Here is a 71,082-nt window from a genome sequence, read left to right on the forward strand (position 1 = left end):
GATTTAGACAAGTGGGATTTGAGGCACCTGTGGGATTTCTAGATGGAACTGTTCAGGAGAGACTTGGATATACAGTTCTAGAGCTCAGGAGAGAGAGATCTGAGCTAAGGCTCTAAATTCTGAAGGTACGGCCAATAACTGTGGAAGCCACATGTATAGATGAGATGGCCTAGGACGTACATTTAGACTGAAGAGAAGCAGATGATAGAGCAAACACTTAACATTTGTGACAAACACTTTTATTAAGTGTTTGCAGAATTTCAGATGGCAAACAGTTATCTTAAGAATTGAAGATGAGGGGTGCCAAGGTGACTCAGGCGGTTAAGCCACCGACTCTTGACTTTGGCTGAAATCATGATCTCACCATTTATGGAATCAATCCCCAGGTCTGGCTCTGTGCTGACAGCCCAGAGCCTGGAGCCTGCTTCAAATTCTGTGTCTCTCTCTTTCTCTGCTCCTCCCCTGCTCACACTCTGTCTCTCTGTGTCTCAAAAATAAACACTAAAAATTTTTTACAATAAAAAATAAAAATTTTTAAATGATTTTTTAAAAATTGGACAAGTAGATTATAAAACCCAGAAGGGTTAGCATATGGAATCATCCTGCAGACAAAGGAGTAAGCTTATCTCATGTGGTCCCAGAGAGAGGGGACTCCAGTGACTGCGCCCAGAGACACAGAGGTCAGTCAAATACAGCGCATGCAAGATAAATGTGACTCCCAGGCTGAAAGAGACAAAGCACAAAGGTTCTGGATGCTTCAGTTGAAATCTGTTCCAGAACTCAAGATGGAATCCTGGGTTCCGGTGATGAGAGAAGTCAAGCCAGTTGCCTAAATCTGAAAGGGCCAGGCAACACCGGGCTCAGGCACGTGGTGGGTTTTGTTTTTTAATCTAGGGCCAGACCAGAAATTCTGCAAGCCAGCCACACGATTGCTTCGCTGACACCAAAAGGGAGGGGAGAGCAATGACCTCCTCTTGTTCACTCCCAGCTCTGTGCCAGAGACTCACCTAAGACTTCCCTTTAAACCTCGCGTCACTGGACGCAGGTGTTGTTCATGGTTCTCCATGGCTCTCCATGGAGGAGGAATCAGAGACGTGGAGCATTCAATGACTCACTCAGCTTCACAAAGCCAACAAATGACGGCGCCAGGATTTGCACCCACTTCTTACTAACTCCAGAGCACTTATTTTTATATGTCAGGTGATGCTGTATCTCTGTTAGCATGCCCATATGTACTAACATTGAACATGACGCAAAAGTGAGTCAGGATAATGCCCTGTTTCATGTGCTACTTCGGTGCCTCCCTGCTCAGCATTCTCCTCAGACCAGCACTATGGGCATGACCCAGAAGCTTGCTAACAACGCAGGACCTAGACCCGACTAAACTGGGATCCACAATTGGACAAGGCACCCAGGTGTGTCCTATGCACACTGAAGTTAGAGAACAACTTTGGTGTGTTTAGACCTGAAGAGCTCAAAATGACATAACTGATTCAGTCAACTGTAAACAACTAAATGTTAATTTATTCATTGATCCAAATCTCTTAGCATAAATGTTGTACCCTACTGTTCTTCCTGTTCGTGAGTTTTGTGTTAGCTAATTAAATTGTTTTTTAAGTTTGCAAAAACCTATAGGTAGACCTCATCTGGGCCCATGGGCTGCAGACCAGAGAGGCAATTCAGGGTTCTGGACTTCTGTTTGAATTTCCAGGGAATTCTATCTTCTAATGAAGACTCAGAAAGTGAAACCTTCCCACCCTAGTTCCCAAGGCTTCCAGATTCTCTGAGGATGAATGTAGCAGCCCCATTTTATTTTATTTTATTTTATTTTTTTGCATTTAAAAAAATTTAAATCCAAGTCAGTTAATGTATAAAGTAATAATGATTCCAGGAATAGCATGTAGTGATTCATCACTTACATATAACACCCACTACTCATCCCAACAAGTGTCCTTCACTAAATGCCCATCACCCATTTAGCCCATCCCACCACCCATAATCCCTCCAGCAACCCTCTGTATTTAACAGTCTCTTATGGTTTGTCTCCCTCTCTGTTTTTATCTAATTTTAACTCCTCTTTCTCTATGTTCATCTGTTTTGTTTCTTAAATTCCACATATGAGTGAAATCATATGATATTTGTCTTTCTCTAACAAGAGAATGGCAAGATTTCTTTCTTTTTAATTCTTTAATTCTTTAATTCTTTCTTTCTTTTTAATTGCTGAGTAAGACTCCATTGTATATATGTGCCGCATCTTCTTTATCATCCGTCGGTGGACATTTGAGCTCTCTCCATACTTTAGCCATTGTCGATAGTGCGTGGCAGCCCATTTTAGAAGCTGGTGGGCCTCACTCAAATCTGTGAGTGTCTTACCATTTCCCAGACCCTTGTCATAGAGTTGGTCAAGTGACAGAGTTCTGGTCAAGAGGATATGGGAGAAAGTGATGTGTGCCACTTGCAGGGCCCCAGCAAATCCCACACCAAGTTCCATCGGAGAGCCTGTCAGAACCACAAAAGAAAAGGAGCCTCCGTGGGCCTCTGAGTCATCACGTGGAGGGAGATGTCCGATAACACCACCCAACCCCAGCGACGTAAAATTTTATGTTGAAGAGCCACTGAGATTTGAGGGTTGTTATAACGGCTAGTGCTACTTACGGCGGCTGGAGAACGCTACTAACATATTGTGCAGCTGGAATCCAGCCCAGGAAGGCAAAAAGGTGAGATTTTCTGAACATTTGAGACAAGAGGAAGTAGAAGTAATTGCTTATATAGTAGTCAGGGTTACTCTAACACACAGAATGGCCTTTTGCCAGAAAATAATATTTAAAGTCATACTATGTGTATAAACTAGTTTCATCACTGGTAAATTAAAGTTCTGGATGACAGTAGAGAAGCAAATCACATCTAAATTTACAGAATTGTCAGTGTACCACAATTATTATTTGCAAGGATTGGGGGAGCAGTAATATATTCAGTATTTAGACATTTCCTGAAACAGCCAAAGATTCTTTTTTTCATAAAAGCTGATTATGTATATGTTGTTAGAATTAATGGGCCTATCTTATATACTTAACTGGATATGACTGTGCTAAGTTAGAAATCTTCTCTCAAGTGGAATATAAAGTAAAAAGCAACCATTTCTTAAAATTGCAGAAAGTGCATATAAAAGATACTTTTGAGAGTTGGATATTGAACATTACAAAACTCATAATTACGTAGAAAGAAATTTATTTCTAAGAAAAGAAACTAAATAAATATTAGAAATGCTTATGTTATATGAAACTAGAGCAAGCATCTATGTCCAAATTCACTTGATTTTTATCAACACTGACATTATGTTGAAGGCAATCTGTTAATGTTTCAGTAAGAGTCAACATATTAAGTGGATGTCAAAATTGTTTAGCTATTTTTACAATACTTTAAAAATTTTTAATTAGTTTTGAGAAAGAGAGAGAGAGAGGGAGGGAGAGAGAGGGAAGGTAGAGAAAGAGGGAGACACAGAATTCGAAACAGGCTTCAGGCTCCGAGTTGTCAGCACAGAGCCTGACGTGACGCTCAAGCACACAAACCACAAGATCATGACCTGAGCCGAAGTCGGACACTTAACCAACGGAGCCACCCAGCTGCCCCTGTTTGTGCAGTAATTTTAAAACAAAAACAGGTTTGCTATCATTTGTTAGTTTTTAATAAACCTGCAGGCTCAGTGGAGCCCCCTTCAGGAGGGCCTAGGATGAGCAGTTTGGGTTGGACTGACTTTTTAGGACCAGGAATGACAGACAGCAAAAGTATTTTTGGAGGATAAATCTTTGATTGAGTGCAGGGTAGGTGTGTATCAGGAAAAAAATCAGTCCTTTCCTCCTGAGTAGGTTAAAAACCCATTCCGCCCTCCTGTGCGTCTCCTTTGCACTCACACAACTACCATACTTACAACACTCCTGACACTAGATTGGCAGGGGGAGGGGGAGATGAGAGTAGGTTCCCACCAAGCAATTCTCTGTACATCCGTTGGGTGTCCTACAATTTAGGTCACTTCTGACACTACCCACCTGGAGAGCACATCAGATCCCACAGGTTAAGGGCTCAGTCCCACAAGCCTGTCCCCACCCCACTCCAGATGCCCGTCATAAGCTCAGGCTGTCATGTGTGCTTCCAATGGATCAGCTATAAATCAGAGATTTCCGGGACTCCTCCTCCTCAGATTCAACTCATTTTCTAGAGCGGCTCACAGAACTCAGAGAAACACTTCCTTACATTTTACCACTTTCTTAAAGGATATGACAAAGGACACGGGTAAACAGCCAGACAAAGAGATACACAGGGGTCTGGGAGGTCCTGAGCACAGAAGCTTCTGCCCCTATGGAGTTGGGGTGCCTCCCCTCCCAGCACATGGATGTGTTCACCAACATGGAGGCTCCCTGAACCCCACTAGGATTCAGGGGCTGCTATGGAGGCTTCCTCACACAGGCATGATCCACTGTCACCTCCATTCCCAGCCCCTCTCCCCTCTCTAGAGAATGGAAGACAGAGCTGAAAATTCCAAGCTTCTAATCACGGCTTGCCCTTTCTGGTGACCAGCCCCTATCCAGAAGCCCTTGTTAGAGCCACCTCATTAGAGCAAAAGATGTTCCTAGGTTTCTTATTGCTTAGGAATTCATGTGGGGGGCTCTATGTCAGGAACCAGGGGCACAGATCAACATGTACATTTTCTTTGATCTCACAGTAGATGGCATGGGAAAGAAAGTGGAGGTGTCACTAAGGCCAGTTTCAGAGATGGACAAGGATTCAGAGAGTGTGAGGACGGAACAATAGCAGTGGAATTAAAGAAAGGCAGGAAAGATGCTGGAAGAAAGACAACAGGAGAGAGGTAAAGAAGGAGACAAGATAGTAAAGTCTCAAACCTGGGGTCCAGGGAGAAGGACAGGGTGTTGCTAGGGGCCGCCGAAGACGAAGGAAGGTGACAATGATGAGGTGCTTTGTTCATAAAGGCTGGGCCAGCAGAGAGGTCGTTTGGGTTGGGAAGCTGTGTTTCCATCGGCGGGGAAGCAGGAACGTGAGGGGCATGTCTGTAACACAAGCGCCTAGGCCAGCCCGAGAGAAGCTTCCTGGAGACTCCTGGAAAGTGTCCAGGAAAGAACACCTGGCATCAGGCGGAGGGGCCTCTGAATCCTGGCTCCGCCCTTGGGAGCTGTGTGAGCTTTGCCGATCTACTTAACCTTTCTGGACTTGCGTTCCCTCCTCCATAAAAATAGGTCACTAAACTGGATCCATTCTCTTTCCTTGGCCTGTAAAACTATTTCCCAAACTCATCTCAGATATAGCAATTCCCAGGGTCACAGGGGAAATCATTTCTTCATCCCCTGTGCGTTGGCCCGGGTAAAATATTGTTTACATCTGTGGTTCTTGAATGCTCTGTACGCACCCAAATCATCTATGGAATGTTTTTAAAACACAGATTCCTGAGCTCTCATCCAAGAACTTCTGACTCAGTACTTCTGGGCTAGGATCTGCCAATATCTTTCCAATCAAGAACCACTAATCTATATTAAAAACTGCAGTGGTGATTGAACGGAATGATGGTTACCAACCCACATAGCCCAGGTCCTGGCATCCAGTGTTTGCTTAAAAAGTGGCTCTGGTGGTGATGGCGAGGTGGTGATGGTGGGGAGTGGAGCGGGGGTGGGGGGCAGTGATGGGTGATGGTGACAGAAGGTGGGCGGTGCCCCTGGAAGAGGGGAGTGATGCAGTGCCTGATGAGTGGTGGGAGCCAGGTCCTAGAGGTCCCTAACTCAGCAAGAAGATTTAGATAATCTCAGGTAGAGCATGAGGCAGAAAATGGGAAGTTTCCATTGGGAACATGCATCCCTTCTGGCCTCCATCAGGGATTTCTTCCTGGACAGAATGAAAGAAGCAGCAGCTCTTAAGAAACCACATTCGCCCGTCTTCAGAGGGCAAAAATAAAGTCTATGAACCGAACCTATGAACAGCAGAACTGTACTATAACTTGCAAAGGAAATCAATTGTATGCAACACAACCTAAGATCAAAATAATGTAACACTAGCTCCTACAGATCCATGTTCTCTGTAAGATCATGACAATGATTTAACAGTAATTCCATATGAACTCAGGTTCTAGAGACAAGACCACTGACAATTCGCTTGTTTGCAAATTCTGACCAACCCCTGTCCAGATCTCACTTACCAACTTCTCCCCTAAAACCACCCTATCACAAGAGCCCACTAATCTCCCCCTTTTCAGCCACTACTGAGACCATCTCTCAGCATGTAGAATCAGCCCCGTTTTGCAAAATCACTGCATTTCCCAGGGGCCTTTGTAAGGGGACTTTGACAAGGAAGGCAGGGTCCCACGGCCCTGTGCTCTTAGAATGTCAGCCCATTTTACTGAAACAGCCGTCCAGCATCTGGACCCACTGAATACGGAAAATAGCTCACTGGGGAACAAAACACTTTGAAGAATTCAGTGGGTCACTCCCATCAGATTCAACATTTGGGGATGTGGAAATGAATCCTTAAAGTTAGATTTATTACAGCCTTTTTACATTCATTTTGAAAAGGGATCTGGGGCCTGGAGGTGCCATCAACAGGACACTTACCTTCCCACACTCGGAGCTCTCTGAGCACTTCTTGGAGAGAAAAATGACCAGTGGGAAAGTGGGGGCCACTTAATTATGCCTGCAAAGGCCATTTTTCCAGCTAAGGTCAAATTCATGGGCTCCAGGGATCAGAACATGGACATGTCTCCGGGGGGAGGGGGGTGAACCATTCGACCCCCTAAGCCTCTTGACATATATTATGAAAATAAGAGATGGGCTTTATGTCATCTGTATAAACCTAGTTATAAATGTATTCCTTTGGGCCCATCTTGAGAAGTCATTTTATTCTTCCCTGCAAAGTTCCTTAACTTTCCAAGTGACACCAGCAAAAAGGTGTCTTTATCTTTTCTAGAAAACCCCAGAACTTAAGAAGCTTGGATACTGACGGGAAACAACATACTTCCTCCTCCTGAAAGCCTTGTTCCCCTCCACCTGCCCGGCCGTTCTCCACCCAACCTCACGCTACTCTTTGAGGCTTCTTCGAACCCACCCCTCATCCACCCTCCTCACAACCCCTCAGAGATTTGGTCAGCTTTCTGTTGCCCTTCGCTACATAGTTGTGTGACTTCTTGCCGCTCATGTCCACTCTCCAGTCCCGTTTCCTCCTCGGTAAGGGGAGGGGGGAGAGGCAGACGGTTGGATCTTGAAGGTCTCTAAATTCGAACCAGAGTTGAAGTTGTTCAGCCCAGAAACCACAGCCTGTCTTGTAAGACCCCCCATTCAGCCTCACTCAGGGACACCTCATCTTCTCCTCTCACTCCAAGCCCACGGGTCCTGTTCTCCTGCCCTGAAAGGACTCTCTAAAGGCTGGACTTACTCTCTTCCCTGCCTCTTGGACATCTGTGCCTCCAGTCAGGACTCCTCACTTCTTACGCCCACCCCTCTAAAGGGTTCTCCCCTCCCCTCTGAAGGAACAGAGCCGAATTCTCTACTCCTTAATCCAGCTCCTGCTTCCTTACCAGTAAGTAACCTTCTGATCATTTCATGAAGGCACACAGAGAACCGCAGTGTTCTTCGCAAAGCCCCACGAAAGCCTGATTCCAAATGCTGTTATTTACCATCACAGCCCATAACCAGCCAGAAAGTGAGTATGATGAGGAAGAACTATCTATAGGTTTCTATGCCTTCCCTGTTAGAGGTGGCAGATGGTTCCCAACCAAAAATAAATACTTAGTCATGTCTGATTAAAAAAAGAAAAATACACACAATGTGCACACCAAACCCAGAGCACAGAGACCGAGAGCAAATCTGCTATAGCTTATATTTTTCATTCAAAGGCACTGGTTCGTGTGCATTCAAATCACATCTCACATCACGCCATCATAAAATCCATAATAGGTTTAGGAAAAAAAAAAAAAAAGACAAACCTGTGTGTGGTATTTTTTCCAGCAGACATCACGCTCAAACACTAGATGGTTCAGTTCAAAACCAAGCACACGGCAATCCCCGCAGTCGGTGGCGGCCCCAGACCAAAACAGAGCCAGTGGGATACCCTCAAGAACAAGCCCAGAGGCAAGTCCAGCACGTTGGATGCCAGGGATCAATTGCTTTAAGTAGCTGTCATCCCATGGCCACCTTCCCTACCTCCCTCACGGCTGGCTCTACAATTGTGTCACCTTAGTCTTCCCCAGAATGTCACCAGCGCTGTACTTTCCAGCTGTGCTCAGGGGTGCAGGGGACCCACCCCTTCTCATCCAGGCCCGGGAGCTGCAGGGCCAGCCCTGAGCCAAAGCCCAGCCAGCAGGGCCACCCTGGGGAGGCCACGGGCCACTCCACCCCAAGAGCTGGCAGCTAGAATTCAAAAGGTTTCACTGACCGTAGGAGGCAGAAAAATACCAAATGGAGAAGGGGGACCCAGTGAGTTGTCCCATGATAAGCCTGCCCTGAGGAGTCTCTACCAGCCAGTATTCCGAAGGCTACAAGCAATGTCCGCCCCAGGGGTGCCTGCTCTCACGGACACTGAGAGGCCAGACAAAAACACGGAGTTTCAGAGCTTCTAGGAACCCCTGACGAGGCCAGGGGTCGCTGTAGCCGCACAGTGTGGCTCTGTGCATCAGGAGAGGTTGGAGGCCATGGGCAGGAGCAAGGGACGTGAAATGTAGGGACCACCCCACGGGGAAAGGTCAGCACTTTCAGGTGTCTCTCAAAAACCCAGAGAGCTCCAGGCTGGACAGGTCGCCACTCATTCATTCATTCACTCATTCAGGACCTAATGTGCGTTCGGGGGTCACAGCAGTCCTTTCTCACTAGATCTGTTTTCACACGGGGCACCTGGGTGGCACAGCCAGTTAAGCACCGACCTTGGCTCGGGGCATGGTTTTGCGGTTCATGAGTTCGAGTCCCACATCGGGCTTGCTGCTGTCAGCCTGCCAGCACAGAACCTGCTTCAGACCCTCTACCCTCTTCTCTCTGCCCCTCCCCCACTTGCGCTCTCCCAAGAAATAAATATTTTTTAAAATCTTAAAAAAAAGAATTGTTTTCACAGGCAGAGAAAATAGTGTTTGCGATTATAAAACATCTGATCTGTTTTCTCGGAGGCATGCAAGTTGAGGTGTTGAGGTGCGCAGAGAAGGAGGAAAGTCTAAAGCCCAAGGCGGGAGGGGTCCTAGCGGAAGTCACATCTAACATGAGGACTTTACGAGGAGGAGGGGGAGACCAGGTGCTGCGGGCAGAGCACGGCCAGATTCTACGCTACTGAAAGATGACCAGTGTGGCTGGAGCAGAAAGGAGAGGGGAGGCTCGCTGCTGGGAGCCGAGACTGGGTGGTGGATTATCGGTGCCTTAAGCAGTCTGGACATTGTCCTAAGCGCATCTGGATAGTCTTACGTGAGTTGGGGGAGAGGGACAGCGTGGAGATGGGGAGCAAATGATATAATTAGATCTGTAATTTAGAATCCTTTCTCTTAGAAGCAGCACCTTGACCTTCGGCTCTTTGTTATCTTTGACATGCTCAGCACTGGTGTCACAGCAATTACTAAAAATAAAATAAAAGTTAAAAAAAAAAAGGCAGGAGGAGAGGAGACGGAAGGTGGGAGGAGTCCCTTAACACTCGCCTTACGGGAACCAGCATAAGCCTGCAAGGTCCAAGGCTCGTCTGAAGGGAATGCCCTCGCTCCCCCCAATGTCTGGGACAGGACAGGCACACACACACACACACACACACACACACACACACACACACACACACTGCTTCCCTGCACCCAGATGGAGCCTTCAGTAAGCTCTCCATTGCTTTTCAGCCAACTGTGCCCTATCACATCAGGCTGAGTCTGTGCTTATAAAGATGCCCAGAGACCCCCTCCACACCCACAGCTCCATCGCCACCACCCCCACCCCGAGAGACCAGCCCCACCCTCCTGCCCACAGTCAGCCTGTTTCCCTGAGTGAGGCTGTTGGGGGTGCTCTAGGCCATCCCCAGGGGGCACACGGCCTGACCGCCGAGGGGCCCTCAGCACAGTGGCTGCCTTTCCCGAGGGGCCTGCCTGCTGCTTGCTCTGCTGCCCGGGAAAGGCAGAGTCCTGCCTCTGAGCCCAGAGGGGTGTCTACCCTGGGGCTGAGTATAAGTGGACGCTGTGAGGATGCGACTCCAGGACCGGCCCTTCTGGGCAGCCCGCACCAGCTCTCCGGGCTTCCCCACTCCTGGCGAGAAGCTGGAAGGGGATCACGGAGCCCGAAGGAGAGATGGAAGAGTTTGGAGGTGCACATAGGAGTGAGGAAAGAGTAAAGGGTGGGTTAAAACTCTTCAAACGAAGGCAGAGGGGCCACTGACTGAGAAATGACCTACTGCCAGGTGCCAAGTGGGATCCAGAAGTGACCAACGATCTGTGACCCCATCAGGGCAACAGTGTTTTCTTGGGCAACTCAGAGAGGCCGGAGACAGGCAGCTTTAAGAGGTGCCTTATTTTAGGTGTAACAGGTGCTCAGGACAGTCCCTGAGACATACGTAGAGCTGCCATGAGGACCCACATTTGTACAGAGCGTTAGAGTTTGCAAACTTCTCTCACCATCATATTGGGTCTTTCTCACAAACCAGGTGAAGTAGAAAAGAAAGGTATCGTTACCAATTGACAGATAAGGATGCTGGGAGGAGGTTAAGTGAAACAGGTGTGGCAGAAAGGATGTGAGATTTGGGTCTGAAAAATCGAGATTCGAGCCCTGCGTCTCTACCAACCAAACCTGCAATAATAATTGTGTTTGTGGATTCATTCTTACACAAATGGCTGCATTTCTCTTATTTTCATGTTCCTGGGGAGGGGATGGGAGCCTCACTGCTGCCCCCATGCCTGGCCAACACAGCTCACGTTCTCTCCACAGCTCCCAACAAATCATTCCCCTTCAGTTAATGTGCACGACGCGCTTTGAGGAGAGCCTGGTCTACAGTAAGCAGTATAGGTGTGTTAGCTGCTATTGTTTATCTCTCTGTCCCCAACTCCCAGCACAGGGTCGGACACGTGCTGAGCACTCCATAAAGGCTGAGGGCATGACCGAAAGGCCTTCATTGTCCAGTGCAGGAGACAGCCATATATACACACAATGGCGAACACGCCAAGGTGACGGCCATGGAAGGTATGGTGGGCATGGGTGGCGGGGAGTGCCAGATGGAGCTGCTGGCTGTGGGAGGAAGGGAGAGGGACGGTGCACTGAGGAGGTGACCCACGAGGTAGGGCTTAAAGAAAGAGGGAGACAAACAAATAATTCAGTATGACTGGAAGGTAGAGTGTGAGGGAAATCATGGTAGAAGATTTTGGAGCTGGTGACCAGGGCCAGACATGAAGAGCTTCAAAGGCCAGGCTAAGGAATTTGGATCTTGTTCTCTAGCAATAAAGAGCCAGTGAAGGCTTCTTTTGGAAGCCAATAAGTGAATGTTTGTCTCCAGGAATCGTACGCAGGACGGACCTGAAAGGCATGAGACCAGAAGCAGAGGGGACAAGTCAGGAAAATTCCCTTCATATTACAGGAAAAACAGGAGTCTCAACTAAGGTTGGATCCCAATATCAGGTTGGATCCCTTGGATGTGTCAGGGAAGAAGAAGGAGGAGGCAGAGATGGTACTGGGGTTTCAATTTAGTGACTGGGTAAATAGAGGCACCACTAACTCCACTACTAGAGGGTGGATTAAAACTCTTCAAACGAAGGCAGAGGGGCCACTGACTGAGAAATGGCCTACTTCCAGGTGCCAAGTGGGATCCAGAAGTGACCAACGATCTGTGACCCCATCAAGGCAACAGTGTTTCTTAGAAAACACTGGCCTGAGAGCATAGGAGGGTTTCCCATCTCGACGCTCGCCCAGTGTGTACGGAGCTGTGCAGTGGGTAGCTGGAACTAGAAGAGTCTGTGAAGAGTCTGCAGGAAAGTCCACCCTGGAGATATAGGTTTGGGGTCATCAACAGACAGGCAATGGTTCAGCCACGGGAGAGGAGGTGACTGCACTGGCCACACATGGGAGCCACGGCCACACGCTCATTCTGCCTAAGAACTTGGAGATGAGGGAATACAGATACTCTAATAAGCATGAAATAGTAATAAGCAGATGTGAGGAGCTAACTGTGGGAGCTAACCAAGACGTTAACCAACATGTCTGTAGCCAAGGGTCCCAAGCATTGAGAAGGCCTGAAACATCAATCAGCATAGCCTGGTGTAACCTCCTTCCCTTAGACCTCATTTATAGCTGTGAGGCCTGGGCTCAGTGTAGGGTACAAGCCCGAAGGAAGGTCAGTGTGCCAAGAGCATCTCAAAGAAATAGAGCAAGAGCAATGTTTGAGCCACGCTCCACACCTGGCCTTTTTCAGTCACATAATCTAGCCAATCTCTTTTACTCCTTTTGGCTTATTTGAGTTGTGTTTCCCAATACTTTCAGTTAAAAGCATCACCTGGGGGTGCCTGGGTGACTCAGTCAGTTAAGCGTCTGACTTTGGCTGAGGTCATGGTCTCATGGTTCATGAGTTTGATCCCTGAGTCAGGCTCTCTGCTGTCAGCCTGGAGCCTGCTTCAGATCCTCTGTCCCCACCTCTCCCTGCCCCTCCCCTGCCTGTGCGCTCTCTCTCTCTCTTTCTCTCTCTCTCTCTCAAAAATAAAGACATTAAAAAAAAATAAAAGCATCCTAAGCTGGTGTCCTCGGTGAGCCTGGAAGCTTGGCAAGAGGAGGTAATGAATAAGTCCCAGTAGGGACACCGCTGTCTGGGGACCAGGGGACTCAAGCCTAAGGGACAGACCAGGCTCTCCAGGACCATTGCTTGCATGGGGTCTGGATCTTAGCTTCCTGTTTTCAGGACTCTGGAGTCATCAGGGATACAGTTTCTGTGGTTCTTTCCTAAAACAACACTTATTTAACGTTTATTTATTTCTGAGAGAGAGAGAGACAGAGTATAAGCAGGGAAGAGGCAGAGAGAGAGGGAGACACAGAATCTGAAGCAGGCTCCAGGCTCTGAGCTGTCAGCATGGAGCCCAGTGTGGGGCTCGAACCCAAAAGCTGTGAGATCATGACCTGAGCCTAAGTCAGATGCTTAACTGACTGAACCACCCAGGCGCCCCAGTAAAAGTTTTTCTTGCCCAAACTCTAATTAGCAGCAAGAATGATAGGCGTACTCTGCTCTAGAGATGCCGGGGGTCCCTTCCTTCTTCAAAGGGACTCTGAAGGTAAGCATGGACATCAGCGTTTGGCCAGAAAATGGTGGAAGAGAAAGTAGAGGGTCAAGAGGGAAGTTCTAAGGGCCATGCCAGGAAGTGCAGTACCTTACCCCATCCACAGTTACACGCCACACAGCATAACTGCAGGGAAGTCTAGGGAAGATGCTCCGACCACGCGCCCCAGAGGGAGGGGAAATGTGTGTATAAACAGCAGCCACTCTGTGCCACGAAGGCTTCTCATCATTCCCTGGCTACATTCCCTGCTACCACCCAACCTTCCCCCACCTGCTCCCCCCACCCCACTGCAATTGCCAAAGACAGAGAAAGGAACAAGAGAGGGGACAGAGAGGCGGAGGAAAAGAACATGTCATCTGTGAGCCACGTAGAAAAAGAAACAAGGGAAGAAAACTAAGAATGGAAATCCAAGGACTAGAGACAAACACTGGGAATGTGGACGCACACAGTTCAAAGAAAGGCGTTCCAAAAAGGGAAGTGAGAACCCTTAACCTGCCTGCTTTCCTCATCAGACGGCGTGGAGAACGGAATGAGCTGGGGAATGGAAGTGCTTTCAAAATGGGGAGCGGCGGCAGCTGTGGAAGACATGACTTCGGGCATCCTATCTGTTTCCCGCCACCATCAGGAGCCCAGCCAGCCCGCGACAGTCCCAGCCGCCGGAACTGCCAGTCCCACTCTGCTCCCTGGCTTTCTGCACTCCCAGCAGACGGAATGGCCAGGAAGCTTTGGACAACTATCCCTATGACCTGAAAAAAAATGCCCCCTGATTCCAAAATCTCAGGTGGAGCTTCCAAAGTCAAGAGATGTCCGGAAGCCCCCAAGCGCTCGTGAGGGTTTACATCCCCAAGTTAGGGTGTCCCTGGACCCTCTGTTCACACTGGACTGGCCTGCGCTTGTGCAGAAGAGGAGAAAGAGAGAATAAATACAAGAAATCTCTTGTACAGGCGGCGGGATGGGAGGGTAGGAGGAGGGTTTCAAACGCTTTTCTAAATTTAATTATATGTCATTTTCTAATTGTGCTTCGTAATTGTGCGATTATCCCCAAGTATTTTTTCTTTAAGTAATAGAACTCATAATTACATGCTAATTGAAATGTGTAATCTCGTCATTAGGATATGTAAATACATAATAGTGTGAAGATAGGTAATTAAAATTCCAGGGATGACTCTGCCATCAAACCCTGTAACATGTTCCTGCTTCTGTCCCAGGAGCCTCTGTTCCAACGGGCCTTGAAATCCCACCTGGACGGGAGAAAGAAGCTCCAGGACCCAGGAAACACATAATGAGATGGTACATTTACCAACAAATACAGGCCAAGGGGCAGTGAGATCGCCTGCCTCCCTCCACACAATCCTAAGTACTCCAAACTCCTCTCTGAGATTTCCCATTTTCACAGTCTTCCCCAGCAGAAAGGGACCCTAGGCTTTCAGAACATGTAAATACAGGCTCTCTGATAACTCTTCCTACCCCGGGTGAATGCAGAGCTCAGAGAGGGCTAGATTGACCACGATGCCAGCCCCCAGCAACGCACAAAAGGAAGTCAGTGCTCTCCAGAGGAACAGAACCAGTAGAATCTACAGAGACAGAGTTAAGAGGAGGTTTATTCTAGGAATTGGCTAATGTGATTATGGAGACCCCGAAGTCCCACAATCTGCCGTCTACAGCCTGGAGAAGTAGGAAAGCCAGTGGTGTCATTCAGTGCATATCTGAAGGCCTGTGCGTGGGGAGCTGAAAGTTAAAGTCCTTGGTGTGAGTCTGAAGGCCTGAGAACCAGGAGCCCTGATGTCCAAGGGCAGAAGATTCATGTCTGAGTCCAGGTAAAGAGAGTGAATCCACCCTTCCTCCACCTTTTATGTTCTATCCAAGCCCTCAACAGATGGGATGATGCCCGCCCACATCGGTAAGGGTAATTTTCCTTACTCAGTCTACCAATTCAAATGCTAATCTCTTCTGTAGGCATCCTCACACACACACACACACACAGAAAAAGATGTTTTACCAGCTGTCTGGGCATTCCTTAGCCCAGTCAAGTTGACATACAAAATGAATCTTCACATATCTCCTAGCCCCTGACCTCCTAACCCCTGTGATGCCCCAAACCGACCACAGATCAATGTATGAGATTTCCTTCATGGGTAGCAACTGCCCTTTATGGAGGCCCACTAATCAGGATGACTGGGAGAGGTTTCAGCCACCTGGATGGCCCCAAGAGGGAGAGAACCAGCCTCAGCCACAGCCACCAGGGACACAGACCATGAACACCCAGCCAACACGAGATGACAGTCATGGCTTCCCCTAGAGGGTGACAGGTGTCCTCATGGAGTAAATTCAAAAGCTAAGGAAGCACAGATGAGGAGCAGCATTTATTCAGATATGGGCACTGGGGAGGATGTGAGGACAGGCTTCCTGGAGGAAACGAAAACTCAGTCCAAGCCTGAAGGGTGAGTGGAAGATGAACCCCAGGAGAGGAGTCAGAGCAGAGAGGGTGTGATGTAGGGGCAACAACATGAACCACAGCTGGGAGGTGAGAGTGTGGTCAGTTCAACGGGGTGTAGAGCACGAAGGAGAGGGTCAGGAGAGAAAGGCTGGAGGGGAGACAGGCTGGGCCTTGTAACCTTCCTTAAAGTTTGGAACCCTCCTGAAGATAATGTTATTGACTAATCTGGCCGGAAGGATGAAACGACAGATGAATGGATGGACTGATGAGTGATGGCTGATGGGAAGATCTTGGCTATCACAGCCAGGCCTAAAGCCCAGCCACAAGCTGGGCTCCACCAAGGCTGTGATGTTCCATTCTCCTTCTGGTTGCCTAGTCCCACAAGGCCAGTGGCAAAGCAGAGCCTGCACCCTTAGGCCCAGTGCTCTCTCCCCTCCGTGTGCTCATTTTGAGGACATGGAGAGGCTTCTGTCACCCACCCAATACTTCTCACCTGCTCTAGTCACTTCATGTAAACACACATACACTCCAAGCGCCCACACACAACAGCACTAAAGTCCTTTGACCTCCAAGTCCCAGAGGAAGGACCTCTCCAAGCTGACATTCTTTTTTTTTTTTTTTTTTATTTCTCGGAGAGAGAGAGAGGCAGCGTGAGCAGGGGAGGGTCAGAGAGAGGGAGTCACAGACTGAAACAGGCTCCAGGCTCTGAGCTGGCAGTCAACACAGAGCCCGACGCGGGGCTCGAACCCACGAACCGCGAGATCATGACCCAAGCGAAAGTCAGACACTTAACCGACTAAGCCACCCAGGCGCCCCTCCAAGCTGACATTCTTAAAGAGAGAATTTAACACCAGATACACTGATTGATTTTTTTCCCCTGTCATCATATTAAAAACTGAGGATTTAAGCAAGCTGCTATGAGGTTCAGTGTGTGACCCTCAGAAATCTCAGAGGTGCCTGTGTCTACAGCCAGATGTGACAGGACGGACCCTTTCCTGGGAAGTGGATCACACACTCTCTTCCAGAGTGCAGGGCCTGCTGACGTGTGGCTTGAGTGACAGAGAGGAGGAGGGAGGGTGGCTCTCTACAGGGAACCTAGTGGAACCCCTTGGTGACAGCTTTGGTGTAGGAGGGAAGAGGAGGGGAGATTAATGTCAGAAATTAGAAAGAAGGTAAGTGGAGCCCCTACTTGTGTGTATTTTAAGCACTTTCTCCGTATACCAGTCAGATGAGGGTTGAATTGTGACTTGACTCAGTGTCCCCAGATGCCAGCAATCTGTTACAAGACCCACTCTAACCACTTACTGAAGAATACTTATTACAAGTCTTTTATTCTTTCTTCAGAGATGTCTTATTAACATGAAGAATTCAGCCCATGTGCGCACACAAACCCCCATGCTGATGTTGGCGGCCTTCTCCCACCATGCTGTGCTGGAAGGCTGGGGGTAAAGCATGACAACAGAGGGATCTCTCAGCACAGATTCCAGCGCTACCCCTGAGGGGATAATGGGGACCTTCTCCCTTACCTTTTTTTGGAAGCCTGGAATCTCCACTATAGTCACTGAAGTCTCAAATGCCAGTCATAGACAGATGGCTTAAATCTCATCCCATTTGTTCAGAAAAGTAACAGTCGCCCCAGCTTAGACATATTCTTTATGAAAGTTTCTATAATTGGATGCCTCAGAGGCACACACAATGGGACTTACATTAGTAACAATACGGCAGTGTATTAAGTTAGATCACATTTCGAAAGCTTTTATCTACCTCAGAAGTCTTTCCCAGTAGGTCTGGAAGATGAAGCTGGACAGCTCCCAGCTGAGCCATTACTCAGGGCCTCTCTGGTGAAATTGGTGTGAGGGGGGTGGAGCTGAGATCCTTGGACACAGCTTGTGGCCTGAGACCCTGCCATCGCGTTGTGGTCCTCTACCTTGTTCATCTCGGCACCCCTAATTAAGAGGCCATGACTGTAGCGGATAGGGCTTGGACTCCCGAGTCGCACCAATGTGCCTGAATTCAAGTCCTGGCTTTGCCACTGAGAGTGGAAGGACATAGAGAATTTAACTTTATCTCCCTGAACTTTGGTTTACTAATTTCAGTAAAATAAAAATAGATGCACAAATCAAGACTGTTGGGAAGATTAAATTAGATGGTGTCATTAAGTACCTGGCATGTAACAGGTATGTAGTAATGGTCTTTCCTGCCCTCCTCGTGACATAAAATATAATATACACTGCCCTTGGGGCTCTTTCTTTGCCTTAGAAATTATCTCTGGCTGGCTGATTCATCACCCTCTTATTCACCCTAATAAGAAAATGGCTGGTATTTATTGAGCAATTACTAACAAAGAATCCATAAATGGTGAGTAATAAACCTGGGGGGATGGGGGAGTGATCAGGGAATGGTGTCCTAGAGTCTCATAAGTGAAGCCATTCATCATCTCACAGACAATGAGATACAAGGGTTGAGTGAGCGGGTGAGCGAGATTATGGAGTACAAGAGATCAAAGATTCCAGAAGCCATGCTATTTCATACTGCCTGTCTTTAAAAGTTTAGAGACAAATGGGGAGAGAAGACATGCAAATACAAACTGGGTGCAGTCACGGGGTTATGAGGTTATGACCAGCTGGGGGACCATGGAGGACTGTGTGCAGCAAATGCTAGTTGAGACAGGCAATATTTAGCAATGCAAAAACTAGAGGAAACACGTTTGAGGAAAAGAACATGAGGACTCAATTACTGCAAAGATCTCCTCTCTTGGTTCTGGTTCACCCAAGAAGCTGAAATTGGACTCAGAAATGTGGATTTTAATCTCAGCTACTCTGCTGAAAAGTTGGAGACATTGGACACATCACAACCTTTCTGAGCCTTAGTTTTCTCAATTCTAAAATAGCGATGAGAATATTGGTTTGGGTTCCAAGATTAAAGGAGAGAAAGTGATTGGTAAACAGCATACAGATCAATGATTCCCAGGCCTACCTGAGTACTAAAATCACCTATAATAAAGGTTAAAAATATAGATTTCTGGAAGGACACAGCTCCGACTAGCACGGGCAGAGCAGGGAACATGTTTCCTGACAGATTGGAGGTACCACCAGTGCTCCCATTGACTGAACCTCGCGAGAGGCTGGCCATCATGGAAGATGGGTAAGACAGCCTGTGGGAGTCTTTCTCCTAGCACACACAAACCAGGGAACAAACACAGAATAATTCACACTCTCCCCTTCTCAAAAGCTTCAGTGGCTGCCTACTGCCGGAGGCCGGCTCCAGCAGGTCCAGGGGTCCCTGAAGGATGGACGGTGTCAGCGAGAGAGAGTGAGAGAGCCCAGAGATTTCTTTCTGATCACCAGGCAGGCATCTCCATTCTGTCAGTTTTGGTGTCTTTATTTATAGGTCAAATGATAACATGAGATCAGAAAAAGGAATTTTTACAATGGATAACTCTTTGTGACAAGATGCTTTGGAAAGTGTACAGAAGCAGGTCTTACAGAAAGATTCTTGCAGAACTATTCCAATTATAGTGAGGTTAAGTAAATCTTATAACTAAGGGATTAACAGGGTATTCTTAGTAAAAGACAGGATACATATTTGTTCTAAGTTAATAACGCTAGGATTAGGACATAGGTTAAGTGTATAGATGGGCTAAGAGTCATTCTGTCTGGCTCCCAAGAAGACGAATGTTTTTAAAATGGTTAACAAGTTGTTTGTGGAAACCTTTTTGACTTGATGCCGAATGTGTAAACACCATGAAGGCCCTAAATGTGTCGGCCTTTGTTTTTGGGTTATGTTTTAGCTACTCTTATCTATCCTCATCCTAGCCGCCAGTGTGAGGGAGGGTGTTTGTGAAAAGTAGGGAAGGGACTGCCATACATCATCAGTTAGAAGAAGGTGTAAGTATTAACTTAAGTTCTGCCCTTATCTGTTCCTTAACTCTAAATTAGGCTCTTTGTCTCGGGGCCAGGCTCAATTGTAACTCTTGTGTTCTTAACCCCCTTTATTGTCTAAGTCTTGGATCTGCAAGGCCCATAGGAAGAGCCTTTTGACAATCATCCACAGAGCTTTCATCTAAAATCTCTTTTGAAAAGGCAGGAATATGCTTTTCCTTATGAGGTATCTGTGTTTGGAATATCGGTCTGATATGGACTATTGTGAGGCCTGGTCAATACCAGCAGGCTTATTTCCAACATGAGCCAGTAGTAGCAGGAAGAGATACCAGTTTCCATTTCTCATGGCAGGAGCTGCAAACACTGCCATTTCCTTGCTGTGACTGCCATCCAGAGAGGCCGGTCCGGCTCCCAGCATCCTACTACCTACTAAACTAAGCCTCATCTCCCTAAATGAACACCCCAGTCCCTTCATACCTACAGAACGAGTCTGGAAAGACTCTTCTTCAACTCATCGCTCACATACCTGAGTCTGAAATGGGCACAACTTGCTTCCTAGCCCATCTTCTCAAGCCATTCCACCTGCTGGAATGTTCTCTCCAGCCCCATCTCTGTTTTAGGAGATCCCACTCGGGCTTAATTTAGAGTGGATCTTGAGCTCTGTCTGTTCCATCATGATATTTCTGATCACCTCCTGCTGAAAGGATTCTTCTTTCCTTCTGTTATTATGAATTTCATTTGTGCCTCTTGTATGATTCAGCACAAACTACACCTACACGTGTCATCCATCCTCACTATTCCTTGTAGTGAAGGCATCTGTGTCTGTCTGCCATGTCCCCTGTTTGATTAAAAGCTCCCGGAGGGTAGAAACCATATCTTGTAATGTCTACAGTCCATTGTTGTGCTCAAAGTGTCTCTCCTACCTTCCCCTAGCTCATACACTCCTATACCTTCTTTAAAACCCTATTAAATGCTAACCCCACGTATCCTCTGTGCATTGTATACCTGGCCCCCTACTCCAGCTAGGAAGACAGCGCCATGGTTAGGAGCACACACTTTCAAATCTGAGCTCATGGAGGGGCGCTTGGGTGGCTTAGTTGGTTAAGCATCCGACTTTGGCTCAGGTCATGATCTCACAGTTCATGGGTTCGAGCCCCCCATGTGGCTCTGTGCTGACAGCTCAGAGCCTGGAGTCTGGTTCTGATTCTGTGTCTCCCTCTCTGTCTGCCTCACTCCCACTCATACTCTCTCTGTCTCTCTCTCTGAAAAATAAACATTAAAAAAAATTACAAATCTGAGTTCAAACCCCAAAACTCCATCAACTCAAAAATTGTGCAACACTGAGAAATTTATTTAGCCTCTCTATGCCTGTTTCTTCATGGCACTGTTCATAGCAAATGAGTTAATATATGTAAAGCATTTAGCACATTGCTGGACATATATAGTCAATGCTGAATAACTGTTGGCTTAATATCATTACTTCACTCTGAGCTCTTTGAAGACAGGGACATGTGTCTTGATCTTTGTTTCCCTCATGTCTACACAATGCCTGGTATACAGTGGGTGCTCAGTGTATGTTTGTGGTCTGGGTGAATGAATATGCATTTACTACTCAATAAATACTGAATTAATGTATTGATTGTTGGTTGGTTGTTGGCTAGCTGGTGGGTTGGTGGGTGGGTTGGTTGGATGGCTGGATAGAGGGATGGGTGGTCAAAGAGTAGGCACTTTGTGGCTGATTGGTTGCATGAATAAGAAAATCAGTAGCTATTCAATACATGTTGGCTGGTTAGTTCATTGCTTAAAACAAATGAATGAACAAGGAAATGAATGAATAATAGGTATTTAATAAGAAGGTTGGTTGTTTGCACGGTTGAATTAACAAACAGATTTTCCACAAACAGCAGATGTTCCATAAATGTTGGCTGGCTGAGTGAATGAACAAACATCCCTAAAATATAACAACAGCCTGGAGCTAAAGCCAGAGAGGGTGCAGCTAGAACATCGGAAGGGGAGAGGGCTGATAGAGCCTGCCCCCCACTAACTGCCTCAGAGACTGTTGCCTTGTGCCTTCATCTGTGAAGCTCTCCCCACCTCACAGCTGCTTCTACCTATCGCCTAGGGCTGCGATGTGTAGCTGTGGGAACCTGGGGGTGGGGGGAGGGCAGGAGATGGGCCCTCTCAACCTTCTCCCCACTCAGCCAAAGACTCAGGCCCCAGAGGCCCTCTTCTGCACCTTCAAGCACAGTAGGAACAAATTCTCCATTACCTCAGTTCTGGGGGGGGGGGGGGAGCCACGGGAGGGGACAGGATGTCAGGTAATTAGTTCACACATCCTTGGCCCCATTCCTTGGCCCTGCTTTCCCCCTGAGGCAGCCCCAGCAGCTCACATCTCAGGTTAATGAATTATTTTGCAACATGTCTGGAGATGCATGAACTAGAAATCTTACACGTTGGAAGATTTTGCCATTTCCATTAAATATGCCATTCATTTGGTGGGTAATTAAGTGTGCAATAATGGGCTCTAATTTCCATCTTAAAGGACTTCCTAGGAGCAGCAGAAAGGGAGATACAGGGTGTAATTTTCTGGAAGAGCCTCTCCCCCCACCCTTAAAGCTTCTTAGCGCATAGAGGAAGAGGGAATTCGGTAAAGTAAAGATGATTTTGATCCTGTTCCACATGTGAGTCATCTGCAATCCCCTCCCTTGGCAAAAGAGACAATAGCCTAGGACACAATAACAACTCCCCACCCCAAAGCCCCAGGGCAGCTTGGAGACAGCCTGAAGTGGGTCAGGTGTGGCGGGGAGGAAGCATTTCTGCAGACCCCAGACCTTCCCACTCGTCTCCATACTTCCTACGATGTACGTGTGTTCCGTACATGCACACACAGCATGGGATTCACTTTCTCACCCTAGAAGCACCAGTCTGAGCCAGCTGACTTGCAGCCCATTGACATTCCTTATGACTTGCAGCCCATTGACAAATACTTGAGGCAAATACAGGGTATAACATTTCTCCAGGAAGCCCCTGTTGTCTTGATACTAGTGCCTTACTAGACGGAAAACAACCTTAGTTTGACAACAGCAAGGCCCCTGGCATCTTATGAGTCTTCTTCAGCATGTGAAAGTCCTTCTGGAGGCCTCCCTTTTGCTTTTATCTCCCCCAAGTCCATAGTACATAACCAGTCACTCCTTACAACCCCAGGGCAGCTCTTTCCGCCCAGGGGGCCTAACCCCCTGCTTTAATAAAATCACCATTTTGCACCAACGACATCTCAAAAATTCATTCTTGGCTGACAGCTCTGGACCCCCGCCACTCCCAAACCCATCACCATCTCTAGGACAGTCTCAGCATTTCTGGGGGAATGAGTCTTTCAGCCTTTCTTGAGGCAGGCCTGAGATTGCAGAGAGGCTGAAGACGTCCGAAGAAACGGGGCTCCTGATGTGAACATAAAGGCAGCACAGGGCACGAGGCAGGGCTGTAAAGACCAGGCCCTCAATTTTCCAGCATGGTCTGTGGTGAGTTCACAGAGTTCCTGGTCAGCCCTCAGAGGCATTACCTCCTCACTGAATCTTTAGAGGCTGATGCCTGGAGGCATCTAGCCAGGCTTCTCCTCTGCCTTCATTATGAATTTGGGGCACTCAATGGCAGGGTTGTCCCTGGCTGGGGTCCCCCAGCTCCCGGGTCTCTCCTCAGCATGGCAGAGCCTCTGAGTGTGGATGAGGGTGCCAGGATGGGGCTGAGGGCAGTAAGTCAGGCTAAGCCCGGCTCCTTTGGCGGGTCTCTGGGCATCTGGAACGGAGATAAGTGAATAACTCTGAGGACATATCCCAGGGTATCAGTCCGGGAAATGGATGCAAAATAGCCTCAATGGAAGTAGGCTTGGGGAAGAGATAGAGTGAAGACAAAATGAAAACAAAACAAAACAAAAAAAACCCCAAAACAAAAAAAAACCTGGCTGACTTGAAGTAGAGGCTCCACTCAAATAAAAAAGTAGATACAGGTGAATGTGTGCTGGGGGTGGGAGGGAGTCATTTATGAGGTGAGAGCAGAGACTCTAGGGACCCAGGAAGCCAGTTACCCAACTACAGAGTCTGGGGCCCATTCAGTGAGGTGAAGGGGGTGGCCTGTGGGTCTACCCCAAAGTGCTTCCATTTATTTAGTCTTTTGAGCTCTCACTCTTTGCTTAGTCAACTACTCAACTAATATTTCTGGACTTGTCAACTTCACACAGAACAGACTATTCATGATAAATGTCATGGGTTTTAGGGGCAGGCAGTCCCACGTTGAGTCCCTGTTCTGTTGTTACTGGCTTTATTATGTTGGTAAGTTACCGAAGTCCCTGAGCCTCAGTTCCTGGATCTCTAGAACTGTATTGTTGTGAAGATTAACAAGACAGTACCCACTAAGCGCTTAACATGGCAGCAGGCACACAGTTCTGTGTGAACTAAAAAAAAAACAATTAGTCATTGCCGTTATTAGGAAGGCGATACGCTAACACTCTGAGATGCTCAACACATGATCATCTCCTTGGAAAATCAGCGCATAAAATACACTATATAAAATTGCATACCCAAGGAAAAGAGTATTCCGTCCTTTTTATTGCCTACAGCATGCATGATAAGGTTTTGCACATAATAGGAATTCAGTATCTATTTGATAAATGGAGTTAAATTCCATAACCACCAAAGATGAACCATTTCAGTGACATATGGTAGAGAATATTACCTCCTACAGGAAAAATGGGCTGGAGAGGTGGCCATTTACGTTTGGGCATTGACACAGACGCAAGCTTAGACCAGCCATGAAATCTAGGCCTAAACAGTCTCCAGAGGTTGTTTTCAGGATATTTCATTTGGATTTTTCTTAAAGAAACAGTACATAAACCATTACATATAGGCTGCCAGGAATTAGCATTACAACATTCATCTCTTATGTTTTGTGCAATATTTAATCCTTCCTCCCACCATCTATGCTAATATGCAAAACAATTCTAGTTTGCGAAAAGTTTGTGAAAATTCTAGTTTGAGGGGAATCCAGGCAGAATTCATACAATCAGAGGGCATGACACAATTCTGGAAACTCCTTACGTAATATGAGACCATGAGGGCAGAAGGGACTTAAGAGGTCACCCTCATCCTTCCTGCTCATCTGATAGATGAGAACACAAGGTCCAAGGTGGCCTCGAGAGTTGGCCAAGGCCACTGATCAGCTAGTGACAGGGCTGGGACAAAGTGTCGTCTCCTGACTCCACTTCGATGATCTTCCCACTACATGGCTGTCATGCTCCCTGAACAGGAAATCATCAGAGGCAAACCGATGACTACTTTCCTTCCCAAGCAGGCCAGATGGACCCCAAGGGCATCACTCAGCCAGACAGCCCAACACAGTTCTTCATAAGAGAGAAGACAATGCAGTGACGTGGCCACGCTCAAACGGATCCTGTGGCTCTTCTTTGCCACCCCCTCCAACCACCACCCTCTACCCTAGCTTTTGAAGGGATGGATGTTGGTAAGCAAGTTTGCATCTGCCACTATGCCAGCTGTTCAGGGGACTTAGCCCTAGACACGATTAGAACGGACAGCTGCTTTTAATAATGGAAACAATCTGAGGAATATTTAAGTTAGTCACAGTTCAGTTGTCACACTTGCGGGGTGGGGGGGAGGGGGCGAGAGGGGGGGAAAGAAGGAGGATGAGCCTGAGGGATGGCCTGGGGTACGGGGAGGGGTTAGAATAAAGACTGCTGGGCCAGGCTGTCCAAAGGCCCTCTTCCACATGAAGCCAAACTCAGGAAAATCTGCAGACACCCCATCTGCCCCCTCTTCCCGGCCCCGGCCCACCAGGAAGACACAGGACAGCAATGTGCATCACGGAAGTAGACACGCTGCGGTTCTTGGGGACATGGAGGAAAGGACATTGAAGGGCCTGGGAGAGACCTGTGGACCCAGCCCCTGCCTGCCCACCCGCTCAGGGTCCCGTTCCCTCCCCCTGCCCTCGCGCACAGTCCATTCCTTCTTCACTCTGCCTTGTTCTCCCTGATAACCACCGCAAAGTCTGAGGTGACAACTGAGGGACCTCTCATAATTTTATATCCAGAGCTTGATACAGGTCCTGGTGTGCAGTAAGCATGTATTAAATAAGTGTTAAATAGCTGATAATCTTCAAGCGTTAGCATTCATTTCCTTACAACATTATAGTTTACTTCTATCACATCCATCCTTTACTTAAATATTTATGACCTTTCAGATGCGGGTGGCTATGAGCACCATTTCCCAGATGGAACGCTGGAGTTCGAACCAGTGAGGAGGACCTGCCCAGGATGACCAGGTAGCTGGAGAAGCCAGGAAGCCAGTAGGCCTTTTGCCCTATACTCTTTCTGCCACATCAGGTCCCTTGTCTGCCCTGAGTTGTTCCACAGGTAATAGCATTTAAAAGGGAACCCCTCCCACAGTCCAGGACCTACCTTGGGGCCACACACATTGTTGGAGCACAATAGCTAAGACAAACAACCTTGGAGGCTATTCTCTCACAGGGGCCTGTGGGTGGGTGGGGCGGGGGGTGATCTAAGCCTATTGGTGGAGGTAGGGGCTGCGGGTAGATGGTGGTGACTGGAAGCGGCAAGAACACAGAATCATAAAGCAATTTCAGAGAGTCACAAGAGCTGCAAAGAAGGTCACAAATGGGGAATTTTAGGGGAAAAATACAGGACAGAATGCATCACTGGATGGGGCTGTATGAGTCAGACTCTAAGGGCTCAGAGGCACAGGGAAGGGAGTAACTGCGATAAACAATCTGGGACGCTTCATGGAAGTGGACCCCTGCATTCAGCCTTAAGGAAGGTTAGAATCTGCTTGAGCGAAGGGTGCAGGGGCTGGGTCTTCCCAAGGTGAAATCCACAACAAGGGAAAGGAAAGCAAGGATGCATTTATGGAGCAACTATTATGTGTCTGACGCCATACCAGATGCCATCACATCCATAAAAGCTCGTTCCATAGAAAAGAAAGTAAGCACAGCATGAGGGAATGGAGATGGGAAGAGACCAGACCACAGCAGAGGGCCCAAGTAGGAGAGGAGTGGCTAAGGAATGAGAAGTGGGTGCAGGGGAGCTCAGGTTAAGACGGACCTGGCATGCTAGGCTGGGACACCATCCCTCACTTCCCATGGGCTTGCTACAGCACTGTGTCATGATTGCTCAGGAACGTCAGCTAAGCGACGAGCCGCTTGGGAGCAGAGAGGGTTTTGTAGCTCACTGCAGCGGTTCCCATATGTAGCACACATCGGAGGCACCTGGAGGGCTTATTCAAACACCGACTGTAGCAGTGGGGGCACTGCTCCCGGAGTGTTTGATTCAGTAGAGTCTTCAGTTAGGCTTGAGAATTTGCATTTCTAACAAGTTCCCAGTCTCACAAAGGCCCTTGTGATTCTTGCCTTCTGGTAAATCCCCTGTGGGGTTTCCTCCCCCACTGAGTAGAGCTGACATGTGGGACCGATGGAGTATTGTGGAAGTGACGGTGTGTGGCTTCTGAGATGAGATTACAGAAGACGTTGCGGCTTGCCGCTTTTCCCCATAGGCTGCTCCCGCCGCCATATTGTGAGGACACTCTAGCAACCTTGAGGAGAGGTGAAGGAAGCCTCCAGCCAGCAACTAACACCGACATGGCAGCCATGTGAATGGGCCACCTTGGAGGCCAGTCCTCCAGTCTTAAGTCTCCTGACTGCACCCCCAGCAGCTTCATGATAGACCCTAAGCCAGAAGCTCCAGAAACTAAGAGGGATAAGAGATGGTTAATATTGATTTAGGCCACTAAGTTTTGGAGTCATTTGGTAGACAGCCGTAGGTAACTAATACACCAGATGGTGCTGATGCAGCTGGCCCAGAGACCACACTTTGAGAATGACTGCACTATTTTAATAATCTTTGTACCTAGCATGTGCCTGGCACACAGGAGGATGCATTCCATAAATGTGGTGGGTTTTTTTTTAATGTTATTTATTTGTGTGAGAGAGAGAGAGACAGAGAGAATGTAAGTAGGACAGGGGCAGGTGGAAGAGAGACAAAGGATCCAATGAGGCTCCATGCCAATAGCAATGAGCCCAATGCAGGATTTGAATTCACGAACTGAGATCATGACCTGAGCCGGTGTGAAGCTCCCAAATGACTGAGCCACCCAGGTGCCCCAGTAAATGTTTTTTTAATTTATTAATTAATGATTCAGTAAGGGTGACTGAGTGGATGAAGGTGAGTGACTTACAGCTATGAGTATTGGGGGGCTGTGCAGCTGGTGAATGTTAGGACACTGGAGATATTTGGGGATATTTGCTGAGAAAGGTCTGTAGAACTGTGGCTTGCCAAGGGGCCCTGCTGGCGAAATTGCCGTCTTACGGTGCAATCTCCACTCTAGTTTCCGACGCCTCTGACCAGGGGCTTGGCAGGCAAGGGAGCCTAGGCCTGGAAACCAGTCTCTCTACTTCTCCTTCCAGACTGGAAAAGATCTGCCAGGACATCCGTCCACCCTTGCATTTTCATCTCCATCGGGGATCTTCCGTCCCTCTCCCTGCTCTCCTTTGTCAGCCCCCATGCTCTCATTCTGCCAGCGCCCGCCTTTTTTCCTCCAACAGCTTCACCGTCCTCTCCATCTCCCTGGGGAAACTCCAGCCTCCTCTACTGCTGGCCCCATGATGGCTCTTCCTCCTCCCAGCCTGGGAGGTTTGATCCTTTCTCCATCATTTCTGCAAACCAGTACACAGTACAATGCCACAGTATTTACCAAGCACCAGCTGCCTGTGCCAGCCTGCGCTAGACTGAGTATATAGAGAGAAATAAGACCCGTTTACAAATGAGAGATTTCTATTAAAGACTTCAGAGCACCCAGGACCAGCATCTCTGTTTCAGCTAAAATCCCTCCATGCAAACTCCAATCTCCCCACCCCCCTCCACATACACCACAGCTACCTCCGCGGGCCTAGTGTGGGTCTGGGGGTTGTGACCACCAGCCTAAGCTATGCACCACCTCACTCAGTGGCAGAAGCATGTAGAAAAGGGCTAGACACGAGCACCTCTATCAGAAGGGACCTTGCATCACAACCTCAGCTCAGAACAAATCCTCTGCTCCTCCAGATATCTGATTCCTGCATTTGCAGCTAGACTGGAGTCTCTGGAAGAAAACTGGCTTTGCTTTAATGTTTTTCCAGCTCTCTCTCTCTCTCTCTTGCTCTATTGGTTTCAGCCACTCTGCAAGGGCTTCAGGCTTGTTTGTCTTCCCTTGTATTTTGGCTCAAAGTGTTTGGGCAGCAATACTCAGGATTCAGTTGGGATTTCTGGAAAACACAGTATCTGACATGCTACAGAAGACTTGGGATATCTCACCTCCAAGCAGAGTTTGAGATTCTAAGCCATTTATTTTTAGCATTGTTATGGGCAGGGAAAGTGACCCCATCCAAACGCCCTTCTCCCCTTTGGGTCTCAGAGGTCACTTCCCAGGATGCTTGGAGCCTTCAAGACAAGTGTAGTAAGCTTAAGGGGAGGGAGCTGACCCCAGCCTCAACTGCCACCCTCTCCCAATCCTTTGCCACAGGGGCTCTGGAGGTGTTCGATGATACAAGTAAACTTCTAGAGAAACTCTCAGTCCACATGAGGAAGTGGGCCACATGGTCCCACAAAGGATACAGACCACCAGTGTCAATTCAGGCAATGCCTACCCCAGAGTCCTACCTATTGGGGCTCTCAGAGTCTGACTTCCAGCCCCTTCCCTGAGGCTGCTTTCTGCAATGAAAGCACCTCATACCTAGCAAGCCTGAATCTTCCCCTCTCTCTGTTCACATTCATTAATATCACCACCAACATCAGAAAGTCTTGAAAAATTGGGAAGCTATCCAGCTCCTGGTGGGTACAAGCTTTCCAAAACCCTACTGTTCACTTGAAACTTCAAATGTCATCCTTGTCAACCCATCAGTCGTTTTCCTTAAACTGGCAGACTCCCTCTGTTCATTTTTAAATGTCTGTGAAATATCAAATCTGAATAACATAGTTTTTCTATCGATATATCTCACAAGTAAAATGGCATTCTAGGAAAAAAAAAAAAGTGGCTAGCTCAGCTTGCAACTTGGTAATACAAGTGCTTTTCCTAAAGATACCCACTGCATTTCAGTATGCAGCAGAAGGCCTGTGGGGAGCTCCACACAGACTTAAAAAAGACATACACGCCTGGTCTCAAAAGTCAAGATTTAATAAAATTAGTACTCTATGGCTTCATCAAATATACTCTTTAGTGAAACTGGATTTTTTTAATGTGAGCATGTGGTGGTGAAAAATATGGTGAAAAACTACTAGAAAAATCTGGTGGCATTGCCTTGACCTGTGCAAGGTGCCAGCAGTTCTACCCACCATTGTTCATGAAGTGTCAACACTAAGAAAGGGGCAAATGAAATCTTAGTGTTATCATGAAAAGAGTTTTAACCACACAGATCCCCTGAAGGAGTCTCAGACCCCCCGGGGTCCTCGGACAATACCCTGAGTACTAACGGCCTAGAGCAAAAATGATCAGCTAGGGAACCAGATTCCCTCTCGGAATTTTCCAAACCAAGAAACACTTAACCCACCAGGTGGCTGGTAGGGAAAAGTGAACTTGAGAAGGTAGCACCCTTAGATCAGAGACAGTTGGGTCCTGGTCCTGGATAGGGCTCACACCTCAGGGGGCCAGTACTTTTTCTCTGCTGCCTAAGACCTGTGGTGAAGGAGACTAGCAGCAGCATCTAGACAGGGCCCCCAAGCCTGGACTAGGACCTACAAACTCCCTGTTCTCTGTTTCTTTCCTTTGGGGAGCTCACAGACCCTCTACCTCATATGGGGGATTCTCTGAGAGCCCTGGGGCTCACAGCAATGTGGTCGTCACAGGCCCTCATAGGTGGGCCCTGGTTCTGGGTGGGCACCTTGGTAGGAGGATTGCTTCTCCTGGCCAATGCAAAGTATTTCTTTCATGGGGTTACACAAGGTCAGGTGACCAGGATGGTATTGTCATATTTCTTTTGGTGACACTCACTCATGTCAGACACAAGATGAATTCAGGACTTTGGGCCACCAAAGGTTCACTATCAATCTTTGGGCTCATGTATCACGTGTTCTTCCACGGTGCTCCCTTCAGTCTACACACCCAAGGACAGCGGACACACCCATGTTCCCCCACCATCAGCACCTCTGCTTTCTGTGGGCTCCATGCCACGTGTCAGACCATCCTCTGGGGGTGGCTGGGCCACCTCCTCCAAGGCCTTTAGAGATAATGGTTCCACAATGGCAACAGGCCCTTGTGATCAATGTCTTTTCTTGATTCTGATAGGTGTGATGACATCATATTCTTCCAGGCTATTCTTCAACCATCTAAAACAGGGGACTTCCTGTCTTCCTCCACCTGTGTGTCTTCATCTACCCTCCCTGCAGGTGGCAATGTATAGATTCTGGGGTGGAGTCAACATTAAAAGAAATCATATTCTAAAGTCTCCAAAGAAGTCAAAAGAAGACTTAATTGGGAATGTCTTAAATTCATGTTCATTTTTTTAAAAAGGATACTTCTTGGCTGACTTTGAACATGTAACCCCACTTCCTCCTGGCCCCCATGGGTTCTCATGAGAGGTCAGCTGTTAACCTCATGGAGGATCCTTTGTGAATGATGAGTTACTTCTCTTTTGCTGCTTTCAAGATTCTCTGTCTTTGGCTTTTGATATTTTGACTATCATGTGTCTCAGAGTAAATCTCTTTGACTTTGTCTTTCTTGGAGTTTGTCAAGCTTTTGTATGTATAGATTAGTGTTTTAAATCACATTTGTTAAGTTTTTAGCCATTATTCCTTCAGATTTTCTCTCTGTCCTTTTCTCTAACTCCTTTCCTTCTGGGGCTCCCATTATTCACATGTTGGTAACTTGATGGTGTCCTACATGTCTGAGCTCTGAGTTGGGTCAAATAAAGACAAGCCTTGAGAATGGCTCTCTTCCAGGGAGGTTCCATATGACTCAAGTTATAACTCTTCTCTGAGTATGGGGTTTTTTGGAGAGTCCAAGCACATTCTTTCCTCTTCAGCAGCTACTAAGCTGCTAGTTTTCACATAAACCACAGTTGCGAGGCTGCTGGTTTCCAAGGTTGCTGTGGAACAGGGGGGAGGGGGAGGGGAATAGGGCAAGCTGAAATACTACAAAAACATGATGTTCTTGCTGACATTTGGTCATTTCTTGAGTAAATGACCCTCAAATTGTTGTATATCTTGGCCAAATTCCAGCATTCTAGGAAAGTTGATTTTGACTATTTTTGCCAGTGTTCTCATTGATTTAATGAAGAAGATGTTTGGAAGACCCTCTTCCGCCATTTTTATAAGTGCTTTATATTGTTTATATGCGCAAGGACCCTGAACACCTCCTAGCAGCCCTATCTGAAAGATTGTCAGTGAGGTAGAATTTGAGCCACAGCTCAGGCCCAAGTTATAAGGGAACAGAAACTAAATAGGATGAGGAAGAACAGGCAGAAGCTATAAAGTGGATGAGAAAAGCAGGGCTGAGGAAGCACATGTCAGTTGGTAGAGAGCAGACGCAAGAGCAGACACCCAGAGTTGCTGAGTCACTTAGTGGCCAAACATTCGAGGAAATGCACACAGATCTCGGCAGCCGATGTCCCTCCAGCCACCTTGAAATCAGAACCGCCCACTTGCTCTTGCTCTTCTGAGATCTGGACAGTCTCTCTTGGGAGCTCTAAAACAAAGTTCCTATAAAATGAAGTAATTCAAGCGAGTACCTACCTGTTCCTTCTAACCCAAAGAAGCAAACATACAGGCAGACGGAGAGAAGGGAAGGATACTCCAAGCACAGAACTCAGCAGGAGCAATGGCAGAGCCAAGTCATGAAACAGCCTGGAATGTTTGAAAAGATGAAAAACGAGAGCCAGAAAAGAGGAAAGGGCTGAGAAGCTGGGGCTCAATAAAGCAGGTGGCTGGGGGTCTGGGCTCTGGGCTCTGGATCGGTTGGTCTGCATATGGAAGGTGCCCTTGCAGGGGAGTCCTTTACTCTCCTTAAGAATTGGTGATCCCTGGGAGGGCCAGTCCCTCCAGAGTCGGGGAGGACCCAGGCATCAAAGCATCAGAAAATAAAAGGGTACGATCACTACAAGCACGAATTTGTGTAGCCTGCTCCGCGTGCCTGACACATGGCAGACGTTCAGTGGATGCTCGTGGAAGAGACAAAGGAGCAGCATAGGAGAAGCAGTTCTGTTTCTGGAGGTACCTACGGTGGGCGCGGGGGGCCTGATCGGATGATGTCCTCTGCCAGACAGGCAGTGAGGAACAGGCCTGAGAGACAGGTGGCAGGAAAGGGGAGTCCTTAGGATTCATGAGGGCTCTTCAGAGCAGGAAGCGTTTGATGAAAGGGGCAATGTCGGCCAGGTCCCGCCAGGACAGAAAAGGGACAGCCGGGGAGCCGGGCCCCACGGGCCTTCCCGGGAGTGCCCTCCGTGTTTGCCAGCACTGCCCTCCTTCTCCCCCTCAGACCTGAAGTGTCTGGGTACCCGACTCCGGGCCTGCCCTCCCCTCCAGTCTGAGCACCTTCCTTCACCCCCCTGGCGCTTGGCTGGCTGCCCAGGCCTCGAACCAAAACATGACTTACTTCTTTCCGGTGCCAGCACAAAAGAAGGTTTTGCCTCTTAGATGGATTCCCCCCTTCCATTCTGCCCCACAGTGACCAGACCCCAGGAGGAGTTATAAATGACTTCCTTCTTGGTGGAGCAGTGAGATCTTCATCCGTTCAAGCCCAGAATGTTTGGAGCTCAACATTGTGCCACGGATCCCCAGTGGTACATAATGGGGAAGAGGAGAGTGAACTCACTGGACACTCCAGTGCGTGAGTTCCATCACCAAACGTGTCCTTGGCCATGACAGAGGGCTTCTGCGCACTTGCTTTTATCTTATCTCTCAGCCCTCCAAGGGGAAGGGGAGCATATCACTTCCATTGTATAGGAGTCGGAAGCTGCAAAGTCAAGTAACTTGCCCAAGGGCAAAACCTGAGAGCCTCCAAGCCCCTCGGGAACATTTTGGCTGAGCCCTGCTGGGCAAAGCCTTGACAGCCGCTCCTGGGCTTCATTGAAAGAGGTGAGTTTCTTGTCTTTCAATCGGGAGACAAGGCTAGTGATAAGACCACAGATTTTTGGGGGCGCCTGGGTGGCTTAGTTGATTAAGCGTCCGACTTTCGCTTAGGTCATGATCTCACGGTTCGTGGGTTCGAGCCCCGCGTCGGGCTCTGTGCTGACTGCCAGCTCAGAGCCTGGAGCCTGTTTCAGTCTGTGACTCCCTCTCTCTCTGACCCTCCCCTGCTCACTCTCTCTCTCTAGAAATAAATAAAAAAAAACCTTAAAAAAAAAATTAAAAAAAAAAAAAAGACCACAGATTTTTGGGACCCGAAAAACTGTGTGGTTGAACCCTGTCCCCATCCTTCTCCAGCTGTGTGAACCTGTGCATGTTACTTAACATCGCAGAGCCTCAATTTCCTCATTTACACAAAGAACGACAGACTTCCTCCTCGAAGCGTCTTTGTACAGATTCGGTGAACCAAGGTGCTTGCGTGCCTGGCTCAGTGCTCCGCATGAAGGCGGCATCCCACAGGCCCCGGTTCCCTCCCTGCGCTTTTCAGCCAGGAGCAGTGGTTTGGCCACGAGGAAAGAGACCACACGATCATTCTCAGGGCCGTGGTTGGGTCGGAACCAGCTCTCTGTTCACGGAGAGACCTGAGCTCGGCGTGATCCCTGGGAGTTGACACCTTGAGGTTTGAGGGCTACAGGCAGGGCTGTGAGATCTCTGAGCACGGCGCTCGGACTAACCTGGGGGTAGGGACAGCCCCCGGGAACCTGAGCAGAGGCCCTCGAAGGTCAGGTGGCAATCATGGCTTGTGTCCACGTGGCTGCACGGTGTCACCAGGAGCCCAGGGAGGCCGCCGAACTTCCCAGCGGCCACCCCACAAGGTCAAGCAGCTTCCCTGAACCTCCCTGCACCCCTCAGCAGTGCTTCCTGTCTGCACACTCCAGGAACTCATCAAATCCTTCCTTGATGTTATTTCCATTCCCTGGTGCTCACACCACAGATAACAGGCTCTCCCAACGGGAGATTCCTTTTGTTGATCCTGAAATAAACTCTTTCCAACTTCAAGATCCGGCAAACGGGTCAGCGGCCACCCTGGCCATGACCTGACTTTAGAGGGTGCTGCTGCGCCCATCTGTGCAGCCCTGATGGACGTGCCTTCATTTATTCAGTCTGCTCAGCTCAGCCTTTGTTCTCAAGAAAAATCCAGCCTGGCCTCTTGGGTCCTTCTCTTAGTAGACTGGTTTTGCAATGGCTGAACCCAGCCTGCTGTTTCCTATCCGTGTAGCTGCTTTGCCAACCCACTCTCATTATGGTCTCCTCTTAAGCTTTCCTACCTCCTGCCTTTAGTGCCGGCTTAGCCAGGTGCTTCTCTCCACTTGGAAAGACTAAGGCCAGAAAAGGGTGGATCTGAGGCAGACCTGGGAGCCGAGACCACAGGTCATCCAAAGCCTCAGCCTCCCACCTCTGTACTGGGTCTGTCCCACCTTCTTGGCGTCTTGAATCCTGCAGTTAAACAGATAAACAGAGGCTGCCTGGCCCACAGACCGTTCGGATTGTTTCCTGACTTCATGAGACCTGATGCTTCCTGATAGCATCATGAATCCAGACCATGGACGGCCCAAGCCCACCTCCAGAGAATACATCTCCAAAAAGTTTACACGTGTGTGAAGTCCCTTTCCCTTCCCTACTGCCCATTGCACAATTTCTACTGAAAGTCCATCCTCGAGGTCATCAGAAGAACCCATGTGCTCAACTGGCACTCAGGATATTCTTGGGGAAGATTAAGGGACAAATGCAATGTTCATTCCGTTGAAAAGACATGTGACCTCAGGGGTCTAATGTAAATTCTCACCTTGAGGAGGCGCAAGACCGGCATAGTGGTTAGGTATGCAGGCTGCAAACTATGGATTCAAACCCCAGCTCTGTCACTTCCTAGCTGTGTGATCTTGGGCAAGACGCTTAACCTCTTTGTGCCTCAAGTTCCTTGTCTTTAAAATGAAGATAATGAGGGACGCCTGGGTGGCTTAGTCGGTTAAGCGTCCGACTTTCGCTTAGGTCATGATCTCGTGGTTCGTGGGTTCGTGCCCCGCGTCGGGCTCTGTGCTGACTGCCAGCTCAGAGCATGAAGCCTATTCCAGAGTCTGTGTCTCCCTCTCTCTCTGACCCTCCCCTGCTCACGCTGTCTCTCTCTCTCCTAGAAATAAATAAAAAAAAATTAAAAAAAAAAATAAAGTGGAGATAATGAGAGCAAGCATCTTACTGGACTGCTGCAAATGTTAAGAGTGTCAGTATATATAAACCGCATAAACCAGTGCCCAGCACATAGCAGGTGTTCAGTAAAAGCAGTCGTTAATCAGTTTCCTCTTGGGGAGGGGGGGCTTTTGCATTTTGTGAGTTCCCTAAGTAAGTACACACAGGTAGAAGTTTCCAAATGGATGTGAGGTCTCTCAATATCCTGACATTCCGCTTGGGTTCTCCCAACGCCCACAAATCATAGGTCACACAGGCACCAAGATTACAGAAGTGCCACATGCTGTCTATAGAAAAGATGAACCCAGCGTAGCTACCCCACCGCACTGCTCCTGCCAGTTTTGAGAGAGGTCCCCATCAACATCCAACTGAAAGAGTGTGTATTAGCATAACCCAGACTGTCCAACTTCGGCCATGGCAGGACCACCTGTTGTCACCAGTGGATGACCAACACAAACAAGCCACATAATGCCCTTCACTCGTAGGTCTTCACCTTCCACATGTGGCTTGGGGGGTGGGGGTCTCAAGCATCTGATTTACATTTCATTTAAAATGTATTTCAGCCACCTAAGCCATAACTGAAGTGTGTGATGTGCCCAATTTTGGGACTTGGAGACTACCAGCCCATTAACTTAGGATACAGGCTTAACTCATTTTTATACACGGCTCTGAATGAAGTTTTTCTCTTTTAATTAAAGCATGTCCTGAGACTAAAAGTCAAGCTGTGCAAAACCCATTGCTATTAGCAACGACGTCACTGTGTTAAGCCAGGATTCCTTGGTGCTGTGCAGCTAAAACCAAAATCTGGGAATAGGCTGGGTAGTGAAATGAATATAACTCCATAATCTGATGCATAGTTCCTAACTTCAGCTGCTGATGCTCATGAAAATGATATCACTGTTCACATTGACTGATTTTATCCTAAGTAGGTATCGCCAATTTGGAATTGTAAAATAAACGCATGCTAGTAAGACACTGCTTTGTCTCAAATATTTAAAGGCTCCAAATAAAGATTTTTATCTTTAAAAGGAGACCCTACACTAATGGCTATAATGGTATGCCGATGCTCCCCTCAAAGCCCACCTGCATGTCTCTTCCAGAGTAATCTCTCCGTTATACACATGTACTCTCATTATACGTGATTGTGACTCTCTCCTGCTTTAACGGTCTCAGAGGCTCCCTCCACACTTCTCATTAGACACAGAAGGACTTCTTGGCTTGGCTGCTACGAATTCACTGGTGTCAGACCCTGGTCTAGGTCCACAGTCATAGAGCTATTTGCTATTTCCCAGGAAATGCCAGGTGTTTCATGCTGTTCCCTTGGTCCCAAATGGCCTTATTCTCTCTTCCCCTCCTGGCCATTCTGCGCCCCTGCTGCAGCTCAGTGCTTGACATTGATCAGTCAAGGCCCGGATCAAGCAGTCTCCTCACCCAGCCTCATGCCTTATTCACGCCCCTGAACGAAGCACCTTGCACCTGGCCCTTATTGAAATGATTGGTGCACATCTCTAAGTTCCCCACATGATTATGAGTTCCTGCTGGAAGAGTGAGATACTTATCTCCACATTCTGGTACACAACAGGCATTCGATAACAATGAAGGACAGGAGGATGGGGGGGAGGGGGAGGGGGAGACAGGAGGGGGTAGAGAGGGAGGGAGGAAGGGATGGTTAGCAGGGCAGATCGGGGAGGACTGGATCCTCCACAGTGATCGCCCTCACAAAACTGAACACGGCTTCTCCTGCCACACTGCTCACCTCCTAGGAACGGGGAAGACCTTCCGGATTAAGCTGTGTTCGGGACTACCTATGTGACTGCTCTGTTACTCGCTCTTTCAACATAATAATACCTTTGATGTAATTTCAGTTCCATGACAAAAAAGTAATGAGGCAGAATCACTCCTACTATACAGATGAGGAAACGGAGACCCAGACACGTGAAGTGACAGGCCAGGGTTAGAACCCAGGATTCCACGGAGAGCCTGATCTGATCCCTCTAAGGGTCCCAGCTGAGCTCCCATTGTGTGCTTGTGTGTACATGTACGGGAGCACAGACAATTTGGCAGGGTGCTGTGGGGGCTGGGGGCTTAGTCTTTTCTACTAAAAACATGATGTAGCTAAGGCTTGCCTTACTGTGAATCAGAGGCAGCATTTTGTTTTGGGCTTTTTGTTCTGCACAAATACGTTGGTATGGAAACCACATTTCTGAGGTTACAATCGAAACATCATTTGCCTCCATTGGTTTTCCTAAAACCTTACATGCTGATGGCTGGAAATTCCTACATTTACCACAACAGTTCTTTCTTGGCAACAAGCATCTATCTGTAAATGGTTGTACAGTAATTGTAGCAAACTCTTTCAAAATATTTCATATTTGTGCTCTTTCAGCAAATAAGAAATATAGCCGGGTTTTAGTGTTTGTCTGCAACTAGACCATGATCCCCTTGAAGACAGTGCTGTTCTATTCAGTTCTGGGTGATTCAACTTAAGATGGGGTATGATACAAAGGTGACATTCAATAAACGGGGTTTGACTTGATAAACATGACAAGCGGCCGATGTGCCAATACAGATTAGAAGCAATAACCCGTTACATTTGCCTAGCTCTACGCAATCTCCAAAGCCTTCTTGTGAGTTAATTTGACTTGGCCTTCCCATCTACTCTGTGAGTTATGTAGAACATATGTTATTAGTCCCATTACACAGAGGAGAAAATAGGAACTTTGCAAAGTCCAGAGACAGCTGGGCTCCATCACGAGCGATGAAGGCCAGATCAGAGCCCCAGACTCCCAGGGGGTCCTGGGACCAGCACACTTCTCTCCCCATGACCTGGCCTCCCCTAAATGCCTCCCAAACATGATGTGATGGAGACCCGAGCCACAGGTTCCAGCATCAGGCTGCAACATCCTGGATGTGCTCTTGTTTTATGAGCACCTTCTACAGTGATTTTCTTTTATTTTTTAACGTTTATTTATTTTGAGAGAGAGAGAAAGAGCACACGCACATGTGTGCAAGGACCGGAAGGGCAGAGAGGGAGGCAGAGAGAGAATCCCAAGCAGCATCTGTATTGCTGGCGCAGAGCCCATCTCAGGGCTCAGTCTCACAAACAATGAGATCATGACCTGAGCCGAAATCAAGAGGCAGAGGCTTAACTGACTAAGACACCCAGGTGCCCCAACATAGTGACTTCATTTTATATTAATTGCCTCAGGCTGCCCGAACAGAATACTACAGACCGAATGGCTTAAAGAACAGAAATGTATTTCTCACAGTTCTGAAGCCTGGAAGTCCAAGATCAAGGTGATATCATGGTCAGGTTCTCGCAGAATTTCCTTCCTGCCTTGCTGATGACCACCTTCTGTGTCCTCCTCCAATATGGCCTCTTTTCTGTGCTTGTGAGGAAAGAGAGCACTGATGTCTCTTCGTTTTCTTAGAAGGACACCATTTAACCCTAATTACCTCCCAAAGGCCCCATCTCCATATACAGTCACATTGGGGGTTGGGGCTTCAACACATGCATTTGGCAAAGACATAATTTTGTCCATAACAAGTTCAATCCAGATTTGTCCAAAATGCATACAGACTGAATCCTGGCTCCTCTCCTACTGACCACCCCCCCGCCCCCCCGGGCCCTACGCATCCATTTTTCTAATTAGCTTTGACTCGCCTTTGTGTTAATGAATTCTGTTCTATGAGAGAGTTCTGGAACACAGTCCACTTGTACACTAGAGTTTTGTCCCTGTGTTTATCTCAGTTAATTTCTTTTTTTTTTTTTTTTTTAATATTTTTTATTTACTTCTAGGAGAGAGAGAGAGACAGCGTGAGCAGGGGAGGGTCAGAGAGAGAGGGAGTCACAGACTGAAACAGGCTCCAGGCTCTGAGCTGGCAGTCAGCACAGAGCCCGACGCGGGGCTCGAACCCACGAACCGCGAGATCATGACCTAAGCGAAAGTCGGACGCTTAACCGACTAAGCCACCCAGGCGCCCCTATCTCAGTTAATTTCTGAGGGGCCAGTGAGTGAGAATCATGAGTCACTCTATTTTTCCACTGAGCATGAGTCCGGGGACTGCCATAGGGGGGGCTGATGCGAAGTGGAGGGCCCTGAGATGTAGCCAGGGGCGCTTTATGAGTGGGTGGGGGTCTACTTCTGTCATCTCTGCTCTGTCTCATGTGGTGGGCTGCAGTAAATGTCGGCCTCCACAGACACCAGAAAGAGAAGCCCTGTTCTGGGCTGCTTACTTTATAAGACCCTTTGCAATAGGACCAGGGCCAGGATCAGGACAAGGCGGGAGCCAGCCCACCCGTGAGATCCTGAGAGTCGTGCCTCGCTTGCTTCACCCAAGGCCTGACCCTGCTGTCCTGGCCCTTTTTGACCACAGCCTCCCTCAAGGGAGAAGCTCACAGGGCTGAGGTCACGTGCCCACTCAGAGCCCATCTGCCCACTTCTAGACTCTGGAATTCAAGTGGCCCTGAGGCTGCATGGGCCTCTTTCCCTGAGGGCAGACCCCACTGGTGGGCACAGCCCTCGGTGAAGGAATGCCCTCTTGGCTGCCCACCAGGCCCTGTGCAGGAGGGTGAGGATCGGGAGGTGGGGAGTAAAGGTGGCCACACGCCGGTTCTTCCCATCCCACTGTGCTCCAGGAAAGAGTCCAAGGATTCTAGAATTCTAAATTTGACCCCGGTCTTCCACATCTCTAAGGAGCTATGTTCATCACGGCAAGACATTTTCAATTTAACGATCGGCTAGTTTGATGTTTCTTTTAACTCTTTAATGTTTTAATTTTTTAATGTTTTATTTTTATTTGTGAGAGAGAGAGAAACACAGCATGAGCAGGGGAGGGTCAGAGAGAGAGGGAGACACAGAATCTGAAACAGGCTCCAGGCTCTGAGCTCTCAGCACAGAGCCTGACGCGGGGCTCGAAAACCCATGAGCCGTGAGATCATGACCTGAGCCGAAGTCAGAAGCTTAACCGACTGAGCCACCTAAGCAGCCCTCTTTTAACTCTTTAGACATGTGGTCTATGACCTTCCATCCACACTTCTGCCCCAACTCCACAAATGTTCAAGTGGACCTGGGGGAAGCAGTCTTGAGAGGTTGACTTAGGATTCAGAGGCTCCCATGGGGACATGGCCACACACACACACACACACACACACGTACAGACAAGCTAGTACTAGAGGTCCATGTTTCTTATATGTGATCATTGTGATTCTTCCTAGTCATTTATGATCATGTTGCCAGGGTAAAGTGTTGAGGTGGTGTGTGTGTGTGTGTGTCTGTGTGTGTGTGTCTGTGTGTGTGTGTCTGTGTGTAGTGGGTAGTGGGTAGTGGAAGCCAAAGATGGTGGGGGCCCTGTACATGGAAACTGGCCGGAGTTTAACTTCCAGGTTAGGGGAGAAATTCTGTAGAGCCTTATCCCAGACTCCCTTCATGCCTCCTCTTCCCTCCCTTTGAGTTTCATAGAACACATACACCAGTATACACTCATACACACACATACACAAACACACACAGAGACACACACACACAGATACACACACACAGACACACAGATGCACACACACACACACACAGATACACCCAGACACACACATGCAAACAGGTCCCAGCCCCAGGCTAGCCTAGGCCATGACTAATATCATTTCTTGATTGTGCCCATTACTAGGGCCTTGAATGACAAATGAGCCCAGCCTGGGGCCCTTTCTTTGGGGGTCCTCACTGGCAGAGCCCCCTGCCAGGCCCACCATGTGCTCCTGGGTTTAAGAGGTTCTTGGACCCAAGCTTTTTGCTACTGGTTCATGCAAGGGACAGGGCAGGAGAGGGGAGAGACACTCTGGGCCCTGGTGTGACAGACTAGGGGAAGTAGCCCCCTCACAGCCTCACCTTCAGCCCAGCCCCAGGGTCCCTGCGAAAACACTGTCTGGAGTCTGGCTTTCTCCCTGAGTCCAGCCCCTCCCGGATCGCCCAGATGGGTTGTGCAAACACAGGGCCACCGCCAAGCGTGGGAACAGTAAATCTCCTCTCGCTCTTTTATTCATGCCCTCACCTCTGCAGACGGTGCCGCGGCAAAATAAGCCCCACAAAATCCCTGTGGGCTCCAGCAGTCTGGCAGTCTCTTCTCTGCTCTTCTCTGATCCCCTCCGGATGGCAGAGGGTGGAGAAGAGACCCTCCCGTCTCCGAGGAGGGCGACAGCCCTGTCTTCTCCTCCTCCCGGGGGGGGGGGGGGGGGGTGGCTCGGTGAGCGCCTCATGCCAAGCCCTCCACCAGGCTCTAGGGAGCCCTGGGCAAAGCGGGAATTGGTAGTCATGGCTTCCGGGAACACGCTCCGTCTGCCTCATCTACCTCACCTTCCTAGCCTCCCCCAAATTGCAGGAAGGGTCCTGGCCTGGGAGGGTCAGGCTGTTTGCTCAAAACACTAGGCAACGCGAGGTGCGGCTGCCCTGGCTGCCACGTGAGGGCCCACCGTAGGAAGGGAGGGACAGCAGGTCAGCGGGAGCCCTGCTCCAAGGGCCTCAGGGCCAAGGCGCTGTCTGCTAACATTGCAGCCTTGACAAAGGCATCCGGGCTTCGAGAATTCCCGGGAACCTTCTCTTCCTCCAACTCTGGGTCACCAGGGAAGGTTTCTTCTAAGCCCAAATGGACTGGAGGAGGCTGAGGGGCACTAGATTTTACAGAAATGCCTTGTATACAGAAGGGAGGTGACAGACGGTGTGGCCCACTGTCCAGTGGTTTCAGTGTTAAAACCAGGACAGTCCTAGGCAAACTGGGGACGTAGGTCATCCTGACTGAAGGGAAAGGCTTCTCCCTCTGGGAGGCTGGTAACATGGCCAGGGATGACGGCAGCTTGGACCACAGCTGCCTGTTAATGGTTCTGGTAGCCAAAACCTTCCCTCACTGCTCGTTCCCCATGTGCAGGGAGAGGCTGGGGAGCGGAGGGGTCCTGCGGCCAGCTTAGGAGCTGTCACAAGAAAATGGGCGAAAGGAAAGCGTCTGTGGGTCTTCGAGGTAAGGAGGAAATTCCCTCAGCATCTTCAGGAGTCCGGAGCCCATGAGGCCATACACGGAGCCTAGGGAGTCGGGAAGGAGCTGAGGAGCACCTGAAACAGTGCCTGGTGACAGGGCCCAACCCGTCCTGGAACCCTTCACCCCTGTACAAGTGCTGGACAGACGGACATGGGGAAAGATGGCTTTTAAAACTGCCTGGTGCTGTCTCCTCCTCCCCCCAGGACCCAGAGGGCAAGCCTCGAGGGAGAGCAGCCATGAGTGCTGTCCCACTATGGGCCAGAGGAGCCAGAATAGTCTCGGCCCTTTAGCTCCGTCCCAGGGACAGGCAGCTCCCCATGGTGTCCCAACCACAGGCTGCGGTGCACATGCCTCCGGAGGTAACGGGGGTTTGCATTAAAGCTGCCGAGGCAGGTGCCATGGAGACCACCTGGCCCAGACTCCCTGTGTGACAGGTGGGAGCCCCAGGTTGAGGGAGGCAGAGTCACTAGCCCAGGAAAGCAAAGCCCCAAGTGGTTGGAGACCCAGATTGGGACTCTGCACCCTCAGATGCCTCAGCCAGAGATTCCTGGGGAGGGACGGGGCTCAGGACAGAAGCCCAGGCCTGCGGACCCCCTGCCTTCCTGCAGCCCACGCTGCAGCCCACACTCTGCTCTGAGAGAGGCACATGAGTGCCAGACCAGCGCCTTCCGGGGCCAGGACTCCTCTTCACAGTCTGAGTCCCCAGCTTGCTCTGCTCCGGCACCAACCCCAGGGAGAAACCCTCCAGTAGCTTCCCCTGGACTGCTCCGGCCTGGAGCCTCCAGGGCACAGGATCCTGCAGAGGGTGCTTGCCTGCCCCGCATCTCCCTGTCCAGGTAATGGAATATGTAAGGACCAGCCTCACCCTCAGGAGTAGGGAGCTACTTCCCGCCTGCTGCGAGGAACTCTTCTGGAGGCGGTGGTATTCAAGAGTTGAAACAGCCATGAACAACCCCGGGCTCCAATCAGTCATCAGGAAGCAGAGCCGCATGGGTGAGACATACCCCAAGAGTAGAGAGGTGCCGGGGGAGGGGGGGAGTCCAGACCAGATATGCTGAGAGAGGCTGAATAGTGTAGCTGGGTTCTCTCTTCACCAGCCCGGAGGGCCCTACGCGCTGGCCAGGAGAGGGCAGAGCACGGAAGCCAATAGAGAGGCTGGGGAAAGCCGTCCCCTGACAGCTGCTGTGCTGGCTTCTTAGCATTTATAGCATTTCCAGTTCTGTCCCGTTGTGGGTGAGCCCAGCACTTCCAAAAATAAAATGCAGGCAAGAGCTTGAGAAATGTTCCTGCGGATTGGCAGGCCTGCCCCCTCGTTCACAGCAGCCCTTCTAGGAAAAGCAGGGCCCCACAGAAGTCCCAAAACGTAGCGAGAGCCTGCACCCCACTGTACCTTCCAGACCCCAAAAGCACAGAGGAGAAGAACAGTTCCACCCTGGGCATGGGCAGCCAGGAGCAGCTGCTTACGAAGTCTCGGCGGAGCTCACAGGCTCTGCCCAGGCAGGTGGGATGCTGAATCCTTAAACGGGCAGACTCATTTCCTGCATGGAAATGCCCTGACTTATTCCATGGTAGGCCCCTGGAGCTCCCTTCGCAATGCTTGCCTCACCACGCAGCTTTGCGCCTGGCGGGCCGCTAATAATTTATTGCAAATAAGTCTCCTTGCTCCAATAAGGCAGTTGGCTTCTCTACCTCTGAAGTCCCTACAGAGCTTAACACAGCTGGGCCTCCAGCTGGTCCTCATTAAAATCCTTCTGGACCTGAATTTTCCCACCCTTCCTTGCTCTCATCCCCACCCCTGCACTCCAGCAGCTGGCCCAGGGGAACAGAGCCCAGGCATCCCTTCTCCTCACTTTCCTAAGAGCTGGATTGGCGGGTGCTAACAAAGGAAGGGCAGGCAGGGGCCTCTGAGTCTGCAGATCTGACTGGTAGCTGCCAAAAGACCTTGGGAGCCCTTGTAGCTAAACAGGGAATCGCTATTAGCAACTTCTCTAATTAGGGTTCTCTTTACCGTCCTCCTGTGGAAGATCCTCATTTGTAACGTTTAAGTCAGGCCGCGAACCTCACGGAGAACTGGAAATCTGTAAGAATATTGCCTAAGGAGGGTCTCTGGCAGCAGCCACTTAACTTGCCAGGTTTTGGCCGCCTCCCCGATAAAAAGGGATGGCGATGCATCCGTGCAGGCAGGTGACTCCACTGGGTGATAAAGCACCTTCCAAGTCCACACTGCTGTGCATTGCTGGACCATCTCGTTCATCCCCATGCTGAACCATGATGCGAGCGTGGAGTAGAAAGACCCAGAGTTCAAAAAAAAAAAAAAAGAAAGAAAGAAAGATCCAGGGTTCGCTGGCGCTTACTAGTGGCTGGTCTTGGGGAGACGCCACATCTTTCTGAACTAATTTGCTTGCCTGTAAAGTGGGCACAATAATAATATCTTCACCGCATCAGTAGTGTGAGATCTCAGTGATGGATGCGTGAGCTGTGTTGATAAACTGTAATGGCCCTATGTTACTGATTATTAACCGGCTATAATGACAATGATAAAGAAAAACCTCCCTTTAAATATGCAAACGCTTACAGGTGACATGAGGAAAAAGATTACAGTGGATGGAATTGCTGGTAACGATTTCCTGCCCAGGGGGATCAGCTGCCCTGAACCAGCTTCTCGGGATGGGGACTCCCCAGATTCCAGTGGTAAATGCTCGAGCTCGGGGAAGAAGCTGGAGGTCTAGGAGCCGGGGTGAGGCTCTCTGCCACCCGCCAGTCTCTCCCCCGCCACTTCCGCAATGTGAGAGCCGACTCCCAGCAACCCCCCACCCAGGACATGGAGCCGCAGTAAACAGAGGTCCTTATTTTTTAGTGCACTTCACCAAAAGGGAGCAGACCCTCCAGGAATGAATATTCATTTGTACTATCCCTCCCCCAAAACGCTGATAAACTCACGAAAAAGTTGTTATTGCTAAGCACTAATTGCATTTCCTTGGGTAAGCACCATAAAAAATTCATTGCAGTTTTTAGAAACAAGATGCCAAGCGCATTTTAATTGCTACAGAGGAGAGAGTAGGGGGAAGCTTGACCAGGAAAATGCTAACTGGGCATAAACTCAGAAAGAAATCTCCCCAAGACAGAAGGCCCAGCGCAGAAACAGGAGCTAAGGAGACAGAGGTCTCTTCGGGAAGCCAGAGCCAGAGACAGCACTCACTTCGAGGCTCTCAGAGCTGTGGCATCAGCCCATCTGGACAGCGGGGGCTCTTTGCTGCAGACTAAGATGCATAGATTCAAGAAATGTAAAGAACTGAGTAAGTGAATGCCCAGATTCTAGGGAGAGGAGCAGGAGTCAGATCCGGAGCTTTAAGCAACATGTATGGGAGGAAAATTTAATTGTAATTCTATCCCTTAGCCTGTGTGTGTGTGTGTGTGTGTGTGTGTGTGTGTGTGTGTGTGTGTGTGTGTGTATGAGAGAGAGAGAGAGAGGGAGGAAGAGAGGCAGAGACAGAGGGGGTGTGTGTGAGAGAGATAGACAAAGACAGAGATCTGAGACACAGAGAGTGTGTGTGTATGAGACAGAGAGACACAGAAAGGAAGAGAAAATGAGGGGACCGAGACCATCCATCACTTCACTTCAATGACAGCCATCCTTGGGCTAGTTCAAAGAATTGTCGTAAAAGCAAAGTCCTATCGCAAGGCCAACCAGAGCATTCTTACACATCCCGGCCCCTGCCCTGCAGAGCCAGCCAGAGCCCCACAAAAACAGGCAGAGTGGGGAGGATCCTGACTCCATGGGCCCAGCCGTGGCCGTGACCGTGACTGCATCTGCCCAGAAGCCTCGGGCCACAGGCTGCTCTAGGGAGGCACTTCTGCTGCCTGAGGGACATGGAGAAAGCGGTCCCAGGGCATCCCCGAGCATCCTCCCAAAAGATTCGTGCACGGAAGGGGAGAGGGCAGGGGGTGCCCAGCTGCTGCCAGCAGCATCTTCCTCACCCGCCCCTCCCCTCACCTTCCCAGCCCAGCCCTGCCCCATTCGCTGTCCTGTTACTGAGGCTCTCTGGTGAGAAAGAGGGACTCAAAACCAGGGCCCGAGGGGAGGGGCCTGGACCCGGAGGCTGGCCCCTGGGTGATGTCTGTGTTGTGCGCAAGGAGGTCCGTGCCTTCTGCAGCGGGGTCTGCAGCTTCTTCTCATCTAGTGGACCTGCCAGAGACCCAGGAAGCGTGAGGCTGCGTGCGGTGAGGTGGAGGGCAGCAGGGCTGGAGACGGCGCCCGGGCTGGACCCACAGCACGGCCCCACCACCGTCCGGCCAAGAAATTTCCATCTGAGGAAACCACCGTTTAGAACCTTCATTTCCACTTCTATCAAATGCAGCTAAAACTATCAGCTTCTCTGGGTTTTCTGCCAGGCTTGAATGAGAGCCCCGGTGGGTGCATCCCCTGCAAACTCCAAAATGTATCACCTGCTGCCTGCCCCATGCCCAACCCTGGAGAAGGAGGCTTCTCGCCACCACGCGCTGCATCTGCACTTTATACAAAGGACCTGTCTTCGTGCACATTCTCCTCCTGGGCCCTCCCACTGAACGGTGAGGCCAAGTGGCCTGCACGATGTCACACAAGAACTAATCCTTTGCTGAACCCAGACTGGGAGAGGCCCAGCTCTCTCCAAAGTGCAGGGAGCGCAGGCACTCACCCCTGCCTGAGAAAGCAGGAACGAATGACGGTCGGAAATACGCCCACGAACGACACGAGGGCCACTCACCACAGGTCTAGGGCGCCCGGCTGGCTCCCGGGGGTCTTACCTCACTACACCGCCGCAGGGGCATTCGGGGCAGCCGTGAGCTACGGCCAGGAAACGGGGCTTGCCAAGGTTAGGAACGGGCCGAAGCTCGCCCAGTGAACGGCAGATCTGGGCTACAAACTCAGGCCCACTCTTGCCTAGCTAATACTTAATTTGATAGCAATCCAATGCGTTCGGTGCTGTAACATCACTTCCTCCTCCCCTCCAGGGACTATTCCCCAGCCCCAAGCAGCGCCCAGGCCTAAGAGCGGTGGGTCACCCAAGGGTTGGGTCCTCTGCAAACCGGCCCGCCCACCCCTGCCCCCACACTCACCCTCGCAGTGTCATGGATCCAGTCCAGGAACTCGGAAACCTTGGCATAGACCCCGGGGTGATTGGGCTCTGCACAGCCGCGGCCCCAGCTGACCACCCCCACCAAGCGCCGTGTATCGCCGTCCAGGCATACCAGTGGGCCCCCGCTGTCACCCTGAGAGAGCCAGACGTAGAGACACAGAGAAATGGGTAGTTAGTCCTTCCTGGCGAGGGGGGGGGCACCAGAACTCCCCGGGAGCAGACCCTCCACACCAGGGCCCCTCTCCCCTCGCCTCATCCCTCCATAAATCCTTAGCCACACTCCTTGACTCGCCTAGACACCCATCCTCCTCGGGAGGCTGCTGGAACCAGGGGCCAGGCCACAGCAGGCTCCCCTGGTCCCCGGCCTCGGCACGGCCCACTCGCTGCCGCACCTGGCACGCGTCAGCCCTCCCGTCCACATGGCCAGCGCACAGCACGCGGGGGGTGAGGGCGCCGCCGTACATGCAGGAGCTGTTGCAGAGCTGTGCACTGAGCAAGGGCACCACCGTGTCCTGCAGCGTGTCTGAGATGTGGGCTGTGGGAGGCAGACACGAGATGGGGGCAGGCAGAGCCAGGCTGCGCGGCACCAAGCAAGGCCAGGAAGACACAGCAGCTAGAGGGGAGGTGGTTAGAGGCCCCAGAGACATGAGACCCAAAGAGGGGAGCTCAAGGTGGGAGCTGCAGATCCTGGGAAGGAGGCAAGGGTCTGTCACACTTAAGAGTGAAGAGGACCGGAACTCACCTACACCCCCTCCCCCCAAATGCTGAAGCCATAGCTCTCCTGGGATGAAAGGGCAGGGGTGTAAAAGGCCTGGCTTCAGGGGAAACTCAGGGGGTGTTCTCCCAGGAAGACCCAGGCAGGGGAGACTGGGGCCGACAGTGACGTCGAGAAAAAGGGGGTCGGCACTGCCATTTGGCCCAGAGGGGTAGGTGGGCATGGGAGGTAGAGGTGTGTCACCTTGGGGTAGGATGCTCCCCCCTCCTCCACACCTTTTGTACCCAGGGCCCCGGGGGGGTGACTCACTGTGGCTGGGGTCGGTGTGGCCCCAGCCGGACACCCAGCACTGCGAGCCCCTTGGGAAATGTTGCTTCTCGGCTGGCAGGCACACAGCACCCACTGTGTCTGTAGAGAGGCAGGCGGCTCTGGGCTCCACTCAGGCTCTGCTTCCCTCCCCCACCATCTCACCCTCAGCCTGGGGAAGCACCAGGGCCGGTAGCTCCCCCTCGCCCCCTTCTCCAACACTCCTGGTTCCCGGCCCCCACCAACCAGGTCTCCTAAGAGGTTGTACAGGTCGTGCACTGTACCCCATTGCAGGGAGGTCACCGTTCACACAGAGGACAGGGTATACACTGCAGTGTGCATGCTGCCTTCTGAGTTGGGCAGTGCACACACTGCACACCCCCGACCCGGGGACTGAGGGAGAACGGGGAATTCCTTTCTGGGCATCCGTGCTCCTTTTGGATTTCCCTTGGGGTGTTGGATCCCTCTTGGGGCATTGCTTCCAAAGTGTGTGCCAGGTCCTACGGGGGGGGCCACACTCGTTCTCAGGAGGCACATACACGTGCCGTTAAACCAACACCATGTGTGAGGGGAGGGAGGGTTTCCTTCAGTCCCTCGAACTGCATCAAGGAGGAAGGTTCCATGTGGCCCGTCCACTCCCCGCCGAAACACAGAGAGCAGGCCCAGGCGCAGAATTCTGCAGAGAGCACCTAGCCAGGACTTGTGCACTGTCTTGCTTTCACTCTGTTTTTATGGTTCTTACCTATTTGCTATAGGTAATGTGGGCTCTCCAGTTAGGCAGAGGCTTGAAGTTCCCCCTTTTAAGTGTACTCAAGTCAATTTAGGGGCACCTGGGTGGCTCAGTCAGTTTAGCGTCCAACTTGTGCTCAGGTCATGATCTCACTGTTTGTGACTTGGAGCCCCACGTCGGGCTCTGTGCTGACAGCTCAGAGCCTGGAGCCTGTTTCAGATTCTGTGTCTTGCTCTCTCTCTGCTCTCCCCCGACATGCTCTGTCTCTCTCTCTCTCTCTCTCCCAAAAATAATCATTAAGAAAAATAAATGTACTTAAGTCAGTATAGAAATGTGAACTGCTGAGCAAGTTCAGAGTCACATAGGCCAAGGGCACATAGCAACAGCTGGGATTTGGGAAACCCAAGGTGGTGGTGGGAAGGAGGAGTGTATGTGAGTGTGTGCGTGTGTGCACAAGCGTGTGTGAGAAAGAGAGCGTGTGCCTGGGTACCTGCATGAGTGAGTGTGCACGCGTGTGTGTTGGTGAGCACGCGCGTGCACGCACATGCTGGGGGGTGGAGTGGGGCGGGCGTGCTCTCCTAGGACAGGTGCTGTGGAGAAGCAGCCGGGCGAAAGCCCGGACATCAGGCTGCGAACCGTTTGCCATGGACCTTGCGGGGTGTCACTCTCCTCACTAAACGTGGCCGTGCTTGTGTGTACACACCTGCCTCGGCTACCTGTCAGGGCTGTTATGAGGGCTGAAGGACAGATGTCCGGAAAACTGTGCAGCATGTCACATTGTGGCTGGGACCCCGGGGCCTGCCTGGGGACGGGGCTGGGGTGGCCTGTTGGTGGTCGGAGCAGCCAGGAAGCTCCGCTGCGGACTTGGAGGCAAGTCCCGCTCGTGCTCCAGCTACGACCAGGGCCAGAACCTTTGTCCCCCAAAGCAGGGGTGAAGCTGAGGTCCCAGCGCTGCGGAGGGAACAGCACTGGCGGGGGGCAGGGGGGTGCGGAACGCAGAGGGAGCTCACCTCTCAGGCCTCCCAGGGCCGCCCGGCTCCCACCACGCTGCCCCCCCCCCAACCTGCTGGTCCCTGTCCACCCCACCCCCCGCAGCCTGCTGGTAACCCCGCCCCCTCCCTCTCTGTGCCTCACCCGAGAAGTTGAGAGGTGTCTGGAGCTGCAGGAGGGCAATGTCGTAGTCGTGATTCTGGGTGCTGTAGAGCGGGTGAGGGATGATCCGCTCCACTACAGCCCCCCGGTGCAGCCCCAGGGCACTGTGGCTGACCAGCCCTGCGTGCACCCGCCAGCTGGACAGCCTGAAACTGCACACAGGGGCCATGCTGAGCCCAGGGGAGGGGGGACGGGGGACGGGGTGGGGGGCTGACCTACGGGAGCTGCTGGATGGAGGGAGCTGGCCAGAGAAACTGTTAGTGCCAGCCCCCATCGTCAGGCTGGGAGCTGCCAGGACCCAGGGGCCATGCCTCTTTGTATCCTTGCAGCAGCTGCCAAGATACTGGGCACACAGTAGGTGCTTAATAAATGCTCCAGTACTGCCAGAGACATGAGACACCGGGGGTCATCTGCAAACCCCCAGCCCCTCTGTCCTGAATGAGCCCCCTCCGCATTTCATAACAAATATCAAAGGGGATTCGTGACATCCTAACTCTGAGTCAGAAAAACTTCTAGGAGTCCTGTCCCTCCACTCACTACCTGTGACCATGGGGAAGTCACCTCACCTCTCCCAGCCTCAGTTTCCTCACTGTGAAGTGAGGAGTACACTGTTTGCCCTGGCCGCTGCCAAAAGAAGAGGTCCAAAGAGCTCATTCGCTTGTCATTTGTCATTCCTTCCTTCCTTGCTCTAACCAGCATTTATTAAGCACTTATGGTATCTGTAGGCCATGGGGATGTGGCCATGGACAAATCAAGAAAGGGACCCCAGGGGGGTGCCTGTGTGGCTCAGTCAGTTAAGCGTCCAACTTCAGCTCACGGTTCATGAGTTCAAGACCTGCATCAGGCTCTGTACTGAAAGGTCAGAGCCTGGAGCCTGTTTCAGATTCTGTGTCTCCTTCTCTCTCTGACCCTCCCCTGCTCGAGCAGTCTCTCTCTCTCTCTCAGAAATAAATTTTTTAAAAAACATAAAAAAAATATTTTTTAAAAAAAGAAAGGGACCCCAGGGTAAACAAGACTGAGAGTCGCTGTTCCCGGGAAACTTCCAGTCTAAAGGGGAGGAAAGACATTAAGCAAATAATTACACGGAGGTAATTTAATGACACTGTGATAAATATTAGGCAGCACAGAGCACTGTGAACAGGAAAGCATTCTGAAAACTTCAAAACTGAGCAAGTTCAGAGAACCAGTCTTTGTCTTGTTGCCACTACTCATGCAAAGTTGTTCCTGGCACGGAACGAGGGTGAGGAGGGCCATTTCGCAATCCATTCCTCTCAGGACACACATGGGGAGGAGGACCATTAGATGTGTGAGAGAGACAGACAGAGAGACAGAGTGAGAATGAGGAGGGGCAGAGAGTGAGGGAGACACAGAAGCGGAAGCAGGCTCCAGGCTCTCAGCTGTCAGCACAGAGCCCAACGCGGGGCTCAAACCCATGAGCCGTGAGTCATGACCTGAGCCACCCAGGTGCCCTCGACATGGACATTTTATACAGGACGTACCAACGGCCACACAGGAAAGGCAAGTGAGGCCGTCTCCTCCCCAGAGGCCCCCGAGACTTGCCTGTGTGTGCAGTGCGCGGCCGTCATCACCCAGCGTGGGACCAGCACAGAGCCCCCGCACGTGTGCCGGGAGCCCAGGGCCACACTGGCCTTCCAGGGCCAGCGCCCGGGAGCCCCGGCCTGCCCACCGACTATCCGGGATGCCAGGGGCCTCATCCCGCACTCTGCAAACAGGAAAGCACGGGAAGAGAGGCGGGTGTCAGGCTGGTCCTAACTCTCGGGCAGTGCGGCCCAGTGTGGACAGCTCTCATTTGTTACTCCTGACCCTGAGCTGGGGGAGATGGGAAGGCTGTCCCGCAGGAGGGGTCTGAATGTTGCCGTGTGGATGGATGCAGGCGCCAGGAGAGGCGAAGACACACACGGATGATTGGGGGTCACAAGGAGGGGGCTCCGCAGCCTGTCTCCCACGCAGCCCCTGGTTTACCCCCCTTCCCTCGTCTCCTGAGGCTGTTAACTGGTTAAGGGCCCAGGGTGATCCCCCTGCGGGCTCTCCAGAGGACGGCGGGAAGGGGCCTCAGAAGTCAGGACGGGTAGTGCCAGGAAGTGAAGCAAGGAGATCATCTGCCCAGGTCGGTGGCTGGTGGGGGACACGACAGAGGCATAGACAGGGCTCTATTGGGACAGAACCGTGTCTGCAGGGAGGTGACTGGCAGGCAGAGGGGCAGGCGGGCAAGGAAGCCCACCCCGGAGCCAGCTGAGCCTCTCTGTGCGGCTCGCCACACTCAGGACAGCGGGGAGACCGCCTCCTCCCACAGCCGCCTCCATGGACCCGACGCATGCTCACCAGAGCATCTGAGCGAAACGATCTGGCCAGAAGCACAGCTGTCCCTGCAAAACAGAGGTGGCAGCAAGCAGCTGAGTGTGGAAGCCAGGGGCACTCATCAGGTGGGGACAAAGGAGGACTCTGGAGCAGCCCCTTCTGTTTCCCACCCCCAGGCGCCTCCTCATTCACAGGCCCCCAGGACAGCACTGCTGCCCTGTCCCGTTGCCCCGCCACCACCCACCCTGGGGTACCAGCGTGGCTGTGGTCCTTCAGGGCTGTCCTAGGCAGGGCCCCAAGTTACAGACAAGAAAGTCCATCTGTGCCCATTAAGGGCCCCTGGATGGGTGTGTGGATGAGGGAGTGAGCAAAGAACAGGGCGCTTTGCCCCACACCCCACCTGGGGTTAGTCTCTTCTCTATCCCCAGCCCTTTGCTCTCCACTCCCCCCTCCTCCTTCCTAGCAAAATCTCGATTCCTGCTGGACCAATGCCCTCTTCTCTCAGCTGCTCTTCTCCGTCCCCAGCGGCCCAGTGCCTCGCTCCACCCAGTGTTCCAAACCCCCAGCACCCCGGCTCTCCTGGCAGAGGGAATCCCCACTCATGGGGACTGGGAAATGTTCCTCAGTGTCCTATCTCACACGGCCGATGTCTCCACCACCAGGCTCCCACGCCAGAAAGTAAGGGACCCCACTCAACCTCCTCAGGAGCCCTACCTGGGCTGCCACACCTCATCCAGGAAGCCTCCCAGTCCTGGAGAGAGCTGAGCAAACCCCTGGGAGCTGTTGAGCTGGATGTCAGACAGGTTCACTCCCTTGTGGTGAGTGAGTCTTGGCAGAAGAGGGAAACAGAACAGGAGATGGCACTTAATCGTGACCGGGATGCTCGGGAGATACAATCCACCCAGCAGCACGGTCACTGAGCAAGACTTTGACAGTGACCTCTTCCAGGATTTATATTTGTTAAAAAGCAGTGTTGCTCAAAGGAGAGAAGCAGGCTGGAGCACCATCATGTCCAGAGGCCAGGAGATGGCCCAAATGACCTCTCACCAGTTCCTGAGCACTTTGATGGGGAATCCAACTCCCCCTTTCCCACCACCAGCCTGCCCCCCAGGCCCCTAGCCTGGCCCCAGTCACCTGAGACGCCCCAGGCTCTGGCAGATCCGCACCCCCAGGGTAGAGCTCCAGTCCTCGTGACACACCAGGAGCCAGGCCGGCAGTGCCCTCACCTGTACCGCCAGCAGGAAGCCCTCAGGGTTTATTCTGAAAGACACTGAAGGCTCAGCATGAAAGTCACATCCTACCTGTGGAGGGGTGGAAGGGCCGGGTGGCCAGGGGGAGCGGGACCTGGCCATGCAGGGACCCGAAGAGGCCTTAGTGACTCCTGGCGGTGCCCTAGCTAGAGACCAAGAAGGTCCCCAGGGTGTGCTGAAGGCTCCAAACCAGAGATCCCCTTTTCGAGGCTGGACCATGTCACTCCCTTCCCACCAGAGGAGGAGACCCGGATGCTGGCTGTGAGTTCATGGCCCTCTATTGCGGGCCTCTTTGCTCCTGGCCGGAAGTGGGGGTTCCAGAGCTGTGAAGGGGCTCTGGGCTGGGGGTAGGGCAGCCTTGCAGCCTTGGGGGTGTGGCCTACCTGTTCTGGGAAGCGAGGGGGGTGGGGCTTCCTCATCGCTGGCCTCTGGGCAGCCCAAAGGCATCTCCTCATCCTGTAAGTTCCTGGGAGCCAGCTGAGAGGCTGCTGGCCACAGATACAGCACTTCAGGGGACCAGGACGGGAGAGGGTCTCAGAGAAGAGGCTAGGAGAAGGGAGGGATTCCCAAGGAGAGAGCCAACGGGCAGAGCGAGACCCCTGTGGCAGAGGGAGACAAAAGCGGCTCCTGGGACTCAGCACTACCCAGCCTTAGGCGGGTCCCCACCTAACACCCCGCGGAGAGACACAGCACACTCTCTCTGTCCCTGTCTCTGTCTCTGACTGGGAATGATTTCTAGAAAACGTGTGTCCTGGGTCTTCCCATGTCATCCATCCAAGTACCTTACACTTCTCACCGCAGGACTAAAACATTCTCTATCCCTAGGCTGCAATTCCATCCCTTCTCTCCTGCTGCCAGCTGAGATGAGAAAGACCCTCGTCCTGACTGCCTTTTACACGCCCTTGTCTCCTGCAGCAAGGATCCCCCAGATCCTGTTCTCTGGCCCTCCCCAGAGCACTGAAGGGCCCCAGCGCTGACCACTGACCGAGAAGCCACAAGCCGATGCTCACACCAGCCAGCAGCGCCAGGGCGCCCAGCCCCACGCAGCCGCGCCGCCCTGAGCACCAGTGCCCCGCCCAGGAGCCTGTGGGAGAGGGCAGAGGCGTCTGGGTGGCCTGCTCCCGCCTGCCAGCCCCGCCCCACCCTGAGGCACCTCTGGGGGGGGTGTGGCAGCCACTGGCCCCTGCCCACCTCCCCCTGCCCCATCACCACAGAGCCCACCCAGTCTCCAACCTGGGAAACAGCAAAAGCAGTTCTGGGAGGCCGCCTCTCGCATTGGGGAGACCGGTTTGGGACCATGAAGGGTCTGGGGGATGTGGACAGCGCATCCACTCCCTGTCCCCACCCTATCACTCCCCTGTAGCCCAGTCTCGCCTGCTGGGCTGCCGCTGGGACTCGGGCCTCCGCAGTGGGTCTTCCGCCTATGCTCTGAAGACCCCAGGTCCTGGACCCTCCTCTCCATACTGAGGCTCCGTGTGGGCTTGGACATCCGGCTTCAGGCTCTGGGGAAATGATGTAGGTGGCTCAGGATCCCCGCGCCAGGGGGAGAAGTCACAGCCTACTCCCAGCACCCCCACCCCCCGATCTCTAACCTCGGCTGTGACCTCACTGCCTTTTTTTCATCTTGGTGACTCTCTGTGTGTTTCCACCGATGGCCCCCAAGCCCCCTGTACTCCCCTGGAGCCCCTAACCCCACCCACCTTATTCTCACGCGGCCAGTAGGCACCAGAGCAGGCATTCAAACCCAGACTGGGCTGAGTCCGAAACCCACACTCCTCACCACCCCCTCCCCTTGCACCCCACAGCCATCAAGGGCATCCCTCCTCAGGCCTCAAGACCCCAGACTTCTCCGTCCCCTCCAGTGTCAGAGTGGAAGGCGCTCCTGCACAAGGCACCATATCTAGCCCCAGTGGATAGGCCACAGTGGGGGTCCTGGAGGGAATTCTAGCTAAATCCACATGGAACAGTCCTCAACTGCCCCAAAGAATCTGCAGTGGAGTCCTGACTCCAGGTCATGTAAAAACAAAAACAAAAACAAAAACAAAACAAAACAAAAAAGCAGAACATGTTTAAGTGACAGAAGAGCAGCAGAGAAGTTCAGTTTTACCCCCGCTGGCATTCAGAAGGAGAGCTTACTTCTTACCGGGGAGATCAAAAAAGGCTTCCCAGAAAAGGCCAGCCTGGGACAGCCCCTCAGAGACGCACGGGGCTTAGGGTGACATATATGGGCACTGGGTGTTCCAGGCGACTGAAGAGGCAAAAGCATGGGGGTGGGAAGCACAGAGCAGAGTAAGTTGTATGTGTGCCTGAAGTGCATGTGCCGGGAAGAAGAGGGATGGAAAATAAGACCTTAGGGGAAATACCGGAGCAGCAGCTCAAAGCTGGGTCTGCAGCCTAACACCTCTCCAAACCGCCGTTTTCTCGCCTCTAACAGGTAATCTCCCTCCTCTGTATCTCGTCTCCATTCACTCTCCATGTCAGATCAGTCCTCCCAAAATTCAAACATGAGCAAGTTAACCCCGTATTGAAAGTACCTAATGAGGGGGGCGTGGGTGGCTCAGTTGACTTCAGCGCAGGTCATGATCCCAGGGTCATGGGATCGATCCCTGCTCAGTCATGGGCTCCTCCCTGAGCGTGGAGCCTGCTTAAGATTCTCTCTCTCTCTCTCTCTCTCTCTCTCTCTCTCTGCCCCTCTTCCCCCACCCTCTGAAATAATAATAATGATAATAATAATAATAATAATAATAAAGTACCAAATGAATCTTTGTAGTCTGATAAATCCAAAGTCCTATGGCATGGCTCACAAAATCCCCTGTGGTCGCACCCTTCCGCACCTCTCCATCCCCAGCTGCCAGCATGACTCCCTCCACCGTGGAGTTCAAGGCCAGTCCTCCAGGCCTTCACATGCTCTCATGCCACAGACACTTTGCACCTGCTGTCCTTTCTCCCACGTAGCTGACTCAGCTAGACGTCACCTCTCTAAGAAGGTTTCTTCAACCCATAAGGCACCTGTTGTGGCCCTATATTGTACTCATTTACTTCTCTCTCTCTCTCTCTGTCCTTCCTCACTGGTCTAGGCATTCCAGAGCAGAGCTCAGGGGCTGCCACAAAGTGGGAATTCAGTTAATGCACATTGAGTGAAAAGAAGGAAGGCAGGTAGGGGGCCCACAAAAGATTATGTGACTGAACGGGTTTTATAAATTACATAGTTTTTAATGTTTACTTAGTTTTGAGAAAGAGAGAGAGTGTAAGTGGGGGAAGGGCAGAGAGAGAGGGAAACACAGAATCTGAAGCAGGCTCCAGGCTCTGAGCTGTCAGCACAGAGCCTGACACAGGGCTTGAACTCCTGAACTGCGAGATCATGACCTTGAGCCAAAACTGGATGCTTCACCAACTGAGCCACCCAGGCACCCCTAGGGTTTTACAAATTATACAGTACAATGCAAATGCTAGGTATAATAGCAATATTGATAAGAAACATGTAAAAACTATGATCCTTTCTTCAAGGAACTTAGGATCTGGTAAAATTGACGACTCCCTAAAAGTTAAAATGACTCCTGTTTCCTCCAAGGACCAGCAGCTTTCCCTGCTAACACCTAGAGCTGTTCCCAGTGATCATAAAAACCTGAAACACCGACTCCAAAACAATGTTGGCTTAGGTGGGGTTTCCATGTGTCACATGGAATGTTCTTGTCATGCTCCTCAGTCCTGTTTTTGTGTTCCATTGAACTTCGGGTTCCCGACCCTCTGGCTGGGAGGGAAAAAAGGCCTTAGACAACTCGTCTAGGTCAGTCACTTCTGAATCACCCTGGAAATCATCCCGTTGCACCCACGAGCACCCTTGCCAGTTCAGCTTACGAGGAGGATGGCAGCCCAAACTTCCATATGAAGCAAGACACCACCACGTCCCGTCAGCTACACCGCTTATGGCCCAGGATGTGGAGGGCTGGGCCTCCCACCACCCAGAGGGCTTGCTTCCCCATGAGAAACCTGGGTCTTGCTTTGCCCCTTACCATATACCCTCCTTCTTGTGTCTAGAGATGAGGCTCACAGGGCACCAGCAATGAAAGTGAAGAACCGCAGCCTTCAGAGAGTCAGTCAAGCACCCATAAGAAAGCAGATAAGTAGCAACAGCATTTAGGGTTTGGGTTTCTTCTCTGGGAATAGGGCGTCTTTGGAGCTGGCGTCCTTCTGAACAAGGAGGCAGGGCTTGGTCTAGGAAGAAGCCCTGGCCAGGCTCCCCTCCTGTCTCAGCACAAGGCAGTGTGGCTTTTAGGTCAGCTTCTAGATGAACCGGCCTCACCCCAGAAGGTGCTCTACCTCCAAACCCACGTGTCTGAGATCATGGTGGGTAGCCTGGAACCATGGTCTGTAATGGTTCGGGACCCCCTGGTCCTCCTTTAGAGCAGGAGTTCAGCGTTGCAGTGATTTGTTAAGCACTGCCTATGAATGTGCAAAGCACCTGGCTAGGCCTATGGCGGAAAGAGAGAATAAGTCAGTCCCTGGAGAAAAAAATAAGAGGTTAGCCACCCAGGGTCCCCTACATCAGACCTGCCTGCCAGAGGAAGCTCTTGTTACCTGCCTAGAATCCCAAGGGCGGGGCCAGGGAGAGAGAGAGAGAGAGAGAGAGAGAGACGGAGAGAGAGGACAGGTCAGGGGTGGAACAGACGCACGTACAGCCTTACCATTTGGGTCAGTGGCACCGACGCAAAGCCCCAGGGTCTGCTCCTGTTCTGGGACCAGCACTGATTAGCTAGCCCAGCCAGCTTGGTTAGAGGGTGAGGTTTCCTAGTTCACATAGAGCCCCTCGCTCTATCCTCCCCCTCCACACACGCGCGCGCGCACACACACACACACACACACACACACCCATGCCCGCGTGCGCACATGCACGTGCCAAACGGACAATAAATCTGCTCAGAAATCATGAATAGACCCCTTGTTGCAGGGAAGGGGGCCAAGGGCTGGGCTGGGCTGGGCAGCCTCAGGCCCTCCCATCTGCTAACTAGAAGCTTGGAAACAGAGGAAAAGGTTATAGGGAGGAGGGGAGGCCAGCTACTGTTGCTTAGCAACCAGGTCCCTTGTGCCCAACAGTGTGCCCCATGCATGCTGGCACATTCCCCCTTCCTGCTGACAGGGCTGCACTGGGAAGACTGATATGAGCATTTGGTGAAATGTTTCTGAGCCCTCTGGATTACGCCTCATCTCTGTGTGGGTTGGCTCCCCCAGCAGTCTGGGGCTGTCACCTTGCTGGCGTTGGGATGATAATGAGGAATCTTTGTCATTTCTCTCCTCAGGGCTACACCTGTCACCCCAGTGCTGAGGAAGGGGGGCCTCCTCACCCAGCTTCCCTGGGGACCAGTTACTACAGGATGCCTCAGTGCTATCTTGCTTCAAAGCACAGGGTGGCCCAGTTGGGCCCGGGGTGAGCTGAACACACTGGGGAACCCCAGCTCTTCAGAGGCAGAACTGGTTCCCAGGGAAGAAAAGGGCTCGGTGGCTTCCCCTGTCTCAAACGCTTCCCACGGACCCCTCAGATGGAACAGTTGAGAATATGGGCGTCATCTAACCCCAGACCTGCCACTTCCCTTACCCAGTCTCACCTGTGAAATGGGGATAATCGTACCCACCTCATAGGACTGACGTTGTAAATGAAGGAGACATTGAATATAACGCTCCTAGCCTGGCATCTAGCATAGAATCTACTCAGTAACTATTAGCTGCTATCATTATTATTATTGTTCCTGTTGAACCTCATGGACACAGCCTTTATTTTTGCTATTTTCCTCTCACTTCCAGAGTGTCAACTCTGAGCTTATGGTAATCACACAGAGTGCCCCCCCCCACACACGTCTAATACAATGAAGAGACAGAGGTCAGCTATGCATCACAGAAAGAGGAGAACTGGTGGCTGCAGCTGAGAATTTCCTGGCTAGGCTCTGAGATCTCCTAAAACAAATACCACTCAGTCTACACATATGAACAGTTACTGTGTGTTTGGAACTAGTCTGGGCATGGAGAAGGAATAAGTCATAAACTAGGAAACTGCAGGCTGAGAGAAGACATAGGAACAGATAGAAATAATTGTGATCTGTAAGAAGTGCAATAACAGGGGCATGAACATAGATGTATAGGAAGATAAAGAAATAACGGGCTCTTTTGCCCAGATGATGCAGGAAAGGCTTTAGAGTAGAGGAGACGTTTGAGCTGTGCTTTGAGAAATGAGAAGGCAATCACAAAGAAGGGCATTTCATGTATGTTACAGGTGATGTCAGTGAAAATGCCAGAGTAAAGTCCTCTGAAAATTCTCTTCTTCACAAAAACAAGGAGAAAACGGAGAAAAAAATGATCAGAATCAACTTTCTCAAAAGTCTGGAAATTAACCAAGGGCTTACAGCAATATGGAAAGTGTTTATTCAAGAAAAATGACATAATCTTGGTAAGAACAGTGAGTTTTATGGCATTTTAATGTTTTATTTACTTTTGAGAGACAGACAGAGCATGAGCAGGGAAGGAGCAGAGAGAGAGGGAGACACAGAATCCAAAGCAGGTTCCAGTCTCTGAGCTGTCAGCAAAGACCCAGACACGGGGCTCGAACTCAAGAACCATGAGATCATGACCTGAGCCAAGGTGGGACGCTTAAGTGACTGAGCCACCCAGGGGCCCCGCTTTACAGTATTTTAATTTGCTGTAATTCCATCACCTTCTTTCCAGCTCTGAAGTATCCTTAGAAACCAAAGTCCCACAATCACAGGGAAAATCAGCAGCCTGGCAGCCATGGGTGGAAGAGAGCTGGAGCTCCTTCAAAGCCTCATTTCCAGAGAGTTGTCATTATCTGAACTGTCTGGAAGATCCCTTTTGCAAGGCCCTCTTACTTTGACTGGACTCTGAGCTTGACCAGGATGAAGAGCTTTTTCCCTAAGGAGGTTTGGTGAAAACAAAGATGATTGTGGGACTTTACGGCTGCCTGAGGTGATGGATAACAGTTGGGGCAAACAATAAGCTAATCAAAACCCTTAAAATGAAAAGCTGAATGAAGTGTCCATAAGGGGATTTTGAAATATTCCAGAGAATCTAGAAAGCATGCACACGCACAGGAATGTGCACATACCCAGGGCTGTGTACTTATTTGGGAAAGGCTTCAGGAAGGTCCTATGCTCTCTTCTGTGGCCAACCTTGATGCTCGGAAAAAGCAGGAAGTGAAGGCTAAGGCAGAGCTGTAAACTTCCTGATCGAGTGTTGAAGGCTTGCCCCAACATGTCCCTAAAAGCCTCTGGAAAGACTGAGAAGCTTACTGGTTCTAGGCACCCAAAGCAAATCTCTGTCTGATCTTTAGCTGACCACTAAGTGACTGAGCAGAGACTTCCATGGCCACACGTGACAAAGAATATACAGACATTACAGAATTCATTCAGAAAGTCACTAAACAACATCAACAATAATAAACACTAGGGAATAGGGTGAATGTGATTTCCAGAGCTGATGTATTATATTATTTAAAATCCAGTTTTCAACAACAAATAGGGAGACACAGACACACACACACACACACACGAAAATATGGCCCATATGCAAGGCAGGAGTGGGGGGAAGTCATCAATAAAGGGGTACTGGTTCAAGATGATGATATACAAGAAGTTTCTGGACTCCCTTCTTTCCACACACACACACACCAAACCTCCATCGACACTCAGAGGAACGGAGCTTGCTTCTATTGATACCCATGGAAGGTCTGACCACCTTGTCCATCTTATAACTCATGTAAGTTATAATATGGTGACTGTAGTTTATAACACAGCAGTGTACGATTTGATTTTGCTAAGAGTATATAACTTAGGTGTGCTCAACAAAAAGTAAGTAAATAAATACGTGAGGTGACAGAGGTGTGAATGAACCGGACAAGAGGAACCCTTTCACAATGCACATAGACACCAAACCATTAAGATGTACACTTTAATTTTACAATCACAGTTCTATCGAGCAAAAACTCCATAAAACTGAAAAAATACGAAGAGAGACGGTTTTAGATTATACCGAGACTGGCCTCTTTCTGGCCGTCGTTCTCTGCTTTGCTCTCTTCTCTTTCTCCTGGCTACTCCTTCGGTCACAGGGGCGCTATTCTGAGTGCCCTGGCTGTTTCTCTGGTTTGGACAGAGAAATTTGGACCACCACCAGGGAAAGGCAGCAGGGGCCCGCAGTGTAGACTTTAAGGAGACAGTCACTATCAAGTGTATTGTCAGTACCTGCGTACCCTAAGAGTGACGCCTCCTTAAATATTGTGCTGTGGGGCGCCCCGTCTGAAACCAAATGAAGCACGACCCCTCTGCAGGAAGGCCCTGGGAGCTCAATTTTTACCATGGTGGTTCATTTATAGCCTCATCCTCCTCCTGTCCCCGCCCCTCGACTTTCTTCTCCCTGACAACTTCCTGGCTCCCAGGACCATGTCTATGTAAGCCTCGACTTATGAACCTTGAAATTTTGCTTTCTCTCCTCCTTTACTCACTATTCTCAAAAATATCAGCTGGCGGGGGCAGGGAGAGAGGCTGGGTGGCTCAGTCGGTTAAACGTCCAACTTCAGCTCAGGTCATGATCTCATGGTTCATGGGTTCGAGCCCCATGTCGGGCTCTGTGCTGACAGCTAGCTCAGAGCCTGGAGCCTGGCTTCAGATTCTGTCTCCCTCTCTCTCTGACCCTCCCCTGCTCATGCTGTCTCTCTCTCTCTCTCTCTCTCTCAGAAATAAATAAAACATTTTAAAAAAATATATCAGCTGGGGTGCCTGGGTGGCTCAGTTGGTTAAGCAACCGACTTCAGCTCAGGTCATGATCTCACGGTTCATGGGTTCAAGCCTCGCATCAGGCTCTGTGCTGACAGCTCAGAACCTGGAGCCTGCTTCAGATTTTGTGTCTCCCTCTCTCTCTCGCTCAGAAATTTAAAAAAAAAAAAAAAAACACTTAAAAAAAAAATATCAGCTGTCTTTTCGATGGGCCCTGGCACTTTCAGACAGATTAAAAAAATACTGAAGTTCAAGTTACACAGAATTCTCGGATTATAAATTTTGTTGAAAGAATCTACCACTGAATCTACCATGAATGGGACAGGACACTGGAGGCCATGTAGCCCAGGTCTCCTGACATCTGGTCCAGGGTTTCCCCCACTCCTACCACACATGCAGACCTCACAAGTCATGTATTCACAGAACACGCAGGCTCAGAGAGTTCTACCTACGGACACAGCTCTGTCCAGCGCCCATGGCGTTCCATCCTGCTCCTGATGTTCCCTTCTGTCTGTCTCTGGGTGACAGCCTCAGCTCTTGTTTCTGGATTTGAACCTGCCCATGATCTTCCTTCCTGTCTGCCCTAGAGATTCTGGATTGCTTAGATGGCCCCCATAACCACTCTCTCTCTCGCAGAGAAAGAAAGTGGAGGTCATGAGAGCATGCGTGGCGGGAGATGCAGGGTCAAGATTCTGAGAAGCTCTGTACATTCCCTTCAGTGTCATCTCATTCCCTTCTTTAGCTCCTCTGTACCAAGAATGCCTCTCCCACTCTCTTCCAGCCTCTATCTGCTGCGTGGTCCATGTGTATCTACAATATACTCAGGTCCCCTCAAACAAGTCCCACCCCTCCCAGTTCGGTCGGCTCATCCCACTGGGGTTAATTCAAGCCACCAGACCCTCTAATGCCATCCCACAGCCTAATGAGGCCCAACCGCATCCCTCATTCCATCCAGCCCTCTGGAGAGTAATTTTCTCAATGAAGGAATTAATGATACCTAAGTCTAATAAAAGAAAGCTTTAGTGAGTGAAAATTGGGAAAATGCAAGATCCAGTTAACTTATTCCAGACCATTACTGCGTATTAACAGGCAGTGAAGAAACCCTGACTGTCTGTTGCCATTTTGCTTGCACTGAACACAAAGAAATGGATAAAAGTGTATTTAGAAGAAAAAGAAGAGCTATGTGGTCTCAAGTGGTAATCAGCTGCTTGTCCGTTAGCATACCGCTTTCTGAGTCCTCTCTTCTGTCTTGTCACTCTGACCAAAATCTAAAGTAGGGGATGCCTGGGGCGCCTGGGTGGCTCAGTCTGTTAAGCGTCTGACTTCGGCTCAGGTCATGATCTCATGGTTCATGGGTTCGAGCCCCGCGCTGGGCTCTGGGCTGACAGTTCAGAGCCTGGAGCCTGCTTCAGATCCTGTGTCTCCTTCTCTCTCTGTCCCTCCCCTGCTTGCCTGCCTGTGCTCTATCTCTTTCTCAAAAATAAATATTTTTTAAAAATAGAAAAAATAAAGTAGGGGACGCCTAAGCAAATGTGGAGGGCGGCCGCCTCAGAAGAGACCTCAAGGGCCTGGAGGAGGGAGGCCCCCACCCCTGTCTTCTCCCCAGTGAGACCCCCCTGGCAGGAAGTCTGACTCCTCCTTGGCAAATAGAAATCTTGGATATCTGGGGGTCATCTCTGCCTGCTCTCAACTGTTGACCTTCCACCCAGTCATTCAAACTGGACATTCCTCAGATCCACCTCTTCTTCTGGCAACACAGCCACCACCCTGAGCGACCACCAGCGTCCTCCCCAGAGTTACTGTAATGACCTCCTGTCTCCAGTCTAGTCTGTTATAATCAGCCTGTACCTTCCCTCCTTCGAGCAAATCCAGATGCTCAACCATTGATATGAAAGGATAAAATCAGTGCAAATGGACCCTCCTTTCTACCCTGCTGCCAAAGTAAATTTCCTAGAGAAAATCTAAAAATAGATTTTTTAAAAAACTTCCATAGCTCCCATGGTAAAAGTGTTGATTCATCTGGCCATTCCTTCATTCCTTCATTCAACAAGTGTTCGTGAATTCCTACTGAGTGCCAGGCACTCTTCTAGATTCTGGAGTTACATTCGTGAATGAGTCGGGAACAGCCCTTACCCTCGAAGAGCTTAGAGCCTTGTTCTGTCCAGCCAACCATCAGGTCACCATCTCTGGTGGGGGAAGGGCAGTGTGTGATGGGAGCATCTAACTGGCACCTGGCATATGCTCAGCATGATACAGGCTTCCCCCCGCCCCCAAGTTTACTCAACATACTTTTCTAGCCTCATTGTTTTTTCTCCCCTTTAACCTGCCTCCCATAAGCCAGTCACCAGCTGTTCCTAGAATATTCTCAGAATAAAGCATTGCACCTTTGTTCATGCTGCCCTCCTTCCTGAAATGCCCTTCCCGCTTTAACAAACTAATGATTTTAGTCCACCAATCAGCCGGTATGCATTCACTGAGCACGTACTATGCGCCAGGCACGGTGCAAACACTGAAGACGGCAACACTGAGCAACATCAGACACAATCCCTGCCCTAAGGAGCTTACTGTTCAGCGGGAGGAGACACACGTGAATCAAAGCACCGCATGACGTGCACACGCATAGCTCTGAAAAAGTGCCAAGGGGGAGGGGTACAAAGTAGCAAGGACAGCGTGTGACGGAGACATGACTGAGTCTGAAGACTCAGGAAAGACCTCTCCAAAGAAAAGACGATTCAGCTGGGATCCGGGAGGGGTGAGCCTGCTCCCGACAAAGACAAGAGGCAAATTCCCTACGGCAAGAGTCTGGTGGCACCGGGAGACTAAAGAAAAGTGGAAGCCAGAGAGCAGAGGGGAGACGTGAGCGGAAGCTGGAGCAGGGCAGACCGGGTGAGGCTGAGCCGTTAGAACTAAGGTAAAGATCAGTCCTTATCCTCGGAACTGTTTTTAAAAAGCAGCCTGGGGACACAATCAGCCTGCCACCATCCTTTAAGACCGACGTTAGGGGCGCCTGGTGGCTCAGCCAGTTAAATGTCTGACTCTTGATTCTGGCTTAGGTGAGAGTCTCAGTTCGTGAGTTCAAGCCCCATGTCGGGCTCTGCACTGACAGTCCAGAGTCCGCTTTGGATTCTCTCTTCTCTCTGTCTCTCTCACCATCTCTCTCCTGCTCTTTCTCTCTCTCTCTCTCTCTCTCTCAAGATAAACAAATAAACTTAAAAAACAAAAAGACCTAAGTTAAATGTCCCCCCGCCGCCTCCAACAGCCTCCGCACTGGATAGCCCCTTCTAGCAGCTCATGCATCCCATGCCTGTGGGAGCTGGGTGAGGGCTGACTGGCGATGGGCCCGCAAGACCCGGGACACCGGCGCTTCATCTTTGTTCTTTCAGTTGCACACAGTGACTGGCATGCGGCAAGTGCTCGGTGAGGTCTGCTGAAGCAGCCAGTCGACGTGTGCACTTGCCAGTTCGAGGTATTTCCTCCCTTCCACCATCCCGTCCGGTCAGGGAGGTGCCCCTGCCTTGGTGCAGACTATCACCTCTAGCTCTCTAACAATCTCCCGGACTTTCTTCTCAGCTCCACACAGCGCATCCTCCGTGTGGCTGGCAGGATTCCTCCTCTTCGTGGCCCCAGGTTTCGTTGCATCCCCCCACCACACACCCCATAAACTACATTCCGACTTCAGAGTTCTAGAATATTCCTCAAGTGGACGTCACTCCCACTCCTCACTGAGACTGTGCTCTCAGCCTAGAATGTCCTTCCCCCATGTTTTCATATCTAGAAAGTGTCTGGGGCTTCAAGATAGGGCTCAGCTGTCAACCCATCACAAAACTTCCTGCCGAGTCCCCTAAATCCAGAGTTAGTGGCTTCATTTTGCACAGGCGCACCCTGGAGACAGCGCTGGTTCAGTCGTAGGCCGCGGCGATAAAGCACATACTGCAACGAAGTGAGTCAGAGGGATCTTCCGGCTTCCCAGAAGCATATAAAAGTTAGGTTCACACTATACTATAGTCCAGTCAGTGTGCAACACGGCATCATATGTAACAAGACAAGGTATGCGCCTTCCTTTCAAAATGCTTTATTGCTCAGGGTGCCTGGGTGGCTCCATCAGTTAAGCGTCTGACTTCGGCTCAGGTCCTGATCTCACTGCTCTTGGATTCGAGCCCCACGTCAGGCTCTGTGCTGACAGCTCACAGCCTGGAGCCTGCTTCCGATTCTGTGTCTCCCTCTCTCTCTGCCCCTCCCCTGCTCCTGCTCTGTCTCTCTGTCTCTCTCTCTAAAATAAATAAATTTAAAAAAAACACTTTATTGCTAAAATATGCTAACCATCAACTGAGCTTTCAGCAAGCTGTAATCACTGATCACAGGACCCCCTAGCAAATACAATCATAATGAAAAAGTTAGAAATATTGCAAGAATTACCAAAATGTGACAAACAGGAAGTGAGCAAGTGCTGTTGGAAAAATGGTGTCACAGACTTGCTTAATGCAAGGTTGCCACAAATCTTTAATTTGTAAAAAAACAAAAGGAAACCAAAAAAACACAGTTTCTGCAAATCACAATAAAGTGAAGTGCAATAAAACACAGTATGCCTGCATAGTTATTCCTAGCACTTTGCCCAGTAACCAGCACCTCACAGTCCCAAAATTAAAAAACAAAAACAAAAACAAAATTAGCCCCATTCTGTCTGGCCCTGCACTCCTGCTGCATCAGCCCCTGAGGCAGCCATAAACAGTGAGAGGGACAGAGAAAAAACCACCTCTCTGGTCCCCATGCAGGAGCACACATTCCCCGGAGGACAGGGGGACAAGGCCTCTCTTGTTCAAATATTCAGACCAAAAATTACCCAAGTTGTATTCTAGGAAATGATTTCTAAGCCTACAATGATTGCTAAACATCCGTGGCTTCTGGACGACTTCCCAAGCTCAGAGATAAACTATGAAGTTTATAATTTACATACTATAAATAAAAATATCCCCCCCAAATTGTTCATTTTGTTAAGCAACTACTTATTTTTCACTTTGTTTAAAAGCCATTTACTCTGGGGGCGCCTGGGTGGCTCAGTAGGGTAAGCATCTGACTTCGGCTCAGATCATGTTCTCGCGGTTCACTTGTTCAAGCCCAGAGTCAAGCTCTGTGCTGACAGCTCGGAGCCTGGAGCCTGCTTCCGACTCTGTGTCTCCCTCTCTCTCTGCCCCTCCTCTGCTCGCGCTCTGTCTTTCTGTCTCAAAAATAAAAACACTAACAACAACAACAACAACAAAAACGTTTACTTTGGGAGTCATTTAAATTTCTGTCTAAAGACGTAAGCTTGTGGAATACTCAGCCAAACATGGACTGTGAGATTTCCCCACATGGTGAGTCAGGGGTGTCTTCATTGGACACAAAGGGCATTTTTCATCTGCTTTCATTAAGACAAAAAGGAGTAGCAAAAGATATCAATCATGTGGTTGATTAAAAACTTCCCAAACATCTGTTCTAGTTCAGCAATAGTCACCTGACATTTTAAATCAGTGTCTAACAACTGATATGACTGTAAAACCTTCATGACTCAGAAAATAAGTCACTCTTTCTATGTGCAACCTTCTTGGATACCCACTTTGTCACCTACTGGTCTTTCCTTTCTTCTCCAAGACTGGCTGTCATCAATCATCCAAAGCCCATTCATGCCTGCCAGTTATACGGTTGCAGTGTTGGGCACTGCACAAGGTGCTCTGCTTTCTGGGAACTCAGTCCAGCTCAGACACACACATACAGAACACGGAGACCACACCATGACCCCAGTAATATGGCGGATGGTAAAATCCACGTAAGCAAAATGAGAGTTTTCTCCGTTTTCACATGGGCTTGTGTAGGGCAGCATCTTTGACGTTTATTCTGTCTTCACGACCATCCTGGAAGGTGAGCGACACAAGGATTTCTGTCTCCACTTGGTAGGTGACCACACATAGGGAGCAGAGCAGCTGAACGGTTGGCCCAAGTTCACACGGCTAGGCCAAGTGACAGGAGCAAGAAGAAAATCGTGTCATCTGATTTTACCTCAGCACCCTCTGCCCCCCACGGGTCTGGGAAGACCAGTGAGGGCCTGCCACGGTCAGTGCCCCCGGAGCGAGAGGCGATCAGAAGGCTGGAGTTGAGGTGGGGGAGACAGGGAGAGGTCTGAGGAAGCATGCCGGCTTGCAGGGGTGGGCTGGAGCAGCTGGCAAATCCAGCACCAGCCTGGGAAGCTTCCGCAGCGAAGGAGATTTTCGGGAACCCTCCACATCATGGGAGAGCTGACCTGGCATGTGGCAGGCTGAGGAAAGAGGGGAACGAAACTGCATGGTCTTGCCTTTTATCCTGGTTCCCATTTAATTTTAGAAGATATACCTAGGCTAGAAAAACACAAATGCCACTTGAGCTTCCCTCTCTTTCCCTGCCAGAACGGGAGCATGGTTCCGAGGGCCCCGGGGCCACATCAGGGATGCCCGGAATCAGCGATGAGCTCTGCCAGTCTCGTCTCCGTCCTCTGCCGGTCTGTGAACGGGGTCACAAAGCAGCTGTCACAGTAACGTGACTAATTAAATTAGAGCCCACTGAATGCTTTGTTGACCTGAGACTCACTCCAGTGAGCAGGCCCACTTCAAAGGTAACTATGTGCATGGCTGTCAGCTAACAGAGCTAATAAAACAGACAATGATGGGCACTAGGAAAAGTCCTCTTCCCATAAACAGTGTCTAAGCTGTGAGAGAGTGTGACCTACTATGGGGTGAGTCGCACGTCCCCTCCACCCAGATACATACGTTGAAGCCTTAACTCAGAATGTGACTGTATTTATGGGGGCGCCTGCATGGCTCAATCGGTTAAGCATCTCACTTGGTTTCGGCTCAGGTCATGGTCTCACGTTTTGTGAGTTTGAGCCCCGCACTGGGCTTCGTGCTGACAGTGCAGAGTCTGTTTGGGATTCTCTCTCTCTCTCTCTCCCTCTCTCTGTCCCTCCCCCGCTTGCTCTGTCTCTCTTGAAATGAATAAATAAACTTAAAAAAATTTTTCAAAATAATAAAAGAAAAGCAAAGAATGTGACCGTATTTAGAGACAGGGTCTTCACGGAGGCACTCACATTAAAAGAAGGTCATTAGGATGGGCCCTAATCCAATATGACCAGTGTCCTTGAAAACAGGGGAAATTTGGACAGAGGTGCAGAGAGGGAAGACGACACAAAGAGACATGCAGAGAGAGGAGACGGCCGTCTACAAGTCAAGGACAGAGGGCTGGCACAGGCCCTGCCCTCACGGCCCGCAGGGGGAACCAGGCCTACCAACACCTTGACCTTGACCTTGACCTCCCAGCCTCTAGCACGGAGACAACACATCTCTGCTGGTGAAGGCCGCCCAGCTTAGGGTACTCTGTGTTAGCAGCTCTGGCCACAGAATACCTCTAGAGACACATGGGAGACAGGAAGACCCCTAGGGGGAAGGACTTTTCATGACAACAGTCAAAAGAGCACCAGCTCTGGATGCAAAACAAGCCTGGGTGGGGGCCCTGACTTCACATTACCCACTGTGGGTTTGTAGACAGGACACTGAATCTGTCTGTGCCTCGATTCCCTGTCTGTAAAGGAGGAACATGTGTCTTCCTCAAAGGAGTGGTTTTAGGAGTAAATGTGGAAGCACAGTCTTTGGCTTATCTAGGTCCAGCCCCTCAGCAAGTGGGCAGAGCCGCCAACATGACTTCTGACCACCCAGCAAATCCTGACGGTGATGATCACGAGTCACTTTTGTAAAGTAACTAGGAAATGC

The 71,082-nt window shown here is 50.4% G+C and overlaps 1 protein-coding gene across 1 annotated transcript; it reads right to left on the reverse strand.

The window, feature by feature from the left end:
* Window positions 1–2,254: 2,254 nt before the first annotated feature.
* TMPRSS5 (transmembrane serine protease 5) lies at window positions 2,255–59,300 on the reverse strand. The gene is made up of 15 exons (XM_039229124.1): window positions 59,222–59,300; window positions 55,770–56,038; window positions 55,522–55,620; window positions 54,920–55,042; window positions 54,421–54,556; window positions 54,001–54,114; window positions 53,311–53,354; window positions 52,528–52,690; window positions 50,950–51,119; window positions 49,089–49,187; window positions 48,457–48,599; window positions 48,045–48,197; window positions 39,192–39,313; window positions 17,454–17,721; window positions 2,255–2,499 (listed from the first exon to the last, which is right to left on the reverse strand). The coding sequence occupies exons 2-14, from the start codon at window positions 56,023–56,025 to the stop codon at window positions 17,703–17,705; spliced, it is 1,641 nt and encodes a 546-aa protein (XP_039085055.1). The 5' UTR covers window positions 56,026–56,038; window positions 59,222–59,300; the 3' UTR covers window positions 2,255–2,499; window positions 17,454–17,702.
* Window positions 59,301–71,082: the final 11,782 nt, after the last annotated feature.

The sequence above is a fragment of the Hyaena hyaena genome, unplaced genomic scaffold (genome assembly GCF_003009895.1).
Source record: "Hyaena hyaena isolate Hyena2069 unplaced genomic scaffold, ASM300989v1 scaffold_36, whole genome shotgun sequence".
Classification (NCBI taxonomy): domain Eukaryota; kingdom Metazoa; phylum Chordata; class Mammalia; order Carnivora; family Hyaenidae; genus Hyaena; species Hyaena hyaena.

What these genes read in the sequence shown, in the direction of transcription:
- TMPRSS5 (XM_039229124.1), bottom strand. Translation starts at nt 56,025, where the DNA reads ATGTCCAAGCCCACACGGAGCCTCAGTATGGAGAGGAGGGTCCAGGAC. An exon ending in CGTTTCGCTCAGATGCTCTG is followed by an intron (nt 52,691 to 53,310) that starts GTGAGCATGCGT and finishes TCCTGTTTGCAG; the next exon opens with AGTGCGGGATGAGGCCCCTG. An exon ending in GGATCCATGACACTGCGAGG is followed by an intron (nt 39,314 to 48,044) that starts GTGAGTGTGGGG and finishes TTTCCTCACAAG; the next exon opens with CACAGAAAAGAGGCCATATT.